This window comes from Ambystoma mexicanum, chromosome 2p (assembly GCF_040938575.1).
Source record: "Ambystoma mexicanum isolate Mex_15411 chromosome 2p, UKY_AmexF1_1, whole genome shotgun sequence".
In the NCBI taxonomy this organism is placed as follows: domain Eukaryota; kingdom Metazoa; phylum Chordata; class Amphibia; order Caudata; family Ambystomatidae; genus Ambystoma; species Ambystoma mexicanum.
This window is the reverse complement of record NC_090923.1, coordinates 1,209,171,235-1,209,243,323: the sequence shown is the minus strand read 5'-3', so window position 1 is coordinate 1,209,243,323 and position 72,089 is coordinate 1,209,171,235. Positions and strand designations below refer to the sequence as shown.

Sequence of the window (72,089 nt, the reverse complement as noted above, 5' to 3'; positions counted from 1 at the left end):
GTAGATGTGTTGCTCAATAGAACTCAAACCCAGCATCTTACAGCAGCTCGTTTGACACAATATGAATTGACATCGTTTGCACCAAATGTAACTATCATGAGATGTAATACTTTAAACCCAGCTTCCCTTTTGCCCTTGCCGAGTGGTGAGGGAGATCAAGACATGCATGATTGCCTTATACGCACTGATGAGCAGACCCGAGGTAGGGTCGATCTGAGTGACCTTCCCCTAGAGGGAGGTGATGGGGTTCTATTTTGTGATGGCTCGTGTTACAAGCTGGAAAGTGGGGAGACAGTGGCTGGGTACACAATTACAACTGAAAGTGAAATTGTCCATATGGAACGCATACCCGAGTTATCAGCGCAAGCTGCAGAATTAAGGGCATTGACAAAGGCTCTAGAATTAAGCAAAGGTTCAGCTATAACCATCTATACGGATTCAGCCTATGCGGATGGTGTGGCCTTTAATTTTGGCCTGCTATGGAAAGAAAGAGGGTTTTCTCACCTCACATGGTACCAAAATAAAACATGGTAATTTGATAAACAAATTGACGGCATTGGCTGAACCCGCTCAGGTGGCTATAGTGAAATGCTCCGCCCATAAAAAGGTGGTAGATTTTGTGGGGCAGGGAAACGATTTTGCAGACCAGGTGGCTAAATATGCCGCAGAACACTGTAAAATGCCCCTTCCAGAGTGTAACATGCTGCAAAGGAATGTGGATGGGAAGAGGGATGAGGGTAAATTGGGAAAGGACCCTGAGGAGATAGTACAGGACATTGAAAGGGAAGCGGCAGATTGCGAAATTAAAGCATGGACTAAGGACAGTAACAATGGACAAGCTTCTAATGGGGTGTGGCTTAGACAAAATCAAAATGAGGTGGTTGCTCCCTGACAGTTATTTACCCATGATAGTTGATATGGCGCACGGGAATGCCCATGTTAATGCAAATGCAATGGAGGATATTCTAAGCAAGGTGTGGAAGAACCGGAAAATTGGATCGTATTGCAGGAGGTGGGCAGCACAGTGTGCCATCTGCCTCCAGCACAATGTGGGCAAATCTGTGAAGGTACCAGCAGGTCATAGCAGACTCCCTACGCAGCCATTTGAAGTAGTATAGATGGACTTTATACAAATGGAACCAGTTGCTAAACTAAAATATTGTCTATGAGGTGTGGGTTCTCTGGTTGGACGGATGCTTACCCCCTAAGAGACAACACTGCTATTTCCACAGCTAAATGTATCCTGAAATACTGGGTGCCCCAGTACACGGTGCCCAGCATTCTGTATTCCGACAACGGAGTACACTTTACTGGTCAAGTTGTGAAGTATGTATGTACTGCCTTAGGCATTGATCAGCAATTCCATTCCATTTATCATCCCAAGAGTGCCAGGATTATTGAACGATCGAATGCCGTAGTTAAAAACAAATTGGCAAAAATCTGTGCCGCCACAAACCTGAAGTGGCCAGATGCCCTTCCTTTGGCATTGTTGAGTATGCGGACCACTCCAAAGGGGACGCACAAATTGTCCCCCTTTGAGATCGTGATGGGCCGCCCCCCAAGTGCCTGGTCTGTCCCTAAACCAAGGGTTATTGGTATCATTGAACAGCCATTGTTGAGGGATTACTGTGCTGACCTCACACAAACTATAACCCATCAACAGGTGAAAGAAGCAGTTCCGCCAGCCCTAGAAGGAGAGGGCCACGCCATCAAACCAGGGGACTATGTCCTGGTAAAGAGCTTTGATCGCACAAATTGCCTGCAAGCCTGCTGGAAGGGGCCATTCTTGGTCCTCTTAGCAACACAAACCGCTGTCAAGGTAGCGGGTTACAAGACGTGGATACACGCCAATCATCTCAAGAAGGCACCACCTCAGATATTCCACCCCCCGACCAAGGACACAGATCATTTTGCCGCTGAACTAACGGAGGACACTCCAAGGTATAACTTGCGCGCCAGGAAGCAACATTGATTGCCTATGTTTGAACTCTGACATCTGGCTAAGAAAGGACTTGTTAAAGGGTCGGAACAAGCAAGGACAATTGAAAATACAGATGAAGTGGCCTCAGCAACCCCTCCTGGGTATGAAGTAGCCCCACCGAGACACAGATGAAATGGCCTCAGCACCCCACAAGGGTAGGAAGTAGCCTCAACGAGACGAGTCAAGGTAGGAGCCAGAAGTGGTGACAGCAGGACGGGTTATACTGTGCAACCCTTGCGATCTAGCGCATAAACGGACAGCACAGTTTGGGGAATTGTTAGGGACTTTTAACCTTTTGTGTAAAATATACTATATATATATATATATATATATATATATATATATATATATATATATAGGTGTGACATTTGGCAGCCAAGTTCCGGAACTTAGCCACCTGGGATCAGCCCTGTGCGAGGGAACAAAGTAGGTTGTTAAAATGGATAATGAGGATGCGGGACAGAGGCGTCCCCGAGTAAATAGATATGCATGCACCCCAAAGGAAAAGCTCATCTTATCCCTTGTCTGTATTTTTATAACAATAGGGTTCGCCATATTCCTCTGGTACCTTGAGCATCATGATATTTATGCTGCCCGTAACCTGCTACCCACCACATCGCAGCCCCCTACACTAGAACCAGTGACTATTCCCCATGTAGATCAGGGGTATCGGAAGAAACATCCCAGGAATAGCATCCTGACATGGATGAATGATACGAATCAGATTCTAAATAAAACCAATTGTTACATCTGCACGTATGTTCCCCATGGCCATGAAAGCGGACCTGAATGGTACGCGACTCCCGCCACCAATGATACTTGCGTGCCCCTGCAGAATTTTCTCTCGAGTGCCTCTAGGAACGATACCTCCACTTATACTATAACAGATGACCAATTCGGTGAAAATACAAAAAGGAAATTAGCAGAAATGGACCGTAAATATGACGCACATAAAGAACTACTGCGCTCGGTAACTGATGAGAATAGAGAACAAATACTCGACATGCTCAACTCGACAATTTACGATAGTGGGAAAAGGGAGCACTGGAGGTCATACACAGTTAAAGTTTCATCGGCCCACATTCCCCTGACGTCAAACGAAACCCATCCGCTCCCTGTCCACCAGATACAAGGTTCTTAGATCCGGTCCTTCTTTATAAAGGAGATGGGAGGGAAGAAAAACTACCCTCCCCGATACCCGTGCAGAATATAATTCGACAAGCACCCTTTTGTTACCAACGAACCCAACCGCCTCATAGGGGTGTCTTTAGGGGCCAACACACCTGCCTGATTACAGTGGATTTAAACAGTTTGTCAGCACCCCTCCTTCCTCCAGAAGGGGCCATGTTTATTTGTGGGGAAAACGCTTACCTCTGGTTGCCTAGCTATTGGAAAGGCAGATACTGTTGGCTATATAATGTTGGGACTACATTACAAACCATTAGAAGCAGCTAACTTAAGGAAAGAAACTAGGAGAACAAGATTCAGGGTGGGGAATTATGGGCGAAGGAAAAGAGGTGTTATCACTAAGGAAGACACTACTTGGGATGAATTCTTTGATTTTCTAAAAGGCATAGTGATGTCAATGGGAATAGCTATGAATTCCAGGAGCATTAGGAACCTGGCTAGGTTAGTGGAGAAGGAATTAAATGTGACCAGCGACATACTGGCTAACCTTACTAAAGTAGTACAGGCAGTCCTGATGGTCGCATTACAAAATCGACTGGTATTAGACACAATGCTGGCAGAGGTAGGAGGGGCTTGTAAAATAATTGGCACTTCCTGCTGCACTTTTATACCTGATTATAGCACCGATATCTTTAAAGGGATCGATGAAATGCATAAAATGGCAGCTCAAATCCATTCTCCTCCGAGAGCCAGGTGAGTGCAGCCACGTACGTTTAATCGCCTATTCCACCCTTCCGGTGGCTTCCGTGGTCCCCCTGCCCCCTCGGTAGCCCATCCGCCTCCCATTCCCTCCCCGCATCCATTTCCTTATTCCCCGGCCCTCCCCGCCTCCCGCCCACCCCCTCCCATTGGTCAATCCATCCCACACAAGTAGCCTAACGACTCGCTTGCCTGCCCCGGCTCCCTTAGCCCCCGAGAGCCAGGTGAGTGCAGCCGCGTACGTTTAATCGCCTATTCCACCCTTCCGGTGGCTTCCGTGGTCCCCCTGCCCCCTCGGTAGCCCATCCGCCTCCCATTCCCTCCCCGCATCCATTTCCTTATTCCCCGGCCCTCCCCGCCTCCCGCTCCCGCCCACCCCCTCCCATTGGTCACATCAAGGGGACTTCCATTCATAGCCAATCTCCCCAGGGCAGCCCCTGCCCGGCAGCCCCATCGGCTAAGGACCCCAAGGCAAAGGACGGCTCCAACTTGACGGCTCCAGATCGTATCTGCAGGTATCCGCAGGAGAAGCAAGAAGCCAACAACAAGTAAGTGTGGCAAGGGCAGGGCCAGAAGCAACTACTTCAAGCCATACTACCCTACCACCCCTCTAACTCAGCATCAATCCCTCTATAGTCAAACTCGGAATCCCAGCATTGCATTGTTCCCAATTGCATTTAGGTGTTGCGCCCAATAGCCTCTCTGAGGAAAGTTACATTTAGAAGTGTCCCCAACTGCATTTAGAAGTGTTCCCAATTGCATTAGTGGTGTTCCCAATCGCATTCTGAAGTTGCGCCCAATAGCCCCCTCTGAGGAAAGTTCCATTTAGAAGTGTTCCCAATTGCATTAGCAGTGTTCCCAATTGGATTTAGGTGTTGCGCTCAATAGCCTCTCTGAGGAAAGTTGCATTCAGAAGTGTCCCCAACTGCATTTAGAAGTGTTCCCAACTGCATTTAGAAGTGTTCCCAATTGCATTTTGAAGTTGCGCCCAATAGCCTCTCTGAGGAAAGTTGCATTTAGAAGTGCTCCCAATTGCATTAGCAGTGTTCCCAATTGGACTTAGGTGTTGCGCCCAATAGCCTCTCTGAGGAAAGTTGCATTTAGAAGTGTCCCCAACTGCATTTAGAAGTGTTCTCAACTGCATTTAGAAGTGTTCCCAATTGCATTTAGGTGTTGCACCAAATAACCTCTCTGAGGAAAGCTGCATTTAGAAGTGTCCCCAACTGCATTTAGAAGTGTTCTCAACTGCATTTAGAAGTGTTCCCAATTGCTTTTAGTAGTGTTCTCAACTGCATTCTGAAGTTGCGCCCAATAGCCTCTCTGAGGAAAGTTGCATTTAGAAGTGTTCCCAATTGCATTAGTGGTGTTCCCAATCGCATTCTGAAGTTGCGCCCAATAGCCCCTCTGAGGAAAGTTCCATTTAGAAGTGTTCCCAATTGCATTAGCAGTGTTCCCAATTGGATTAAGTTGTTGCGCCCAATAGCCTCTCTGAGGAAAGTTACATTTAGAAGTGTCCCCAACTGCATTTAGAAGTGTTCCCAACTGCATTTAGAAGTGTTCCCAATTGCATTTAGAAGTGTTCCCAATTGCATTCTTGAAGTACTCCCAATTGCATTTTGAAGTGTTCCCAATTGCATTTAGTAGTGTTCCCAATTGCATTTAGGTGCTGCGTCCAATAACCTCTCTGAGGAAAGTTGCATTTAGAAGTGTTCCCAATTGCATTTAGAAGTTGCACCCAATAGCCTCTCTGAGGAAAGCTGCATTTAGAAGTATTCTCAACTGCATTTAGAAGTGTTCCCAATTGGATTCTGAAGTTGCGCGAAATCGCCTCTCTGAGGAAAGTTGCATCTAGAAGTATTCCCAATTACATTTAGTAGTGTTCCCAACTGCATTTAGCAGTGATACCAATCGCATTCTGAAGTTGCGCCCAATAGCCCCTCCGAGGAAAGTTGCATTTAGAAGTGTTCCCAATTACACTAGTGGTGTTCCCAATCGCATTCTGAAGTTGCGCCCAATAGCCCCTCTGAGGAAAGTTCCATTCAGAAGTGTTCCCAATTGCATTAGCAGTGTTCCCAATTGATTTAGGTGTTGCGCCCAATAGCCTCTCTGAGGAAAGTCACATTTAGAAGTGTCCCCAACTGCATTTAGAAGTGTCCCCAACTGCATCTAGAAGTGTTCCCAATTGCATTTTGAAGTGTTCCCAATTGCATTTAGTAGTGTTCCCAATTGCGTTTAGGTGCTGCGTCCAATAGCCTCTCTGAGGAAAGTTGCATTTAGAAGTGTTCCCAATTGCATTAGTAGTGTCCCAATCGCTTTCTGAAGTTGCGCCCAATAGCCTCTCTGAAGAAAGTTGCATTTAGAAGTGTTCCCAATTGCATTAGTAGTGTCCCAATCGCTTTCTGAAGTTGCGCCCAATAGCCTCTCTGAGGAAAGCACTTAGAAGTGTGCCCAATAGCCCCTCAGAAAAGTTGAATCCAGAAACGCACTTAGAAGCTGCATCTAGAAGTGTACCCAACAGGCTAAATTGTGAATCTAGAAGTGCGCCCAACAACCTGTCTATGCAACTCTAACTTAGAAATAACAGTATAACTGCGCAATGTAGAATCTAAATGGTGACTACAAAGTTGATTTAGATCCACGCAAAACACCGTCCCTGTATAAAGGCGAATTGGAAAAGTCCACCACTACCGTGCCCTACTCAACCCTATCAGTATAACCAACAGTACCACTGTATATTATAGAATCTAAAACTGTGACTAATAATCTAACACCCCCTCTAAGCAAATAGAATCTAGAGGCTGACCGAATATCCCCCTGGGGACAAACGAACTTAGAAGTGTACCCAATAAACTAAAACAATCTATCTACAACTGTAACTAGAAAAGCACCAATTAAACCTAATACCATCTTTGAGCAGTTGAACCTTGAAGCGTACCTAAAAGCGTGTCATCACCGATCTTTAGAACTACAATCAGAAAGCCCTCCTAAACCATCCTTTAAGCTTACACCAATCATGAGTGCACCCACTCCACCAGAATCAGTCAGAAGCATCTCCCATGGACCACCCCCTTCCTCCGATCAGTCTTCCTTCCCATCCCGCCCCCCCAAACCCCCCCACCCTCTCCCTCTCTCCCTGCCTTTCCCCTCTCCAAACACCAAGCCAGGGGAGCACGATGGCGAACCACCCACCCTAAAACCACTCTTCCCCTGAACCCCACCCCCGACCCACCAGCACTTCCCATACCCGCTCCCCTCACTATAATACCTAGCACACCCCACCCTGCAATCACCCACCTCCCGCCCTCCCCTCATACCCCTGCCGCCCTCCACCCCCGACCACACCGTTTCCCCTCCCTAAAAACTGCACGGCTAGCCCTAGCAAGAACCGAAGCTGCCTCCTGCTCACCCTCCGACCCCCCTACTCTCTCCCACACACCAGTCGCAGCAAAGAAACTAAAGAGGAAACGTTCTTGGTCCCACTCAATCTCCCAGCACTCCTCGCCTCCCCTGTCTCGACCCATCACCTCTATCCCGCAATCCCCTCCTTCCCCCGTCGCTTCTCCCTGCCTGAAACCCCTCTCCCTCGATTTCTCATCAACTCCAACTGAAACTCCTAACCGCCAACATCCCTCTTTCAAACCCCCCAACCAAAACCCGACCATCCTATCACACACAGCCTCCCAACCCCACCCGAACCCAGCCAATCTCACTGCTCGCCCACTATTCCCATCTATCATCACCCACCCTACCCCTTTCCGTCCACACCCCCCACCACCGCCCCGCTCCAACACCGAGACCATCCTTAGCTGCCGACGTGAACTGCATCCTATTTAACGCCCGATCAGTAGCAAAAAACAGACATTCCATCTTTGACCTCCTCTCCTCTGCCACACCAGACCTAGTTTTCATCACTGAAACCTGGTTCTCTGATGACTTCGGCCCAATCGCTAATGAAGCTTTTCCTCCGGACTACTCCCTCATCCCACTAAACCGCACGTCCAGGGGAGGAGGGGTAGCATTCGTCTTCAAATCCCTCTTCCGCGCCACAATCATCGACAACCAACCCTCCATTCCATCCTGCGAATCGCTCCTTGTTAAACTATCCCTCTCCCTTTCACTCTCGTACAGCTTCCTAATAATCTACAGGCCCCCTGGCTATGATAGACACTTCGCAAACAACCTTTGCGACTCCATCTCCACCCTCCAACTAAACCATCCCAACCTCACCCTTCTTGGAGACTTCAACATATGGCTCGACATCCCCTCCAACCCCATGACATACTCCCTGATTGACGGTTTAGATGCAATTAATCTCCAACCCCACATAAACGGCCCGACTCATTATAAAGGACACACTCTTGATGCCATCTTCAGCTCCAACACCCTGATTCATCTAATGCCGCCCACACCTATTCATCTGGTCCGACCACTTCATTCTCTCGCTCGCCATCCACGCACCTGAACCCCTTCCCATACTCGTATCTGAACCTCCGAACATTCGCAAAAGCTGGAAGAAACTAATAATCACCCCGGACCTAGCCGAGGCACTCCTCCAGTCTCCACAACCTACCTGCCATCTCAACAATCAACTAACCCCTGAGGCCTTTGATTCATGGCTCAACTCATCCCTGATGCGCCTGACCCCCTCGTGCAAACCATCAACCCGACTTGGCCTTTTCCCCAGATGGTTCACTCCTGAGTTAAAGAACACTAAACGACATTACAAATACCTAGAACGCAAATGGCATAAAGAGAAAACCCAAGACAGCAGGACCACCTTGGCACGACACCTGTACCAGTACAAAGCCGAAATCCGGAAAGCTAAAAAGGCCCACTACAACTCACGAATCCTAAACTGCAAAAACCCATGCAAAGAACTTCACAAAATTATCTCCGAATTCACCAAACCGGCATGTAACACAACCACCCCGACCGCGTCACAATCACTATGTGACTCACTCTCCCTCCACTTCTACTCCACGGCCATTGAAAGGACAAAAACTCTGACCACCAAACAGGCTCTCTTACAACCACCAGGCAATCCTCAGCCCGTACCGGCCAGCCCACCAACTGCGACCACTACGCAACCAACTTTCGAATCCTTCAGTCCAATATCACCAGAACAATTTCTCAAACTCCTATCCGACCGCAAACCATCTGGATCACCACTGGACCTTTGCCCAGCCATAACCCTTAAAGAAATCTTTGCCTCCACCTGCGCAGGAGAACACGCAAGATCTATCATAAACGCCTCCCTTTCTTCCGGTATCTTTCCAGATGCATTCAAATTAGTGCACGTCAAACCTCTGATTAAAAAACCCACACTCGACCCTCTCGAGCCAAAAAACTACCGCCCGATCTCTAACACCAGGTTCCTTGCCAAACTCATTGACCGAACAGCCTACTCCCAACTAAATGCCTTTGTTGAAGCCAACAATCTCCTAGACCCCGCCCAATCAGGATTCAGATCTTGCCACGGAACTGAAACCACCCTAACCTCGATCTGGGATGACCTAAAAATGACTGCTGACTCTGCAGGATGCGCCGCACTAATCCTTCTCGACCTGTCAGCCGCCTTTGACACAATCAATCACTCAATACTCCTTGACCGCCTCCACTCCCTAGGAATCCGTGGTACCGCCCTTAAATAGATAGCCTCATTCCTCAAAGACAGGCACCAAATAACGACACTCTCCAACTTTACATCACAAGCCCGACCAGTTGACACAGGAGTCCCACAAGGAGCATGTCTATCCGCCCTCCCGTTCAATCCCTACCTGATCACCCTCCCACCAATAATTCGTGCTCACAACATCCTGTGTTACAATTACGCAGATGACACTCAACTAATTCTAAAGTTCCTGAACACGAAACCCAACTCCCAACCTGACCTGACCTCTTGCCTCCTTAACATCGAACGCTGGATGACCCAAAGCCACCTCCTGTTAAACCCCTCCAAAACAGAAATCATGGTCTGCGGCAACTCAGATTTTCTTCCACACCCACTACCCTGGCCACCCGCCATGGGCAACTCACCGACCCCCTCTAACACAGTAAAAAATCTTGGGTGCACCCTGGACTCCGACCTAACACTCTCGCGCCAAGTCAACAATGTCTCAAAGTCCTGCCACTACCAACTCAAAAACCTTAGGCGCATCTTTCCTTATCTCTCATTCCCTAACAGAGTCGCCGCGGTCCAATCAATCGTCATATCCCGACTGGACTATGGTAACCCCCTGTACCTCGGAATTCATGCCTACCAACTGAATAAACTACAAAGAGCACAAAACGCAGCAGCCAAAGTGCTTCTTGCGCTCGGTCCAAGGGACCACGTATCCCCAGCCCTTAAGACACTGCACTGGCTTCCGGTAGCCCGTAGGGTGGCTTTCAAAACCCTATGCCTCACCCATCGAGCTCTACATAAAACTGGACCCCATAATCTTCAAAAAAAGCTAATACCTTATCACCCTACCCGCACCCTTAGATCAAGCTCAGCCGGCCTCCTAGTAATTCCTAAAACAAACTCAGTCAGGTTAGGCGGTGCATCATTCTCAGCCCTGGCCCCAACCCTGTGGAACTCGCTCCCACCCCACATCCGCCTAACTCAGGACTTAACGGCCTTCCGCAAACTACTGAAAACCTGGCTCTTTCCCTAAAACCAACCAGCCCCAAACCAGCATCATCACAATAACACCGACCTAACAAACCACCAAAAAGTAACCGAACCAGATTGTAACCTACATTGACAAACAGAACTAAAACGAATAAAGTAGATCTAAACAGGGAAATGATTAAATAGAAAAAGAATCACTGAATAATGGAAAGAAGAGAGCGTGGAGAGCGGATGAACAAGGAGAGCGGGTGAGCATAGAGGGCACGACCGAATGAGTGGAAAGAACGAATGAGTATGGATGAGTATAGATGAGTATGGATGAATGTGAGGATAAATGCTGTTGGCAAATGAGCCTGGAGAACGTGCAGAGCGCAAGATCGTGCAGAGCGGAAGAGCGCTGAGAACAGAGGCACATATAGAGCGGAGAAATGTGGGGAGCAATCCGAGTGGGGGGAGAGACTGAGTGTGGGGAGCGTATGAGTGTATGGAACATATGAGTATGGGGAGTTATGAGTGTGAGTAGCAGATGAGTCTGGAGAGCCGATGAGTCTGGAGAGCGGATGGGTCTGGAGAGCGGATGGGTCTGGAGAGCGGATGGGTCTGGAGAGCGGATGGGTCTGGAGAGCGGATGGGTCTGGAGAGCGGATGGGTCTGGAGAGCGGATGGGTCTGGAGAGCGGATGGGTCTGGAGAGCGGATGGGTCTGGAGAGCGGATGGGTCTGGAGAGCGGATGAGTCTGGAGAGCGGATGAGTCTGCAAAGCGCATGTGTCTGGAGAGCGGATGAGTCTAGAGAGCAAATGATTGTAGAGCGCATGAGCACGTGGATTCAGATGAGTGTCGAGAGTGGATGAGTGTCGAGAGCTGATGAATGAAGAGGGCGGAAGTATGTGGAGGATGAGAGGGCGGAGGAGAGAATAGCTGAGTGTGGGGAATGGCTGAGTGTGGGGAATGGCTGAGTGTGGGGAATGGCTGAGTGTGGGGAATGGCTGAGTGTGGGGAATGGCTGAGTGTGGGGAATGGCTGAGTGTGGGGAATGGCTGAGTGTGGGGAATGGCTGAGTGTGGGGAATGGCTGAGTGTGGGGAGCAGAGCGTACGAGTACGCAGAGCAGAAAAATATGTGGAACAGACGAACACATAAATCAGAGCCAATGAATAGGTAGAACGGCTGAACTAATGGATCGGACGAGCACGATGAGGAGAGCGGTGTACATAGAGCGGACGAGTATGTAGAGCGGACAAATATGTGGAACTGATGAGTAGGTGGAACAAATGAGTGTATTGAATGGATGAGTCTATGGTGCCGATAAATATCTGGAATGGTGCCGACAAGTGTGTGGAGCGGATCAATACGTAGAACGGATAAATTTGCAGAACAGATGTGTATGTGTCTGTGTGTGGAGCGGACGAATGGGTGAAACGGACAAATGGGTGGAACGGACGAATGGGAAGAACGGACGAGTAAGTGGAGCGGACGAATACATGGAGCGGATCAATACGTTGAGCGGATGAATTCATAGAACGGATGAACGAGTGGAGCGGACGAATGTATGAAACCAACAAATACGTAGAGCGGTCGAGTAATATGAACGCATAGGCAGACTGGAGTGCATGCGCAGGGAGGACAGGAGTGCATGCATATGGAATACATGAGAGCATGCATGAAACACACTGAAAATGAGGGATAGACTAGAGCTCGCAAGACGAACTATGAACGCGCGAGTGTGTTCCTGATCGCATAAATTGCGTGACGTACATAATATGCATTGGTATGCAGGAACATTTGAATGAACATATACCATACCACACCCCACGCCTACTCTCCTCTTTACACCACCACTCAAATAGAACAAAGGGATACTATGACACCATTCGGTATAACTGTTCTCATATCAACATCTCACGCTCACTCCCCATCACTAAGTAACCACCGCTGGTTTAACACCCCCAGCCAGGCGTTTCTCCTCAGGCCTAACGCAGCCACTCTCGAGCTGGATAAATTCCGCCAGAGCGTACACATTCTCCTGACCTCTCAACCACCACACCTACCGCTATGAAGCAGCTACCACATTAACCCCGCACCAGCTGCACACATACTTTGTGCGCACACGCACCTTTTTGACTCTCTTCACCCTCTCTACTGACTCGAACCTCGGTTCCCAAGGGCGTTCAACCTACCAGCGCCTTCAGACCATACCAATGGTATATAAGGCGCTATATAAATGCAAAATAACAATAACAATTCTGAATTTGGGCACAGGGATGGGACATCCTGGTTCTGGGATTTATTACGAAGCTGGGGATGGAAGCTCCTCACCCCTCCTCTTGTCGTGGGAGGATTAATAGCTGCTTGCTGCTGTTGCATCCAGTACTTTCCCTTGTGCATATCCGTCATAGGAGACTGCTGCAGGAAAAGGATGGGAACACTCACACCCAAGCCCACAAATGCCATGGTCACTAATGAGATGATAAAATTGGACAAGGCGATCGAGGGGTTACACAAGATTGACGTATCAGATAATGAAAATGAAAGAATAATTAAATACAAACCAAACCAGGTGTATTATTGATAGTCTTGCTGACGCAAAAGGGTCATTTGTAAATACCAAAATAATGTAATTACCATGTTTTCTTTGCCTCAGCAAGACTTAAAACATTGTCCATGTTATAGTATTATGTCCGTGTTAAACCAACTACTTTTGTGTCCATACACGAGGCCCAGGGTCTTCACCTCGAGTGCATATTACTCATAGACTTAGGAATGTCCCCGGCTCTCCTTTCCCGTGAAACTAAATAAACAGCGTTTGTTAGCACTTTTTACACTTCCCTCCCACAGTGTGCAGCTCTGCAGGTCAGCATGTGTTCGCCGACCCTAGGGTCTCTTTTATAAATAATGATTGGCTGACATCCGCGCTCTTTCCTGGGAACATGAGCACGAATCCATCTGTGCTGACTTTTGTTATTCTCTGGAATGTGTGTGAAAGGGATTGTTCCAAGCGCTCGTGTGTCACTCTTTAAAAAGATATGTCCTGCTTTTGTTGAACAGCCCATAAATGGAAATCATTATCACTACAGCAACAGGATATGTGTAGCTTGCAAAATTCCCCCTGTGTCAAGTGTAACGAATTAGCTCGTTGTACGACCATACATGTCAAAGGTTATATCTGCATCTTGAAGCGTATTATGACTTGCTTAGATTAGTTATATGAGTGATGACCATTTGCGATGCCCGGCCTTTGTAAAATCTCGCCGCAATGTCTGGGAATACAGCCAAAAGTGTTCCGACAGGAATTTGTATGTTTGGAAAATGTCTGGTTCTGAGCCAGGCATAAGACTCAATGTAATCGTTTCCCTATAAAAAGCATGCTCACCGTAACACTGACAGCACACACTAGCAGCATCCCTCTGCTGATGCTACGTGTCGGCCCTTCCGCAGAAGCTTTTGTTTTATTGCAATAAATGATTGTAAAACTCACTTACGAGTGCGTTTATTTTTGACGGAGACCTCCGCCTTGTGAATTTTAGCATTGACTTTTGGCATTGGTGTCTTCCATAAAGGGTTTAAGGCCCTTACCTCAGATAGAACAGTTTGCATGACAGGGTCAGTCGCATCTTCTTTAGGTGTAGGAGATTAACTTTTTTGCCTGTTGAGGCTAGTAGGAGATGACAGGGGAATCTCTTTTGCTTGTACCTTTTTTGAGGCCATAATATAGTCAGCAAGTATGTATGCGTAGTAACTTTTTCCTCTCCTTCATCCTTTCTCTCCTCCTCCTTCCTTTACTTAACCCTCTTCTTTCTCTCTCTCCTCACCTCCCTACTTTCTTCCCTTCTTCCTCTCCCCTCTCCTCACTTTCTCGTCTCACTCCTCTTCCTCTCCTCTCCCCCTTTACTCTCTTTGTCCTTCTCGCCCCCTTTCCACTCCTTTTATTTAGCCCAGACAACCAAAAGGATATAGAGTATTTGCGGGGAGGCCAGAGGAGTGATTTTGGAGGACTGACAAAGAATTGTGCTATTTGAGGGGAAATATGTAGATATATTGTAGAGGAGAGGAAAAACAGCAGTGTTCTTTTAAAGGGTAGTTTATATGCGAGTTGGTTTTCTGTCAAAAGGAGAAAGAAAAAGAAAATCCAAAAAAGATCGACAGGCCAGCCTTGAAGGGTATTTAATATGCCGTAAATATAAGAAAAATCCTGGTTTGGTAAGGCTTATTTATATAAATAAGGAGCCGGTATTGTGAAGGAAAAGTGTTACCAAGCGTACAGTGGCCTGCCCACGTCGCTGCAGCCGCACAGCTGACAAGACTAAGCTGACCGCACTCCAAGAGGGATGACGCGGCTTCAGGCCCAGCCCCCGGATGTTTCCTGCGAAGATACGTGGTCGCAGCACCTTCTCACCAGAGCAGCTCCAGGAATCCCAGCAGAGGACACACTGGTTATAGGGAATGCTAATTGTACGAGGAGGAAGAAATAAAGGTATAAGAGCTCCACCGGAGTGGAGTGCTAAAGCTAGGCAGCCATTCCCTAAAGCACCAAGCCACGCCCCCCCTCTTAGTCTTCTAACATTACCCACTTGGTTATTTTCATTGCAAAGTGAATTATCCTTTCTCTCTTATTCACTGAAGTCTCATCCAACATCCCCAACATGGCTGATACCACCAAAGTTACATCTTTACCCGACAATACTCGAGTCAATGCTTGTATGGAAAATATTCTACAAGAACTTGGTAACATACGTTCATCTATTTCCACATTAGATCTTCGCTCTTCCATTCAGGACGAACACAAAGAATTCAAAAAGGATATCAAATTATTTTCTGGCAGACTTGACAAAGCAGAAGAAAGATTTAGCACTGTGGAAGACTGAGTAGAAGGTCTAGAAAACATGCAAACAAAACTCATGCAATTGGAGGGTGAGGTTGCAGAGTTAGAAGATAGGAATCGCAGAGACAACCTCCGCATCTACAGGATTCCTGAAAAAGCTGAAGGAGAAGACCCTATTAACTTCCCAACTAAGTGGATCCCTTGCACCCTTAGAATCACCTGTTCGCCACTGCTGGAATTGTAACACGCCCACAGGATCAGACTTCGCTTCTCCCGGAACAACTCTTCACCAAGACCCTTTATTGCTTGCTTTCATCGACACCAACAAGCATGTCAAGTTCTTCTAACAGCCAGAAAAAGCTCTCCTATTCTATTCCAAAATAGAATCTTCACCCCTCCAGATTTCTCCAGTGTTACCCAACCTAAAAGGAAAAGATTTCTGGACATGAGACCCCTTCTAAAGTCTCTCAACATTAGATACGGTGTGCTGGATCCCGCAAAAATGATCATTACCATCCCTGATGGTCCCACGAAAGAATACACAGATCCAAACTACTTCAAGCTCTAAAACTCTGATGACACATCCTCTCTCACCCCCATAGCTAACAAGTCCATATCAGATCCTCAATCTTCGCACCAGCATTCAGAATACCTAAAAACCAACACATCAAATATACTCCAAAAAGAAGCAGATCAACTTCCTCAATCCCTTTGGATATTCCATCCACCTCAAATCAGAGATAATCAAGATCTCCAATCAAATCTGTTGATTCTCCATTAACAATCTAACAAACCTGATCAACTCCCGTTACCGGTCCGATAGCACAGCGAGTAGAGTGGTCTCTTTGATATATGTGCAGAGCCTGCTGACAAAAGGTTCGAATCCTGGCAGGGCCAAACTCAGCCTTTCATCCTTCCAAGGTCGATAAATGAGCACCACACACCGTGGGTAATATTGTTGATGTCAAAGGATATTTGTACCGCACACTATCACCACCGGAGTGGTCCCCTGGCGGCTCTGAAAGAGGGAGAGGGGGTGAGTTAGTGAGAATAAACTGGAGAAGTCCAAGAGAGCAGTGATGTGGCAGCCTCAGCCCGGTGGGTCCGTTGGCTGGGCTTGGGGTGTTTTACGGTCGGTAGTTGTCATGTGCTGTTGTGCAAGTCTATGTGCTGTTTGTTTTGGTGTTGCAATGTAGTGAAGTTTGTGCGGATTGCTGCGTTTTAGGCTTGTGGTTGTGTTTGGTTAGAGTTTGAGAGGTGTATGCAGAGGGAGGAAATGGTTAGTGGATTGGTTAGTTGGACTTGCTGTCCTTGCAATTAAGTCTAGGTGTGATGCTTGCTATCACCCATTATTCCATCGGAGTGTGGCGCTTGCTAATTTCAACATTCTGTCTAGAAGTGAGGAAGGCTAGTGATCACGACTCCATCCAGGTGCTGCATCAGTCATCATTTGCACCTTCATCCAAGTGTGGTACACGCTAACATTCATAATCCTGTCTAGATGTAAACTGTGAATTTAAGGATGCAAGTAATGACGAACATTGTTTGAATAACCCCATTTTTACTAGATGACCCAAAATACATGTTTGCAGGATCTCATGTTGTATTGTTTTGAGGAGGAATGTTGCCCAAGTCAACTGTCCCCTACTTTAGGCTGCGCCCTGTATTTTGGCCACACCCGTTTCTTGGATCCCTCACCCTCTTCGACTTTGCATCCCACTTAAAGCACTCGGTGCAATCTAACGACGTTTGAAGTTATTACTGCTCTGTGTGGTTCCCTTGTAAATAAATGCTGCGTGCTTGTATTCTTAGTTACAAACACCCCTTTGCCTTTCCAAGTATTTCCCGATCTTAAATTACTATAAATCTCCAATATGAATTAAATAAGAGCAGTAAAATACAGATGAATGCACTTTAACCCGGAATGTAGCAGTATGGAATAAACGTTATAAAATATATAAGTTGTATACTACAACATCCGGAATGCATTTAGGATGATTCACACAAAAAATGCAGTAAAGTGGGTACTGTACCATGCAGCGATGGCACTCTACCGTTCATAGAATGCACTCCATTTCTGGACTTTATTCTAAAACTGCACGGAGGCATTAAACTACAAGTCCCAATACACAATGGTGGCAGGAATGCAATTCCCAGGGTAGAGTTGCGAGGAGGAGGCTGGACAACAATGCAGAGGAGACTGAAGTGGTGAGGCAATCGTTTCAAGAATATACAGGGCTGTGGTTGTATCTTTCATTCCCACTGTATGTGCCCTCCCTCTCCTTGTCCCGGGGACATCCCTCTGTTAAGTACCCGTTCAACTCCGAAAGAGGAAACTCACCACCTGCACTGTCGCCTGGCTATCAGCCCTCTCTGTTTAATATGGGGGGTCGCCCGGCTCCTACAGATTCAGATAATTACAGATAATAAGCAGCGCTCAGATACCTGAGGGTTCGTAGCGCTATACAAATGCAAAATTATTAGAAGTTAAACTTTATATCACTTCCTTATCTGTTTTTCTCAACTGACAATCTTTGATCAACCAGTTCCATTTATCCATAACGTTACTGCTTCTACAGCATGTTCTAATTTTTGTAATATTGATTCTCTCCTCCTATTTCTCTCTACTGTGCTTATTCCATCTCCACACTTTGGCATCTCCTGATTTTCCAACTTTTAGCTGATCTCATCCGTACCCTTTTGACATTACGTATTCCATTATATCCATCCTTACTCAACGCTTACGTTCTTGTTTGTCTTACCTTCTACTGTGGTCTTCCCTCACTTATGCATCTCCCCTGTTATTCCATGATTACAAGTTTTTAATTGTCACTCCTTTGATATTTTGATGCTTTTTAAAAAGTGCTTATGGCTGATTAATGTTTATTCTTATGCATTACACATTTGTAAAATGTACTTAATCCTGTTCAATTTCTTAAGATAACTACTTGGAATGTTAATGGGTTACGACATCCCATTAAACACAGTAAGATCATCTCCCAATTGGCCAAGCAAAAACCTGATATATATGGCTTCAAGAAACCCACTTAAGCTCGGATAGAGAAAGCTTCAAAATTTGAGAAACCTGGATAAACTACACACTGTTTTCAAATGTTTTAGAGCAGAAAGGTGGAGTATCCATCTTAATCAAACATTTGAACTTTGTTGGTGGAAGAAAAAGATCCAGGTCGATGGATTATTGTGGAAAACATTATTAATACTTTACTGGTTGTCATTGTTAATGTTTATGGTCCTAATGCTCTCAATCCCCATTTTGGGTTCAATTTTCCTACAATACTTTCCCAGAAGAATCCTGACAAGCTTATTTCCTGTGGGGATATGAATCAGATTTTTGACTTTGTCCTTGATCGAAAATCCTCTAATTTTACCAATTCCAAATCTCAAAACAGCTTTTTAAATCTGCTACAAAATCTAAACTGACTCCTGGCGTTTGTCATACAGAAACTAAAGTATTTACTTTTGTTATCCCCACATCAGGCTCTTTCCAGATTAGATTCCATTTTTGTCAATTCCTCATTAGCTCCTTCCATTTTAAATTCTGAAATTGGTCCCATTAGACCATGTCCCAGTTTCCACCTCCCTTGAATGGTCTCCTACCAATACAATTTCTCCCAGATGGCGATTTAATTCCCCTTCTCCTAAAAGACCAATAATTTATAAACAAAACCAATGCCTTCCTTCAAGATTTCTTTTTAACAATCATCCTGAACATACTTCAATGCATAACTGTGATGCTTTTAAAGCCTCCCTCTGGATTTATAATCCAATTTGTTGCCATTAAAAAGCAATAAACCAAACGCACTTACAACCTTTTAACCTCAATAAAACATCTTGAGAAATCATATCATGCACACCCTGATACTATTATGAAAGCCCTTATGGTAAAACGTAAAGTTCAATAAAATCTCCACTGACAAAGCTGCCAATTCCATTCTTCGATCCAAACAAAATTATACAATGGATCCAACAATGCTGGTAGAATGTTAGCCTATCTTTAAGAAAAATCCCAGATAACTCAACCTCTCCTGAAGGTAATAGATTAACCAACCCTAAAGACAATGTTTTTCTTGATTTCTCTTCTAATCTATATACCTCAGACTCCTCCACTAACTGAAAAAATTGAATCCTTCCAAACTATCAAAGAAAATGAATTCCTCCGATCCTATCGATTTCTCCCCTCTTGATGTACCCATTTCTCTATCCGAAATAAAAAAGCCATAACTGATCTTCAACCCAATAAAGCTCCTGGCCCAGATTAATTCACTTCTGATTTTTACAAAGCTTCATTGATTCTATTGTTCCTAAACTCTTAGAACTATATACCTACTTGGTTACTATAGGACAAAACCCTGGTTCTTTGGGCAAGGCCTTCCTAATACTTTTTCCCAACTTGACAAAGATCCATTGATAATTAAAAAACTACCGACCCATCTCTTAGCAATTCGGACTCTAAAATCTATGGCAAAATTCTTGCTAATTGACTAGAAACTTCCCAAACTCATACACCCGGATCAATCTGGCTTTATCAAAGGGGTTCCATGCTTTAATATCCCACAGAAATATCGCCATACAAAAATGTCGCCATATCTGTGCGCCGATATTAAGGCATGGAACCTGCGGGGGACACCCCCAGAGCCCCCACTTCCAAAAAACCCTAAAATATCACCTATGGATGTTCCTGACGACCATATATGGTGATTTTTTGGTGGGATAATATGTAGTGATACCATCAAAGGTTGTCTTGCCTCATCTAATTCTAGACTATTAGTCAATATCCTTGCCCACTCAGAATTCGAATGAACCATCGGCCCCTCCTTGCCCTTGACGCTGAAAAAGCTTTTGATAGTCTATCCTGATCTTTTATGTTCCACTCTAACCTGCCATGGCCTTCCTCCATATTCACCTACTACTCGTACTCTTTCCTCCTCATTCCAAATTGAAAGAGGAACGTGTCCAGGCTGTCCCCTCTCCTCCTTGTTAAATCTTGCTTTAGAACCTCTTCTTTAAAACATCATATTGAATGCCTACATCAAGGGAATTGTAAACGACAGAAGTTAAACTCAGCACCTACGCCAATGATATTCTAATCTACCTCTCTGAACCTGCTGCCTCTATCCAACACTTACATCTCTACTAAAATGACTTTCCGGTTACAAACTGAATCTTGATCAAATCGGAGGTCATGGCCCTCACCCATACTTTTATTAATACCCCCTTTCTTGCTTATCTTGGCAAAGTCCTATATTAAGTACCTAGGGAAACTTCTTGCTAATGACATACACAACTATTAATCTCAATACTAATTGAAAAACGTCACAGAAATGACTGAAAGATGGTCACCTCTTTTTCCATCTTGGTGGGGTCATCGACACTTAAAATGATTAGCCCCATCATCCTCTATTCACTTTCCATAATTCCTACTGTAATTCACTCCTATAAAACACTTCATTCCCTGCTTCTTAAATTTCTATGGAATCGCAAAACTCTGCACATTGCCATGAATAAACAGACTTCCCAAATCCTCAGCAGGAGTAAAATTCCCTAATTTCCAAATGTATCAAACCCTTTATCCTAAAACAATTAGCCATCTTTAAACATGTTATGTTAGGTTATGTTATTTTGCACTTATATAGCGCCTTCTATACCATTGGTATGGTCTGAAGGTGCTGGTAGGTTGAACGCCCTTGGGAACCGAAGTTCAGGTCAGTGGAGAGAGTAGGGAGAGTCAACGGCGCGTGTGCACACCCGGTATGTGTGCAGCTGGTGCGGTATTCGTTAAATAGCTGCTTCTTAGCGGTAGGTGTGGTGGTTGAGGTCAGGGGCATGTGTTTGTTCTGGCAGGATTCATCCAGACAGACTGTGGCTGCGTTAGGCCCAAGGAGAACGCCTGGCTGGGGGGTGTGTAACCAGCAGGGTTTACTTAGAGTGATGGGGAGTGAGCGGGAGGTGTTGGTATGAGAACAGTTATACCGAATGGTGTCATAGTATCTCTGTGGTGGTGTAAAGAGTGTAAGCATGGGGTGTGATATGACGGGTTATATGCTCTCTCATACGTTCTCTGCATTCCAGACCATACTATGTACATCGTGCAGGTCAAGGCACTTCTGTCCCTTCTATGGACTTTTATTCATTCTATGCGTCCCCGTCAGTGCAACACACTCCGATCTGCTCTATGCATTCATGCATTCCATTCCAGTCCGCTCTGCGCGCTCCTGACTGCCCCACGCATGCACTCCTGTCTGCCCCTCGCATGCACCCTGTACTCCGCGTTCACCCACCGTGCGCAGTCACCCGCTCCCCGCATTCTCCTGCTCCCCGCATTCTCCCGCTCCCAGCACTCACCAGCTCCGCACACTCATGCTTTCCCCGCATTCAACATTAGTATGCACTCATCAGCCCCTTAGAGTTATGTTAGTACGCAGTAGTCCAGTTCTATAAATTCATTTGCTCTCTAGCCTCATCCGCTCTAGAACCTCATCCACTCTACACGTCTCCCCCACTCTACACGCTCATACGTTCTGTGCAATCAGTTCAACATTCGCTTTTCTGTATTTATGCCCTTGTCCGCCAAACACGCTAGTCTGATATGCATACCCAACCATTGTACATGCTCATCCGCTTATGTTCATCCATTCTATACCTTCATCCGATCCACATACTCATTCGATTTACACTCGTTCGATCTAAGTGGTCATCTGTTCCTCCACTTATGCATTCTTCCACTTCGTGCATTCAACTGTTTACACAACCACTCTACACTCAGGCGCTTAACATGTTCATCCAATGTACTTACTCATTCGATTTACACATTTATCCAATCTAGTCATCTATTCTTCCACTCATGCATTCTTTCATTCAATGCATTCATCTGTTCACACGCTTCATCCATTATAACTATTTCATCAATGTTATTTACTTCGTTCCCTCCACGTGCATTATGTGCATTTCAGCAGTTTACAACTCCTTACTGTTTCCATATGATTTATTCTTATTATCCACTTCACTGTTTTGATCTACTTTACTTGTTTAATTCTGTTTGTCTAAAATCATGTCATAATGAATCCCACTTTGATAATGCTCATCTATGGATCAATATTGAGGCTAGACATATCTCCATTTTCCCTTTCCCACTTCCTAATGACTTCATGGCCCAATATTACTTTTCCTTCACTACACTTTCAAAATTATCTGGAATAAACTCCATGACAATTTCATTCACCAAGCTGAATCCCAATGATTGGATTTTGTAGGATTAAACCAAAGAAAGCAATTTGTCTACTATATATAGATGGTACACTTCAGATATCAGATACATTAAGCAACTAATCCAAAATTCGGAAGCTAGCCCCTTTCATACGATTTGCATAATCTTCCCACCTCTGTTCTACCCTTTTATACATCCCTAATCAAATAAATCACCAATCCTTTCCTACCTATAACCAAAAATCCCCTTGTCCCTTCCTAAATCAATTGATCATCCAAAATTCACTGCAGGCAGCCGACGCGAGGTGAGAAAGGCCATCCGGGCCCTGCACACCTCTATTGGTGGCAACTAGGCCCCCAGACCCCCGGTGCATCCCTGTCCCACCCCGCACCCTCTTCCTGGGTCCCGCTCCCGCCTCCCATCCCGCCCATCCCCGCTCTGATTGGGCCGTGAGCCCTTCATCACTGGTCCTCCCAAGGCAGCCCTCTGCCCGGCAGCCCCAGCGGCTAAGGGCCCCATGGCCAAGGGCGGCTCCAACAGAGGCGGCTCCAGGAAGTGTCAGCAGGTGTCCGCAGGGGACGCCAAGGAAGCCAACAACCAACAGACACCACCAAAGCCGTGAGTGTGGTATGGGTAGGGGAGTAGAGCAATCACTCCACTCCAGAAAGCCCATGCCACTCTATCTTACTAGACGGAATTGTGAAAGTTAGCATGTCCACTCTAGAACTGTGAAAGTTAGCATGTCCACTCCTAGACGGAATTGTGAAAGTTAGCATGTCCACTCCTAGACGGAATTGTGAAAGTCAGCATGTCCACTCTAGAACTGTGAAAATTAGCATGTCCACTCCTAGACGGAATTTGCGAAAGTTAGCATGTCCACTCTAGAACTGAAAGTTAGCATGTCCACTCCTAGACGGAATTTGTGAAAGTTAGCATGTCCACTCCTAGACGGAATTGTGAAAGTTAGCATGTCCACTCCTAGACGGAACTATGAAAGTTAGCATGTCCACTCTAGAACTGTGAAAGTTAGCATGTCCACTCCTAGACGGAATTGTGAAAGTTAGCATGTCCACTCCTAGACGGAATTGTGAAAGTCAGCATGTCCACTCTAGAACTGTGAAAATTAGCATGTCCACTCCTAGACGGAATTTGCGAAAGTTAGCATGTCCACTCTAGAACTGAAAGTTAGCATGTCCACTCCTAGACGGAATTTGTGAAAGTTAGCATGTCCACTCCTAGACGGAATTGTGAAAGTTAGCATGTCCACTCCTAGACGGAACTATGAAAGTTAGCATGTCCACTCTAGAACTGTGAAAGTTAGCATGCCCACTCCTAGACGGAATTGGGAAAGTTAGCATGCCCACTCCTAGACGGAATTGCGAAAGTTAGCATGTCCACTCTTAGATGGAATTGTGAAAGTTAGCATGTGAAAGTTGCATTTAGAAAGTGTGCCCTACAGCCTCTCCGTCAAGCTCAGAAATGTGCCCAATAGCCTCTCTGGTAAATTGAATTTAGATGTGTGCCCAAGATCCTCTGTGAAAGATGCATTTAGAAGTGAGCCCAATAGCCACTCTGTGAAAATTACATTCAGTAGTGTGCCCAATAGACACTCTGGAAAGCTGCATTTAGAAATGTACCCAATAGACACTCTGGAATGCTCCATTAGAAGTGTGCCCAATAACCTCGCTGTGAATTTAGTAGTGTTCCCAATAACCACTCTGTGAAAGTTGCTTTCAGAAGTGTGCCCAACAACCCCTCTGTGAATTTAGAGGTGTACCCATTAGCCGCAATGAGAGTTACATCTAGAGGTGTGCCCAATAGCGCCTCTGGTAAATTGAATTTAGAAAAGTTCCTAATAGCCTCGCTGGAAAACTGAATTCAGAAGTATCCCCAATAGCCTCGCAGGAAAATGAAGTTAATAGTGCGCCCAGTAGCCTCTCTGTGGAAAATTGAATTTAGATATGGGCCCAATATCCCCTGTGAAAGCGGCATTTAGAAGTGTGCCCATTAGCCACGCTGTGAAAGCTGCATTTAGAAGTGCTACCAATAGCATCTGTGCAAATTGATTATAGAAGTGCATCCAATAAACACCCTGGAAAGTCTCAAGTAGAAGTTTGCCCAATAGCCTCTCTGGAAAATTGAACTTAGAAATGTAGCCCAGTAGATGCTCTGTGAAAATTTGCATTTAGAAGTGTACCCAATAGCCTCCGCGAATGTTACACTTAGAAGTGCGCCTAATAGCCTCGCTGATAAACTGAATTTAGAAATTTTCCCAATAGCCTCTGTATGGAAAATTGTACTTAGAAGTTCGCCCGGTAGCCTCTCTGGGAAAGTGATTTTAGAAGTTTGCACATTGAAAGAGCATATAACCATTCTTACCACACCCCACGCTTACTCTCTCCTTTACATCACCACTCAACTAGAACACAGAGATACTATGACACCATTCGGTATAACTGTTCCCATACGAACATCCACCGCTTACTCCACATCATTCTATGTAAACACTGCTGGTCTCACACCCCCAGCCAGGCGTTTCCCTCAGGCCTAACGCAGCCACATCCCTTCCGGATAAATCCTGCCAGAACGAACACATTCTCCTGATCTCTCAACCACCACACCTACCAATAAGAATCAGCTATTACATGTGTACCGCACGAGCTGCACACATATCCGGTGCACACACGCACCTTTTGACTCTCCCTACTCTCTACTGATCTGAACTTCAGTTCCCAAGGGCGTTCAACCTACCAGCGCCTTCAGACCATACCAATGGTATATAAGGCGCTATATAAGTGCAAAATAACAATAACAAAAAATAAAAGGAGCCACATTATGCTTTTCGTAATGATCCCCCTTTCCTAACTCATTTAATCTCAGCACCATCAGACAATGGGAAAGTGACTGGCATCTTCAACCCTCTTCAGATCATTGGACCAAGATTTGGAAAGCATGTCAATGCACGTCCCCTGCCGCTAATTTTACCCAAACCTACTTTTTCATTTTCCACTGTGCATTTCTTACTCCCTCACATAATGCCAAAAATCTGGTTGCCTTATCTAATAACTGTTGGTCATGTTCTGAACCAAATACAGATTTTGTTAATATATTTTTATGCATTCTGGTCTAAAGTCTGGTCATGCATACAATACATTTTTCTTTTAACAGAACCACTAACACTCGCTAATCTAATGATTGGACCCATAATTAATCCAGTTATAAGTCAAATCAATTCCCCTTGTTTAACTTTATGAACATTGCTTTTCATGATAGTACATGTAATTGGAAGACTACAAATCTTTCAAACAGTACCTGGTGGAATTCTATATGCTCCGTCCATTGTATGGAACAAGGTCATGCTCGGACTTCTTTCCTAATTTCTTATGTCTGGCTATTGTGTCCGTCTCCCCACTTCAGTTTCATTTGTTATTATATCCAAATAAGTTAAGCTAAACTTTTATACTAAACCTTTGCCAATTTATTTAATTCAAATGTTATGTAATAGTTTAAAATGATTTCCTGTTTATATCATTTGCCTTTATTCAATCCTAATAAAAATATTTAAAACCTAAAGAAATGCACCAATATGCTATGGTCTGTCGCAAATTACACCTACGGCAAGATCTTCAAACCATCTATGCCCCAAGCAGCGCCACATAAGGGCCTGCAACTTTTGGACACCCCAGATGTTTTGGATAACTCCTATTAGCCCTAGCAACCTATGTTCTGTGCATAGAGGCATGTGCGAGGAGGGCAGCACTGTGCCTGTGGGGCTAGGATACATGGCTGGGGTATATACATTGGCTGTACCGAGTGTGATGTCCATGAGCGGGTGACTTAATCCATATCCGTATTGCGTGTTATTCTAGAATTTGAGTGATTGTGCCATGAGCAGACGTGGATACCGTGAAGAGTTGGCGAGGGGCACAATCTTGAAGCGACATTGTAAAGCAACCTAGCATGAGAATACTCCCAGCAAATCATAATAAGAAAGTAAAAAAATGCCTCCTTATGTCAAACCTACCAGTCCCTGTGTAGAGCTCGCAGTTCACACTTCCAACAGTCAATCCCCCTTTCAAGATAGATGTATGCCCTGTGCAACAAGGATGATGAAATTTGCTGAAAAAGGTAAAAGCAGTCTGGAAACTAGACCCACTATCAAAAAGGATTTATGTAAGGCACACATCTAATTCAGAGCTGCTGCAGATTAAAATTCAAGCCTAAATGTAATCTTTAGTATATAGGTTGGATGGCGGAAAACTTGGACCCACCTTGCTGTGCTAGTGGGCCTGCTGGGACTTCTGCCCATTAGAGCAACAATCTGTTTGGAAGAGGGCCATGACATGCTACACAGCAAGGCCACGCTCCCAGACATTGCACCTCAATGACCAACATAGTCCTACGGATGTAGCAACATGACTAGGAGCAGGATCCATCATGCCTCACAGACCTACACCAAGGAATATCGAAACTGAGACGCACAGGGTTTACACTCCCTGGCAAGCCTTCATGCATTGGGGCTGCAACAATGGCAGATGCTTTATAAATAAGTTATACCAGGTTGCAGTGTCGATTTCTAAGGAATGCAGAGGACTTCAAACGTGGCAAATTTTAACTTACAGGTTGAATTAAAAGTTGCATAACAAAAATGAAGTGTTACTAGGAACCAAGTACCTGTCTCAAAACCAGCAGGTCATGCCAAAAGGAAAACTAACAGTATAGAAAAGATGTAGCATAATTAAACTTGCCATAGGGCACCAATATTTAAGTGGCTGTGGGTTGGAAAGTGGAGGGGGGAAGCAGCCTAGACTCCCTGTAAACTGGTGCGGGACAGGAAAAGGCTACAGGGTTGGCCTGTTGGCTGTGAGACTGGGGAACCCATCAAGCACCACAGCACAGATAATTTAAGCCCACACGCACTAACCTCCACTGTTCAGAAAGCTCAAGCAGCCCTGAGGCGCTAGGGTGCCCTAGGGATAAAACTACAAAGGACCCAGAGCAGAGTGGCAGGGGATCCAAGCACTCCAGCAATTCCACAGAACTGAGGTGGTGGCAGGGGCAATGAAACTGTTGGATGACAAGTTTGGAAGGACTTTAAGAACAGTGGATGGGCAACTAAAGTGGTTATGTTTAACATCCAACAGGAGAACAGTCCTCTGATATCCAGTCTGCAGTCTGAGATAAGGAAGGCAGCTGTTTGCATACATTGTAGAAATTACATTTGATGTCAGAATACAAGGTCTAGAATTGAGGGAAAATTTGACTGACTGTGGAAGACATTGAAAATAGAGAACCGGGAACAAACCCAAGAATCATGGGGCTGAACGAAAGGTAAAAGCTTTACTGGGGAGCAGGAGGAGACTAGTGAAGGTGCTCAGAGTAGGTGGCTCAGCCCAGGGACCCACAGCAGTGGTGAAATGTCAAAACGTCACTATAAAAAAAATGCTGATATTCTGCTGCAAGTGAGAAAACTGGTGCAGGTGGAAGGCTCCAAAGTAAAGATCTTCAAGATGTCAGATCTCATTTCGTGAGAAGGGAGCCCAGGCAACAGTGTGGCCAACTTCTCAGGGCAGATATCCTTGGAACTTCTGTTCATCCTCACATTTCAATACAAATGGAGACTACTTCAGGGTCACGAATGGCACGTCGACAAACTCATGCACGTCAAAGACATCAGGAAGGAGATGTCATAATAAGTGCAGGAAAGTTAACAGCCCTGTGAATTAAGGAAAGGAGGAACTTGTCTTGAGAAAGTCTGGGGGGACACAGCATTTAGTAAGATAACACTCCTTTGGGAAAAGGCTGAACCCCTCAATTGGAGATATCTGCAGACATCAGGGGTCCCTGTGGGGGATTTTAATTTTAGCCACAAGGAAGAGGGCCAATCGGGGAGAAGTAATGTATGAAAAGTTAGGAGGGTAGAGGAATCTAAATGACAGCCGGGGAGAGAGGACATTGTTCCTGGCAGACCATGGTTATGTGAGCCTCAGCTTATACCAATTGGAAAAAAATACAATCCAGCAGGTGGAGGGAAGAATTGGCCTCGCACACTTAACAAATCCTTAGAAACTGGCATTGAGTCAGGAGGGGAGGTTGGATGGCCGAATAGACGGAGCAAGTAGCTCTGGGTTATTGCAGATTGCCTCTTTGAATGGGACGGGGATCCACACCTAGATTAAGAGGTCATTACTAGAAAGTTAATTCAGCAAGTGCCGTCTGGGCTTTCGCTTCTCAATATGAGAAGGGCAAAGAAGGAATACCGGGCAGGAGCATGGACCAATCATTCTGGATCTAAGGGGTGGTGAACAAGGGCAGTGTTGGAATCTTAGTAAGAAACAGGTGCGAGGAAGTGAGAAGGAAAGCAGCCTGGACAATGCGAGGCTTCAGGGTCGTATATGCAATCTACGATTGACGCTAGTGCAGATTTATAGCCCAACTAGGGTCAGCATACGTGAGAACAATGTTCTGGGACGTTGAGGGCTTGATCCTGGTTGGAGATTTCAACCCTATATGCTGAACAGGGAGGGAGAAGGGGAACAAGGGGTGCAGCTGGACAACAGATTGTTGAAGCAGCCTCTGAATTCCCACTACCTCTGTGATGTGTGGAAGGACAGGAATCCAGGTAAAAAGGAGTAGTTTTACTCTGCACATACACAAACAATGACCACATACTAGTGTCAGGCGGGAGGTGCTACAGATATTGTGAAGCACGAGAAACCGCATGAGCATGGACCGACCACAAGATTCAAACGATTTGATAAGTGCAGACAAGGTGAGGCGGTGTAACAATTTTCTGTTGAAGGATGCACCGTTTATGCACGCACTACGGGCGAGCACAAAAACATTTCAGGAAAAGTGACAGCAGGTTATGGGGGGGTTGCAAAAGTGACAATAAGGAGCCTGCTTATTAAATAGGGTGCCAAAGGATGCACCTCCTTAGTTGAAATGCATTAATAGCAGTGACCCCAAAGAGGATAAAGGTCCCCAAAGGTGAGCCTCTTACCGGACGATATCCTTGATAAATTGACGCAAAGATCTTCCAACTGTGTTGCGCTTGAGGGGTAAAAGGCAGGTGGGTGTATACCCTCTCCCCTCCTTGATTGAGCTGGTAACTGAACCCCTGACTAAAGTATACGACTCAGGATTCAGAGACTGAGGGCAGGTTGACAGGAATTGAAAATGCCCCATTTGCAGGCACCCTTCTTAACTTAAGCAAACCTGACCTGTTCCCTCCATTGGGGGGAGAGTTGAATTAGAGTATGGTGGGGTTCGAAGTGAACACCCAGAAGTCTTAATCCCCATATAGGTCATATCCGGAGGAAAGTGTGGCAGACAGACTATACACATTTTAGAGTACAACAGAAAGGCTTTAGGTACCTGGGGAATTGACCTCACGGGGAGAATTTGGGGCCTTTTGCAGTAAACCATCCTCTCTTCAACAGAATATACAAGGACTTAGTGTCGTCCTTGTAGCTCTCCTGGCTGGGGCGACTCAATTCCATTAAAATTAATATACTGCCAAAGCTTCCATTTCAGATGGTGCCTCTCAAAACAGATGACGGCGACATGGTTTAGGTTTGTGGCAAAGATACCAAACCGTGAAACTCCATATGGGGGGTGCTCCAGATATGGAGACATGATATGGCAGCAGAGCCGAGGGTCTTTGTGCCACACTGAGAAATGGATGTTCCTGGATCAGCTATAAAACTGCTAAATATGACCAAGACTTGCCAGGATATTTCCCGGCATCAGCTGAGGGTATGTGGTGGGCATGTGAAATGATATACGTTATGGCATTTTTAATGTGCCTATACACAAGTGTTTCAAGGCGCGACAAAGTAAGGGAGGGGGGAACAGACTACATCTTACCACGCCAGGTGTCATTCCGATGGCACAAGTGCATGGGAAGGGGAAAAGTGCAGAGGGCAGGGGGGGAGTGCAGTGCATGGGATAATAGAATAAATAAAATACGGCCAGCTGGTGGCAAGTGCAAGGTAAGTGCAGACATAAGTGCTGGTAGGGGACTGTAGGGATACAGAAAAACAGTCCCCCAGGTGCGGGGGTTACCAGGCAGGCAGTGCAGGTGTGCAACTGGTGGGGACTGGGCACGAGATGAGAAGGATGGCCAGGCAACCAGTGCAGTTTCAGCCAGGAATTCAGCAGGGGAGAAAAGCAGAAGCAAAGAGGGAGGTTTTAAGGTGCTTCCGGAGCCGGAGATGGTTCTCAAGTTTCAGGGAGGCTGTTCTAGAGGAATGCCCCAGCCGAGGAAAGGGATCTACCACCAAATCGTTGCTTGGAGAAGCAACTGACCCTGAGGGAGTTGGGGGCAGATGAGCAAGAGCTCGAGAAGGAAGATATTTAGGGAGAGAGTTGAAGGTATTGAGGCCACAGAAGGCCTTGGACAATGCAAAGGGTTTAGAATGCAGCCACTGGGAGCCAGTGCAGAGATTCCAGTTCTGGAGAGATACGCTCCCTGGGCTTGAGGCCAAGGACAAGTCTTGCAGTCCTGTTCTGGATGAGTTGCAGAGGGCAGAGAGTAGAAGCAGGCAGATTTATAGAGGCTGTTGCAATAGTCCAGCCTAGAGAACCAAATCTCTGGAGACGGTGAGATTCTGGGGGAGGAGAAGAATGGGAGAATACCTCTGAGGAGGTGCAGCTGGTAGTTTGACTTCGAGATGTCAGATGTGAGGAGAGAAGGAGTGTGGAGTCGAAGATGACCCCATGGTTTTTAGCCTTGGAAGTAGGAGCAGGAAGAGGGCCAAGAGAGGCCAGCCAGAGAGTGGCAGGAAAGGAGGCAGTGGGTTTGAGACTCATTGATCCACCTCAGCACTGCTTTCCAGTATTGCCAGAGATGGTACCATAACCAAATGTTAGTACTGTTTAGGGTGCAGTGCTGTTTAGGCTGCAGAACACTGAGGAGGAATGGGTCCATGTACCACAGTACACTTTCTACTCTTGGCGGCTTACCCACCCAATATGACGGCTATTGAGCAAGATATTATGGATATGTAGGTACTTGCAGCGAGGTTACAGGATAGGGCTAATGTCATTGAATGGGAATGGCATGCCTTCAGGGAATAATGTGCTACCAGTGGGTTGGGTGATGTGCTCGACTTGGAATGACGGATTTGCTAGGGGTTAGGGGGGCCTAAAGGTGCGAGAGGTTTGTATCTCAATTGTAATGAAAGTGATGTTTTTACAATTTTGAACAAAGGGTCACAAGTCCTTGAAATGGAGGCTTGAAAAAAGTTCAGGAACCTCAGAGCTCCCCTGAGCTAAATGCTTTCCTTGACACTAGACGCATCAAAAGTGGTTCTCTTCAAAAATACTATTACCAACCATCACCCTTGCATGGTAAGACTGGGTCCCAAAAAAAAAAATCTTGACGCATGTATTATGCATGGCCTAGGACCAAGCGCTAAATTCTCCAGGTGTCCCACTAAGGCCCAAACTGGCGCCCTACATCAGTCACTATTTCGGTTCAAGCAGTTTAATGCAAGTGACAGTTGGCTAATAGAGGGCACAGTATCAGTAGATTCAGTGCACTTGCAAAGCAGCATCCCTCTTCGATGCAATGACTGTAGCAAACAAACCGCTCAGCAACATGCTGGGGTCTCTGTATAAATCAACAATGTTCCTACTAGAACGGAGACAAAAGCAGGTGTGTGAAACCAGAGAACATCTTGGCAGCATTGTGCCATGGCCAGCCTTTATTTCTGCTGTTACCAAACCCCAGTGGCATAAAGCCAAAACTAATAATTTGGTCATGAAAACCAGACCAGCGAAACAATCCCTACTTTTTGTTTAACTATCAAATAATCTAACAGAAGGCATACAAATTATCTTCCTTCACAGGAATCTTTATCCATGTGCTTCTTTATGTGCCAGTTTTAAATTAAAGGCAACAGTTTGGGCTTTTCGAAATAATGAATGTGCCATGTATTCTGAAATGCCCAGTTGCTCCCATAATTAACAATCAACTGCAATGATCTGGCATTACTCCCAACAAATGATCGGTATCGCAATCATATGATAAAAGTGCTTACAACCTTGAAGGCGGTGTCCTGTTGTGCTGAGCACTCCCCCGGCAAGAATTTGCACAAGTACACATATGCCAGTCTTCTCCATTGCCATTTTTTTTTTTATTTACTACATATCACGAGGACATGTTCACCACAAGATCATAACCAATACCTGTGAATATTTAAGTCGGAATGCAGACTCTAGAGGCCACCATGACACTTCTACATTTGACCATGGCAGAAAGTTTTGCACAGGGCCTTGGAAGCCGGCCCCACTCCTTGAAAAACATAGCATGTTCACAAGTTGATGAATGCATGGGGAGATGAACTGTTAACGATTACCTAATGGCGGCAGCAGAAGTGGCCCATGTATCAGGCCAATGATGGCCTCACTTTAGCCAAATTAGTTATTAAGAATAGCAAGATTTAGGAACTGCGTTGCGAGGACAGCATTCCAAAGGCATGGGTTGGTCAGACAGAACCTGTGTTGGAAGGTGGAGAAAGCAAACTAGAAACAAGGGGCTGGGCCCGATAGTAAGCTTAAGGCAACCTGTGGTCTGGTACAAAAGGAGTCCCAGAAAATCCCTTTTACCCGCATCTGTCCAGCGGTGGACTGGCCTATAGAACTCTGGAGATTTCCCAGTGGGCCTCTGCACCCTGGGCCTCTTGTATGGTATTTCCAAATGTTCATAGGAAAAGCATTGGGCTTGCTGAAAATGTGTCATATGCGGCCACTTCTTTCCAGGGCCTCTTTTGGTCCCCAGTAATTAGCTCCAGGGCCTCTTAGTTCCCAGTCCACCCCAGCATCTGTCGGCACCAAGACGGTTCGGGCTGAAGGGGACGCTCTGGTTCAGCACAACCCGGAAATCATCAAGCTCCTAGACATTTCAAAGCTGTTTTAACCCTTACTGATCAGACTGCAAGTAAGCTTCTACCTCAAGAAAACGCAAGAGTCCTCCAACATTCATAGTGACTTGCAGGGACAGTCGCCTCTCCTGGCAATGTGCCTGGCAGAAAGTGGGATAAGGACTGTCGCAACGCAGCCAACTTTCCATGATGCAATTGCTGGAGTCAATGCAGGATTCCCAGCACTCCTGCCCTACTTGGACTATTTAGTAGGGTGGGACGTTTCAGCCAAGGGATCAACCTTCCTGCCCCAAGTAATGCCACCATATCGAGATTTGAAATGGTCTGAAACGATTTGGAAAACAACCACGCTGCTCACGGGTAGAGCAGCTTAGGGGGCGAGCAACCCATTCCAAAAGCTTCTGGTCCCATTCGTGCATTAAGCAAGGTTTGCAATAACCCATGTTGGCTCCGCATGGACCTCAAACGTGTGCAAAAAGCAGATCCTTCAGCAGCCTAAGAAAACTAAAGAAGCAGCCAAGGAAACCTCATGAAGCAGACGCTGAGCAAAGGCTGGTTCACAGATTAAAATTGCCTAGACTCTCGTAAGTGAAACGCTGTTCTGTTGGCCACCATGACAATGCCCAAGCCAACATGGCAGGCAATGGCTTCACTATCAAAACAAAGGGCAGCACCAGATAGATGGTTATGTCCCATCAACTGATTGTAAACTCTACAACTAGAGTGCATAGGATAAAGCAATGAAGCAGTACCTGGCCTGAACAAAATTCAGGCAACGCACCATGTGGACATGACATTGCAAATACAACCACTTCAAAAGAACACTGGTCAGGCTTTTGGCGACTTGACGTTTTAGCCAAAATGAGAAATTGACAACGCAGCAGTCACACTGCACAAAGAACACTGGTCAGGCTTCTTGGCGACTTGACGTTTTAGCCAAAATGAGAAATTGACAACGCAGCAGTCACACTGCACAAAGAACACTGGTCAGGCTTCTTGGCGACTTGACGTTTTAGCCAAAATGAGAAATTGACAACGCAGCAGTCACACTGCACAGAGAAGAGACAAAGCCACAAAGCACATAATCCATGGTGTTTATTCTGGTTGTCAAACTACACAAACATGATTGTGTGCACTTGAAGACTTATGCTGCATGAAGGGCACGCCACCTGTTCAAGGGGCCCTTGGTGGGGATGTATTTGACACCACAGCCATCTGGGACAAGGCGTTTTTCTGCACACATACTCTCAAACTCATCTGCGTTGAACTTGGTGAAACCCCATTTCTTGGAGATGTGAATCTAGAAGAAAGCAGAAAAAGGTCCATTAAGTCAAGAAACAACCACGGATAACATGGGTGTTCAGTGAAACCAATTGTCTGGGCTGTAACTATTTAACTAGCTTATTTTAGTATAGTCACTGTAGATAAACCAGAATTTGATGACAAATGTGATAACAAGCCAAGGCTGTCTCAGGGGTCCCTTAAAGCACTCCATATGGAATATGGAGCACATACACAACCCCAGAACGTCACTGTATGCAGACATTGCACACCACCTCCCGATAACAGCAGGAGCTGGTCGGCTTAATTGACTGCAAAACTGAGAAATCTGTTCATGCCAGAAACTTCTGCAAATTAGAATCAAACTTGTGAAAGGCAAGCACTAAATCATGTCCACTAGTTTGTGCAAAGTACGGTCAAACAGCAACCCAGGAAGACTGGGGTGTTGAATGGAGAAGAATGGTAGCAATGAAAGCTAAGAGAAAAATTGCGCAGACCCCAATGTCAATTAATCTCCCACACCATAAAAGGAAAAGCAAGAGATATGGACAGTTCTACAGAGATTTTGGGAGCGGAAGAGCAATACAGCGATGCAAGCACACAGCTTGCAGATTGTGCTGCAGGTAAATGGGGTATTTGAGGTGGACATGTGCACAACCTTAATGGAGATTAAGCAAGCGTGAGAAGACCAGAGTGGACTACCACACAACGGTAGCTTGAAGTGAAATTAATAGTGAGCATGATCAGACCAAAGCAAGAAATACAGTGCCAACTCACCTTCTGACGCCCAGGGAACTTGAACTTGGCTCTGCGTAGAGCTTCTATCACATGTTCCTTGTTTGAAGCCTTGGTGCGGACCGACATGATCACCTGGCCAATGTTCACACGGGCAACAGTGCCTTGTGGTTTACCAAACGCTCCACGCATTCCGGTCTGAAGTCTATAGGGAAGTGAACAGTTAGATTAAATCTAGCCACGGCATCAGAATAAACAGATTAAATAGTATTCCTGAAGACTGCACAGATGCTGCTGCCCTCAAGTCTACAAATGTTTTACAAACACAGCAATGCTGCGTCTAACAACATTGCCAAGAAACAATGAAAATAGTGTGAGATGAAAAGATTCTTTGTATGTATCCAAGGTCCCTTTAAGCTCTCCATACATGAGATGGAGCACATACACACCCAGGAATGTTACTGTGTGCAGCCATTGCACACCACCACCCGATTGCAACAGGAGTTGGTCGGCTTAATTGGCTGCAAAGTATTGCATTACGATTAAATTAAATGGCTTAAATTGGATTTTTACATTAACATACGGATTTCAGTAGACAGTTAGCTGCCATAGCAAGTTTTAGGATTGCATATTAAGTCACACGTGCACAGAGTTCCACAAGCATATCAATAATGAATGCTTCATAACAGCTGTGACCACTTATTCACCCAAGTTCCAAAACTATCAGGAGTCTCCTGTAATATGACGCAGGACGCTTTCATCACCCACACCACCAGATCCATTGAGACATTAACACCATACCTATCAGCACCGGCACAGGACAACATTTTGTTGATGCGGATGACATGGAAGGGGTGTAGGCGCACCCGAATGTGAAAGCCATCTTTCCCGCAGCTCTTCACCATATACTTATTGCAACAGATACGGGCAGCTTCCAGGGCTGGGGGAAAAACGCGACATCGATTCCAGTTTTAGCAATAGCTCAGTAAGGCAGAACCATTAAAAACGTCAAAAGGACAATTCTACATAAGATGCACGACAAACGAGTCAATGCCAAGGCCGCTTTACTTGCTGCAAGAGAACAGCAATTGGCTTGCAGATGTTGCAGCCTGAACTCAAGGTACAGTTAAACTGTAACGGTAATAAATGCTCAAACCAAAGCAGTATAGCGAAGCAGACCCATTTTTTTTTACAACGTCCATAATAAAAAAAAACAATCGACAAAATGCAATGTCTTGAGGGTCCCTTAGAGCACTCATATAATTTATAGAGCACATACACAACCCAGAAAGTTCACTGTTTGCAGCCATTGCACACCACCTCCCGATAGAAGCAAGAGCTGGTCGGCTTAATTGACTGCAATGCATAACAAACTAGGCACTGTCCTTATGACAGCCAACAACTGGCCATGTGAAAAACGTGCACAGATAACCAGCAATAGCATGTACCTCGCCAAGCGTATGGTTAAACAGATTTTTTTTTTTAAAGACCTGGCGCTATGCTGTTACCAGTCACTAAGCATGTGTACTCACCTTCAGAAGACAACTGCTCACATTCATCAGACACCATGTGACCACATAGTGGGAACTCGTCCACCTTTGCCTTCTTTCGGCCCAAATCGAAAATCCTGATCTTGGCATCTGAGAAAGAAAAAAGTATAAGAAAGTGCCTACAAACTGACATTGCTTGACAAATCACATCCCCTGACAAATCACATCCCCAAAATGTCGAAATGGCCGATTAAGCATGTACTGCATCTTACAATTTAGGGCAGCAAACAATGGCATAAAAATGCTCGTTCCTCATTCCTTCAAATAAGAGAAGGTGGGGGATGGTGAAGAGCTCCCAAAGCATGGACAGTATTGCTTTGCATCAAGTTGCTCTTTGTATGTTTCCAAGGTCCCTTTAAGCTCTCCATACATGCGATGGAGCACATACACACCCAGGAATGTTACTGTGTGCAGCCATTGCACACCACCACCTGATAGCAACAGGAGCTAGTCGGCTTAATTGGCTGCAAACGGCAAAGGTTTGTCTTTGCATAGACAGCTGCTGTAGCCGCTCTCGTCTATGCCCTGTCGTAGCCCGAGTTTTTTCTTAGTTTCAATCTGTATGTTTTCTGTATGTTAGTCCGCACCCATCAGCCTATGGTACCAGGTGCGCGTTACAAAAACATGCATAACATGTACAATATACACCACGAACTCTTGTTTAAAATGATCCGACCTAAATGCCTTTCCATTGAGCAGTTGATTACAACTAGAATAAACTCACCATTTCACCCCACTCCATAACCTTAATATTCACAAATACCCCCAATGAAGGTGTAGCGGACAAATCTCCAGCTTCCGCGAGTGCACAATGGTTTACCAAAGCATCTGCCTGCCACAGCGGAACCACCAGACAATGAGGATTTTCGGACGTTACCTTATATTCTCATTTGACCGGCCTCAACCCAAAACAGAAAGCTTATGCAAGTCATGAGCCTACCAAAATCTTGGCTAATCATTAACTCAGTTACTCATTCTTGTCCAAAAAGACTTGGGAGGGCAGGCACCCACTCAAACCAAAGTCAGCTCCCTTAAACTTTCAGGAGCACAACAGCTAGAGACATGGAAATTAACAGTAGTTCAGTATAACGAAGACCAAACCCACCACCTCCCCACCCCAGGATAAGAGGGGGGGTACATGTATACTTTATTGGCATCACAACTTCCTTAAAGGTGAACTCCCCCACATTTCCAATAAGCGCCATTGGCTTTTTTCGTGTACACGCAGGAATGTCTTCGGGAATTCTGCTACAGCTCCGCTCCTGGCACGCCAAATTCAGCATTGGTTCTACACAAATCACTAGCATCCCCCGCACAAGAAACAGCCCTCACATACTGGTGCACTATGTGCAAGCATTCTGAAAAGTTATCCAAAGCTTGAGATTATTTATGTGCACTAAACTGAGATACCGCTAAGCAAATGGCAGCAAAGCAGAGTATAAAACCCAACAGGGTACAAACTTCTCCACTAGCCGTCGACTACCGATAATTGACTCGTGGACTAAGTGATGTGCTACATATAATGGAGGAGACAAGTTAATAGCTTGCAACTTGTACTTTACCTCTGGGGGGCAACAGCAAATATGTAAATCTGTGCTTAACCCAAGTGCGATGGAAAAAAAGTCAAATTACAAGTGCTTATAGCAGTCCATAAAATTTCAACCAAATTGTGAAAAAGAAAACTTACCGGGAACGCCTCTGCAGAAACGGGATTTGGGATAAGGCTTGTTCTTGCAGTATCTATAACTAAAAATAAATTCAGTTAACCGATCTGCAGCACAAAACATGGAATGAAAAGGTAGAAATGCACCACAATGCCCCATTCAAATTTCATGAGCCGCCCAATGTTTTCTACATTAGTCAGAAACCAGCGAAAGAATAGGATTAGTCCACTTGTAAAGCAAGTAACGGAGGTCCTTCAAGTCATCCAACTTACACCCATAAGTGCTGCCATTAGTTTCCTTTCAGAAAATGGACCGCAATTAGAATGTGTCAAGCAATTAGAATGTGTTGATCAAAGTGATAGTCTTGATATGACCAACCCAAATAGAAGCGTATACCAGCCCCCTGCGCCAAAAGAATTCCCAAAGCCTTCAATTGACAGTCGGCATGCATCACTAACATTGGCAAAAAGCTTCCTATTATTGCAGTGTATCGGTGACCCGAGTTTAGGGTAGCTTTCAAAACTAGGGTTGAGGTGAACACCGTATCCATCTAGATGCGAAAATGCTCTGATTACTTAACGGTAATCTTAATTACTCCTAGTCCTAATCTACCTCCTCACAGTATGCACCCATGAAACCCTGCCTACCCCACAATGCAACTGTGCATAGCAAGCCTGTACAGACACTGGGCCCTTCCACACCAGGGGAGGGTGAATTGTACTGGGAAGAGGAGGACGAGTAATGCAGATTACCGGTAAATACGGGCATTACCGCCATGTCCCTCTTCCCAATACTCACCTATGAGGTACACCCAAGCCAAATCAAGTAGTGCCCGAAGGAAAGCAGGAAGCAAGAGGACACCCAAGAATCAATGCAAAAAACCACCAAGTTTGAGCAAACTGATCACAGCTGGGCCACGGACAGCACCCCCACACCAAAGTAACCATCCCTAGAAGTGCCCACGTTAAGCCTGTAATGACTACCCCGAGCATCCGCCCAGGAAGCAGTCATGCCCCTGGTAGAACGACCCTGCACACCCTAAGGGACAAAGATCAGAGGCCAAATAGGCCATATAAATCACCGACTTGACCCAGCAACTAATGGAAACTAAAGCCTCATTCCCGCACCAGCCACAACAAAAGTCACCGGAAGACTGTCAGAACGTTTCCGTCTTGGCCAGGTATTCCAGGACTATACGACGCACATCAAGGGGGTGCCATGACACCTCCTCAAGGAACAGGGTCAGGAAAAAAGGCCGGGGGAGCACTTCGAGTCAGATGAAACTTTGGGCAAGAACTGGGATCACACCTCAACACCAAGCAAGACATGAACAAACGAGCCAGCAAAGGAGAGCCCCTGTCCCCTCCAGACGTCGTGCAGAGGTGATGGCAACTAGAAAACACATCTTCAGCATAAAGGTGTTTAATGTCAACAAGGCAAATTGGTTCAAAGAAAGCCGATTGAAGGGAACGCAACACAATGGGCAGATCCCCAAGAGACCAACCCACAAGACCCAAATCAAACAGAGGAACACTAACCTAACAGCATCTTCAACGCAGCATACCAAGGCCGCGAAGTGGTCACTGCCAACCCCTTATCGAAACCATCCTGCAACACACCTGTGACACCAGCTCCATCACACCAGCTGAGAAAATGGGCAAAATGCCCATCATAGACTCAAGGTACTAGGATGTCTGGAATCGAGAATGGTTTCTGCCACCAGGGGCAAACCACACATTCAACAACCTTGCCCCCAGGAGCCAAGCTGACCAGTGGATCACAGGCAACCCTGCCACTGAAACCCCCTGAAAAGGGCAAGGCCAGCAGGGAATCCTGCCGGTGTCTGGTCAAAGTTTCGACTCAAAGGGTCAAGTCAATTCGAAAACAAAAGGATTGCATTTTTTTTTAAATGTACATTTTTTTTGCTTTAGTATAGGTAAAAGGTTTTTACACCAAAAACAGGAGTTTGTGGGGACCACCCAAATAAATAAACCCTTTTTTTGGTCGAATTGACTCGACCCTTTTGTCAAAAAAACCTTTTGAGTCGAAACTTTGACCTATAACCAATCCTGCTGGCCTCCCGCACCTGGAGATCCACAAGCAACAGTAACTATCCCCTATGAGGCCTGAAGGAAACCACCAAGATCACTAAAACTGTGCGCAGATTTTCTGGGCCACCCAGGAAAAGAGCAAGAGGTGGGGGGGATGCAGGAGACCGAGGCCACTTGATTACCTCCCCTCCCCCTGAATGGACGAACTGTAAGCAAAACCTGGGAACCTTGGCCGAGGAGGGGCAGCAAACGGATCCAACACCAGAGTCCTGAACCAGCGACACCCCGATTAGACAAGATAAACTGAGACGATCTGCAACCATTCTCCACCCCTAAAATGTGTACCGCCTCCAGGGAAAGCAAATGCTGTTCGGTCCAAACCCTGATGCAATCCACAAGATAATTCAGGGCTGGGACCCCGAACATCCTTGATTGCCGACATAGGCCATGGCAGATTCATTGTTGGTTCGAATCAACACAACCCGGTCCTGCAAGAGGGGAAAAAGCTACAGGAGAGCCCAATGAATGGCTACCAACTCTCAATTCGAGGAGTGAAGGAGATCCTCCCCATCCCACTGCTTCGAAGCAGAAATACCAGGGGGGGTTGGGGGGACACCCTAAGCCACTGGCATCGGTGGTCAGTATCACTTGAGGGGGACGATCTAACTTCACCCCCCCTCAACAAGGAGGAATTTCTCAACCACCAACCTACAGAAACTTATAGGACGCTCTAAATCAGGACCCTACATCAAGCGAGACCGAGGGGGACCAGTGAAGCAGAAGATGTACCACCAAGGGACCAAGCTGGAGGTGGGACCAGGAGACCAGAAAAAACAAGCCATATGCCCCTTAACCAGGATCTCCCATGCAGAAGGCCAGGGACATTGAAAGGAGCGACTGGAGATTGAAAGCCCTGGTTTTGGGCAGAACTTTCCAAATCCTGGTGCAGAAGAGCCCCTATGAAACACCAGGTCCTTCGAAGGGGCAAAACAGATTCTCCCACAACACCCCCATTTGAACAGGAATTCCCCACTCCTGGATTGATGGACGAGGAGAATGAGATTGAACAGTGCAGCAGAGATCCGCCTTGATCAGCCCGTCATCCAGGTAAGGGAACAGCTGGACCCCCTTCAGATGCAAATGAGCCACCGCATTCCTAAAGACCCACAGAGAACCTGCAGAACTGTAGATGCGAAGGGTGAAAGGGCGCAATAGGCATCCTGCAGATCAAAGGAAACCATCCAGTCCCCTGCTTGACCAGAAGTATAATCTTTTGCAAAGACCATCTGAAAATGAAAACCCCTGACAAAGAGTTGTTTCAAGTCCAGGATCAGACAAAACTCCCATCCCCCCCTCCCTCAGCCCCCCACCCGAGATTTCGGGGCCAAGAAAATCAAAGTAGAACCCCAGACCTCACTGGAGCTGTGGCACGGTCATCATGGCCCCTTTGGACAGAACCCCAGCAACCACTGAAGAAATGGCCGCTTTGACAGGGCCCCCGGGCAGCGAAGTCATGATCCAGGACTTCAATCAGGTAACCTTCCCAGACAATCAGCAGGACCCAAGCATCGGAAGACCACTGCCCCCACACAGGAAAATGTTGGACAGCCCCCCACACAGTAATTGTCAGACATTCCAGACGGAAGCCCTTGGATCGATGAAATGGGCCAGGCCTGCCCCAAAACTGCAGCGTAGCACCCAAAGCCTGCTGAACCCGAGGAGCAGACTTGCGCCATAACCCCATCAGCGTGATTATCAGCCCAGGACACCTGATGAACCTAGTCTTCTATTGTGACCTCGAAAAAGATTACTGCCCATAAAAAGAAGCCTAAGAGAAGGAGCCTTCTGGGAGTTCGAATTTCCAGTCCATCATATGAAGCGGACAAGCAGATATGCATGCACCCATGGCCACAGTGGTGCCCCCGACGCTATCAAGAAAGAACAAAAAGGAGTCTGCGCTGCATATCACAAGCACAGCCTGATCCATCTTCCATAGCCTTAGAAGCTGAGGCTCCCCAGTAACGTCGGAGCCGTATATGCACCTTAGATATTGGCCCTTGGTGCAAGATGAGAACCCACATGAGCCTTCTTCAGGACGACCTTAGATTTACGGTGCACTGGGTCCCGGATGGCAGCTTCCTCGCAGCCTTGGAGGAACAGCCCACCAAACGGGACAGATTATCATAGACAGCCACTGTGTACGGGATAAACTCAGCACCTTTCAAAGCAGAGACGTGCCATTAAGTGTAGCATGGAGACGTGTTCTGGGTCATTCCATTCACGTAGCACCTTCGTTTTTATATCAGATATCTTGGAAGGCCCAGTTTTGAAGCATGTTTTATTGCCTTATTTTAGGGTGAGGCGACCACTCCACCTCCAGCAGGACAGAAAACCCCAGAGTCCAAAATCTGAGAAATCAGTCTACTTCATCCTGGTAGATTTTCCTTTGGCCTCATTAGAATCAGAACCCACTGAAGACTGGATAGAGGCAGGAGGAGGAAGATTAAGCCGAAGCAGGGGGTGGCCCTATGCCTGCCCCAGAACACCATGCACTGCAATGGCCTGATTCATAAGGACTTTGATCTCCTTCTGGGACCAGGGCCATGGGCTTCTTGCGTTTCTTTGTTATGTCGACGTTCATGTCTCCTAGAATTAAGAGTCCACATGCCAACACAGAATGCAGTCCCACGCTGCAGAAGCTGTCACTAACAGGCAAGTAACGAGACGGGGCAATCTGCTAAGCAGAGCATCCCCACCCCGAATCAGGCCAACAGGGCGCCTCTCCTTAGCAGAAACATGGAGACAAACCATGCCTGCAAACATGCACCTGCAGGAAGAGGGGGCTGGGGAACAATGCACAGCGAACGGTATAGCCGTCGAAAAGCAACCAAAGTCGGCATGCTTTTAAATGCAATATAAAACTGCAAAAGGATCCCCAGGCCCCCGGAGGGGTCCCAGCCAGCCCTTCGCTCATCCGGGCCCCAATCCGCACAGGGAGCCCACAACCTACCATGAGAACGCTGCCGCCCAGCAGATGTCAACACGGAGGAAACCGCAACGATGCAACCAGAGCCCTGCACCAAGAAAATCCAGTTCCTGTCAGACAGGATAAAACGAATTGTGTATGGTGGGTAAGTGGGAGGTTTATGCCCAAGAAAAAAAAAAAAAGGTTCCTGCGGGAGAAGCTGGGCCTCATAGGTGAGCACTGGGACGAGGAAGAGGGACATGGAGGCAAGGGACAGCTACTGCCATGGTGGGGTCTGTTTGTGAGAAGGCAGTTCCAAAGAACCAATAAACTGGAAGATTGCCCCACATAATGAGCCGTTTCTCTATATTCTGGCAGGAATCAGCTCGCGATAGCATGGCTCCTGGCAATTGAAGTAAAAAAGTGCTTCCTCCTAAAACAGTCAGATATGGACAAATGATCCACTCAACCCATCCGGAGTTCATACTTAACAGCTACCCAGCTACCCTTTGTTTCCTACCTCTAACTCTCCAGGGGCCATATGTACTGCGCTCCAGTGCTTGCCAGCCAAGTTTTATTTTATTGTATATAATAGATGCACAATGTGCTTCATAAGCAATTCTTGTCTTGCTTAAACGCATTCCAAGCTACTGCTCAATCATTCTTGGTGTACACTTTTTGTATGCACCTGGCACCCTGTAACTTCTCAATGTAGAGCTGCTACAGTCAACTTTACTAATGGTGCATGCCAATACCATTTTTTGTTTTAATTGATAGTTGTGACCAGGATAGCAACACGTCAGTACATTTCTCCATGCAAGAAAACGTACTGTGTCGATATAGGATTGGAACCACCACATTTCCTAAAATCAGCAAGCTTCAGTGCTTAAGGAGGGTAGGGCGATACCATGCGGGCTAGCAGCCCACCTGAGATGCTTGATTGCACCAGCGGCATCGCAGTGTGGCATCCAAATTCGAATTATGAGTAAGTCAAGCTCTTAAAATCTGCTTTACAAGCCTATTGAAGGTTGTTGGTGAGTGGTGTGTTTGCGCAGCCACGTGCAAATCTCCATTAGGAGCCCCCCCTGAAGTCTTTCAGCAACGACCAACAACAAATGAGCACTTACTGAAACTCAGTGGGCAAAAAGTAGTATCCATGTGGTCTAGAACCAGTATGGTACAATCAAGATCGGGTTACACCATATAGGGGCTCTAAAGGGACGATTTAACATACTATGTCCAAACGGCAACATGTTCAAGTTCTTGGCTAGGTGATCATTGAATTGTTTGAAAAGTTGTTTACAGCATGTTTATTTAGTTGAATAATGATTAATTCAAGGTTCTAAATTCCAAATAATCACAAAAGTGGCAGGGCGCCACTAGTTGGGGCAGTGCTCCAGAAAGGAGAGTTTCTTTTGGATAAAGTGGCCGTCGCAACGGGGTATTTAATAAGCAAGTAAAACGACAAGTTTTAAGCGCAAAGCAGAATGTTGTGTAATAAATATTTGCACTTCTGTTATTCTTGCACATTAAAGTTATATTTTTACCTGTTCATATCAGGCAGTAATTAAAGTCCCCTCAGTGGCACTACGTATACCATTGGTCCGAACAAACCCATGGAGCTGCGGTTTGGATGAAAGCAGGGGACAGGCACCCATGTGCCAGATTCCTATTTTTTTGTTGAGTTTTTGCCCATTTTAGTCAGTACAAGTGGCTGATACGCCATCTGTAGGGCTGGCTAACTAAAAATAAACATGGCATAGAAAAGTCACTGATACTGGGCAAAGCTGAAGCAGCCGAAGCTCAGGCTAGGTCCTGGATGGGGAAGCAACCATCAGAGCCATCTGCTATGTGTATCTCTGGACGAAAGAACCCAAATGTTTGGCTTGCCAAGCCTTCCTTTAGTACTGCACCACAGAGAATGTGGTAAGGACAACGAAACGCTAGCCCTCAGACATCAGGGCTGTTTAGGGAGGAGACAGGGAGCGCAGTGCTTGTTGCAGCTAGAACAAACCCAGTCCTCCACTGTGGTAGGAGAGGGCCAATATGCTCTGCCTTGAAACATCCAGATTTTGTATAGCGATCTGGAGACAACCGTCTCCCTGCATATTTTTATTCAAGAACGGCCCTGCCCAACAGTTCTCAATTCATATAGAACTGCGAGTAAGCTGCTGCAACTTGTCAGCATGTGAGGAATCCAAGAATCCCCAAGGTGGGTATGCGCTCGCCTGTTTTTTTAATGAAATTGAACCTGGAAAACTTGCGGGGCTAATCCATTTTCCTATGCTCACCGCACAACATACACAGACCTGTGGAAGACACACAGCCCTCCCCCCCGCCCGATCATATTTAGTTGGAATATGAAAGCCAGGTAAATCAAGGAATCTCAGGAGGAAAGGTAAAACTATCCTCCTGCCATGGCCAGCCTAATTAACAAGGCTCCATGGATCCGCTGTGCCCTTTGTTACCTGCTGGTGGCAGCTTCACATACTAATCAGAGTTAATTTAAAAAGGCACACAGGTGGCCTGGTTGCAGGACTAAGAAAGAACAGGAAAACCGCTGATCTGCACTGTCAACCTGAAGGCAGGTCCCGTCTCGGTATCAAGGGCAGTGACCTGCCATGCCTGGGACTGTTTACAGAAGGCAACCCCCGCAGGGAGAACTCGTTAAGAAGGTAAGTCTGGTCTCCCCACAGCTTCAAGGGAGACCTGTCGCTTCAATCAGGGACCACAGAGCTCCATTAACCATTTGATCCACAACAGACAGGAAGATGGTTAGGACTTAGTACGTGTTTGTTGCTTCTAGCTCATCTTCTGATTAAATGTCCTGCCACCTACCCCACCAACCCCAAAGGCCTAGCACCTTTCCATCTGCTCCAAGAAGAGGGCTCATTTCCAAGCATGCCTCTACAGCCAACAACAAGCCTGAACTCGCCAACCCTGCCGCAGCCTCCTCCCAGGCCCTCTGCTCTGGCCACCCATATTCTCTAAAACTCGGGCATCCTGACCTGCCCATCATCTGGTCTCCACGCACCCTTCTCCTGCCCCGCTCGCCCACCCCCGAACTCTCCTCTCCCATAGCACCAGATGAGGATTTGTCAGCTCTACGAAAGTCTCCTATAAACAGGTGTCGTCCCCTGCTCCTCCGGAACCATCAAAGACAACATGGTCTCTCACGCCCCATCCTTGGCTGACCTTTGCAATAACTAATTTGCCACAGACTCCTTCCCACAAGTCCCTTCTCCTAAAAAAGCAGCCCGTTGACCCTTCGTCTTACCCAGCTATCACCCTACCACCCCCTTTCTGGGCAAACTCGTTGAGAAGCTTGTCATCCCCAACTGACCGTGGTTGGCTGCCTCCATGACCAATCCGGTTACAGGTCACCCAGAGGCATGGAAACTACGCACTTTCCAATTTGGATTCTAACACTCCCTCTGTTCTGATCCTCGAGCAGCCAACCACTCCATCCTCAAACCATCTCCACGACACCCTAGACATCAACAGGGATAAGGCATGGCTTACCTCCTTCATAACCGAAAATCCCAAGTGCAGATGGGTCCCTTTCTCATCCACCTCTCTGCATGTGGCGTCCCTCAGGGCTCTTCCCCATCACCATGGCTCTTCAATATCTACACCTGGCCCCTCATCTCCACTTTCTTCCCTCATTTCCAGTGCACATAGACACCACAGCTCTTTCAAGCTGCCACCCCTCTTCCCTCATACCAGACTGCTATGCAGGCATGGTCCTCTGCCAATGATCTCGGACTTGTGGCAGTAAGACAGGTAGGTCTCATGTGGACGCCTGCCCCTTGTTTCCTACACTCTCGGGCCTGACTCCTTTGGCTCCCACCCCGCATGCACCAGTGAAGCAAAAAAAAAAAAAACGTGGGATCATCTTTGACTCCTCCCTCTCCCCCCACACATCAGGAACCTTGACAAGAAGTCCAACTTTCAGCTGCACCTCTGGGGCATTCTACCTTCCCTCAGAAGCACCGTCTCCAGATCCCTGATTCTCTCAAGGCTAGACTACTGCAACAGCCTCTTCTGAAATCTGCCTCTTTCCTCCATTCAACTAATCCATAATAGGACTACAAGACTTACCCTTTGCCTTAAGCCCAAGGACTGCATGTCTCCAGCCCTAAAATCTCCCCACTGGCTCCCAGTAACCACAAGGATCAAATTCAAGAGCCTCTGCATCATCCACAAGGCTTTCTGGGGCCTGCGACATCTACATCCAGCTTTCCCTCCCTAAATACCTCCCAGAATCCTTCGTTCCTCTGACTCCAACTCTCTGCAGGTCAAAAGCCTCTCGAAGAAGAGTGGGAGGTAGATCCCTTTCATCTGCTGGTGCCCCCTGGTTGAACAGCCTCCCTTCACCCCTCAGACAATCTTAAAATCTGGAAACATCAAGGCCCTTTTCTCCTCTTCCTCCATGCACCTTCCTCCCCTCGCTAACTCTTCTGCAACAGCCGTCTGGCCCCTTCAGATTCTTACAAGTGCCAGACCACCCCCTACCAGTCCCCCCGGCACTTGCCTTTAGTTCCCTTACCCAGTCCATCCTGGTGCTCCCTGCCCACTACCCCCTTTTTCCCACACCCCCTCTGCACTTGCCACCTAGGCATGCCAGGTACTTACTCACCCCTACCCTTGGGACACTCCCCTCATCCCCCTTGCACTAACCAACTTGTACAGGCATAGTAGTATTGTCACAGGGCCAATATAACCGTGTTTTACTTCTGCGCCATACACATGAATAAAAATGCATGTGCATACAGGAGGTTGTTGCTGGGGACCTAGGATTGAAGGAAGACAGCCTACACCAATCAATGTGGCTTGTTTGGCTTTAAAAAGTGTGTCGAGACACTTGGCAGATCTAGTCTTTGCAAGGAGTAACTCACTCATCAGGACCCTGCTGAATGGACAGTCCACCTCTCGCCAGTGCAAGGGCAGGATTTCCAAATAGGGAAGCGAGATCCCTCCCCTAAACATCTCCCAGGGAACAGAGGGAATTACTAAATCCAGGACACCCTTCAGCTGTTCCAGAACCGGTACCCAGCCAGCACACAGCATGCCCCTGCCAGGCTCTGCAAGCAAGCTTCCTAGGTGGGAAGGGCCGGAGAGTTTCTGAACCAAACCCAGGACAAGGCCAGTGCCTGCAACACTCAGGTTTGGGCCGTCTGCCTTAAAGGGCACAAGGCCAGTGAAGAAGCTAGGAGTGCATCAACAAACGTTCGCCTTAAAGGACATTTGAGCCACTCGAGCCGACACTGACTGCAAGGCCGACGCAGTCGTTAACGCCGTCTGAGGAGACCAGTGCTTCAGCACCGCCAACCAGCACTGAATCGATTCCTGACCCAAAGCCGATGTGTAGGCCAGCATGCAGCTGCCTGTGCAGCCTCGCTCGCCAACTGATGACCACAGCTGTCTCCAGTCTAGAACTCAGGATGTGCAGTGATCTGAAATAGAATCGACCCTGCCGAGCACCAAGAACTTCTACAAGCACAGGGTACATTGTGGTTATGTGCCCCTTGTCCTGCTCCCCACAACCCATTGCTCCCTTTGTGTTGAAACCAAGTACCCTTGAACTATTGAGATTTACTTTACCAACTACCCTCCTATCAGTATCCATAGGAATCAATTTCCCTTCTTGAAACCGCCCTCTGCATTCCTTTACAGGGTAGGTATTTTGTAGTGTTCTAGTACTGTGTTGAATAATGTAGATATTTGTATACAACCTTGACTGAACATTCCCTTTTATCTTTGGGTAATTGTCCAACCCAAGATACACGACCTTGCAGAGCTAGGCCTGCCGTTCTGTCGAAATTACCAAAAATTTCGAAAGGAGGATTAAATTTGATTGCATTTCCAATTTGTTCAGATCCCTTCTGGTGTACTAGAGGTATGGGGCCGATTGATGGTTCAGAAACAGAAGTGCATCCCTAGACCACTGGCGCCCCGGAAGTTGATTAGTCACACAGCAGCTGTTTAATATTTGAAAGGCCATTGTTGAGGAGTGGCACATGACTGCACAAAGGATGTACTTTAAAAAAATCATTCAAGTTACCCATTCCTATATTTCAACATCAGTTTGAAGCAAAGTATATTTATCAGGTAACCCTACACAATTTAGAGCTCCAAATCCAAACACTAACGTACTATAATCCTTTCCTGGGCAGTGACAGACCTAACCAGAGGTCCAATCATAACCAGACATCAGTCCAACCCCAAACCAAACCTACAAGCTATTGCAAACAGACTTACAGTAGCAATACCTAGGCTTTTTGGAGTTCAGTAAAAATAGATCTAATCTGATTCTGCCCCCTTGAAATATGACCATCCGTGGGGGAATCCGAAAGTGCCCAAAATATCCATTAGATGGCAGCGCCTGCTACACATGCGGCTTGGTCATCTTGTAGACATTTTCGTCCCTACATAAACTGAAATGGGCCATAATTACTTCTTGTATGGTGCAAAATATTTCAAAAAGTAGCAGCCGAGTTAATTTCTGGACTATTTGATCAAAGGGCACCTTTTATTCCAGTCTATTCACATAAGGTTTTCAGCAAAATGATCTGGATTCCCCAATCCCCCATCAAATTAACCTTCCAGAATCTATTTGACCATCCACTAAGTAAAAATACGTAAACTTTATAGTTTGCAAGGGGTTTATTGCAGTCTGCCTGGAGACCCTAGATCCTAACTAGTAGTTTGGTACACGCGTGCCTTCTTACTAGTTTACAACATTGAAGCTGAAACCCCTTTAATTCAACAATAACAAGTTTGAGATAACCACCAGGTTGCAGGGCTGAAAACTGCCTATTACATGCCCACAAATGGACCAACCAGGCTGAAACGTGTACGGGTTTGCGGGGCTGCACTGCCCTTGTGCAGGACAAAGACTAATATGTAGTGGACATTTCTCTTCTGTGAAAGGATGGTGAGCTACAGAATCTAGATGAGACTAACCCGGGATGTAGGCCGGTTGATACTCCCAGAACCCCCCTTACATGTGCACAAATTGACTGGCGCTATGGCCGAGCCGCATGGCTGGTGGTAGCCAAAAATATCCTTTTCATAGACTTTTTACATAGCAGTCATACTAGTGTTGCCCAATTCAACAAGGAATCCATTTATTTTTTTAGGTATGGCAAATGACCCAAACTTGCATGTTGCAGATTTAAAGGGAGATCACCCGGGTCTGCAAAGCTCTTAAGCCAACTTAAACACTTTGCTGACATGCAAATTCTCATGCCACACAGGATTTGTCACCAGCAATAAGACATACGACATTACCAAAAACTGAATGGCAAATCACTGTTTGTACAATGCAGAGCTCTTACTAGTTTGATTCCCTCCACCCCCCCCCAATCGCCTGAAACTTGATGCTGTCTACTACTCCTTTACCATGGACGGCTCCATCACCCCTGTGCTCAAACAAGTTAAAACCATGGGGGGCAGGAGTGGTCTATCCGGATGCTGATCTGACCAAGCATATCAGGGGGGAAGCCGAAGGCCAAGACGTTGGTCTTGGAAGCAAGACAGCACAGGTTCAAAGCCGATCCCGCACTCAGAAACCAATATGGTATTAAGCACGATAAAACATAATCAATGCCCTCATGTCTTCTATAGCCTACACAGCGAAACATCGCATTGAGCAGACAATTTTTAACTCCTGCAAACTGCCGCAAGCTCGCTACAGCCATCGGCAAATTTATTGTAATGTGCTCCTTATGGGTACCTCAGATAGCAACTTTGTTAAGCTTCAACTATTCCAAAATAAGGCCCTCCGTGGGGCACTGGGCATGTGCCGCTCTAAGCATATTTCCACAGCCAAGACATGCAGTCCATTGGTTACCCATTAAACCTTGTATTGGCTTTAATACGTTGACACTGCATCACTCACCTACAATAATTTGCCCCTCTACCGTAACAAATGTATTTCCCAGAAACACTATGCACATTCACTCCGCACTGCCAGCAGTATTTCACTGAACACACTGCACAGATCTGGTTTTTCCCTACACTCTGGAACACTACCCCCCACTCAGACTAGCGCTCTTACGTTACCTTCAAGAAGCTGGTCAAAATTTGAATCAATTCGAATAATTACTGTTTTACTTCGGAACCACCACTACTAAGTTTGCCGTTTTAAGTGCCTCTTAAAACGGCATATATAGTCGGTAGTACCTGTCGCTCCTCCCGACTATATATGCATCGTGTGTACAAACGCAGCGAGAACCACGGGTTTGAAGCTGCCCACTGCCACTTGAAAACTACCTTAATTTTAAAATACAGCGTGGGGGATAAAACCTGGCTGGAGGATGTTGCTGCAAATCTTGACATGCTTCACCTCAAATGGTTTAAGGTCCCACCCATGAAGTTGGGACACGTTAGATTGAGTTTTCTGCAATGAGATCACTACTCTGTTTGCTCCCCAATGTGATTACCCGAGGCAGCTCTCTAATTAGTCATAGTCACTGAAGTGTCAGCACGCACAAAAACCTGCAACGGTCCAAAAGGTAACGGACTTCGGGAAACACAAATGAAATACCCTGCGAGAAAAACGATGCTTAGCAAACGCCACTAAACGTGCCACAACAGTTTCCAAATGTGTCTCTCCTAAACTGAAATTCGTCAAAGAAAACCAGGCACTCAAAAAGAAAATCTGAAGCAACCTCAACGAAAAACGGTCAATTGTTTACAACAAAGCAGAAACTAAAAATAACCCATTACTCGCATTGCATGGAATGGGCCCAAGATTCAGAAAGGGGCCTTAAAAACAGCCGGTAACACGACACACAAAAGCCGACTAAATCGCAACAAAACATCTCACTCACCATTGACCAATGAAAATTGTGCAGGTTTCGAATTGGTGACGAGCAATTATGGCTCGCTGATTTAGGTCTACAACTGCATTTGCCCTTTTACATCCGAGGAGTTGAACTCCAGCAAACTAGAACACCGTAATATCACACCAGCGCGCCTCCTAGGGGCAACCAAACATTGCCTTCCTCGTTACTTATACAAATGTCAAATAGTGTGACGGCATCGATCTTTTAACGTATTAAAGTTACCCACATTAAATGTAGAAATTTAGTGGCTGGACCTTGGGGACTCCCTCTGGAGCAGCATGCACACACAGTGGTTCTCCACCAAAGAGGAGCCGGTACTTCCAACCAACACCAATCGACTTAAGCTTCTTATGGGTCACTCCCGCTAGCCAACCTCTTCTTTACCTCAAGTGTTATGCACAGCAAAAACAGTACTAGACCACTTAAGCCAGTACGTTCAGAGCATCACGATGCTGCCGCAAGGCACACGTCACCATGCAAGAGACTGCTTGATCTACTATACCATGACAACCATAGATTTGAGATTAAAGGCAAATTACGGACAATTCATGAGTGAATTATGGCAACCAACTAGCTATTTAGAGTTGTGCAAGCACACCTGGCCTTTACATTCACCACGCCTTAGTCAGGGAGGGGTGGAGCAGAGATTGGCGAGAACTACCTACCTTTACCACAGAGAATCCGAGGTATGCTGAAATTTGATAGGCACGGATCAAAAGAGTAAGACTGTCGGGCTAAAGGAATGTAGTGACACCCCAGCCTCAAATTAACTCACATGGAGCCCATGTTACTTGAGAAGGCCCTTTGAAGGGACGTTCAACAGCACTCCCGTCATCTTATGTCCAGTGCAGAGACTGGGTCACCCCAATAACAGTTGTATGTAGTTCTGCATTTTAACGCCCCCCCCCGCTCAGACAAAAGCAGAGCAAACAACCCATTGTACAAGGGGAATAGCTTTAGTCTGTTTACTGACCACTATGGGGTTAAACATTTTACCTAGGAAGTGAAATGTTGAGCAAGTAGGGTACTACAATCCATAGACAGCTAAGGGGCTAGACCACAGATCCACCAAACCTTTGGGGATAACGTTACAAGGACCATATGATATAAACCGTGAGCTGCATTCTCGTTGAAAACGGACGCAGCAGCTATCCTTACACCAGATTGTACTTGCTTGTAACATTGATTTCCATAATTAGTTTATGGTCCAGGTGCCATGTAGCTTAACATACATCTACACTAGGTCACCTTTAATATGCCGGGTATAACTACTAGAATAGTATTCTGGTAATGAGTGTCTACTATAGCTGACAGCAGAAACCAGCCAATCAATTGCTCGTTTTATTTAATAACCAACTGTACAGGCCCAGTGTGTGACAGCCTACAAATGACAGCCAGACTCTACACTTCGCGCAAAACCACACATCCCTTCTGCTGCACAAGCAGACTTGAGAAGGGTTTGTCAACTGGTTATCACAAGCCCTGCCCAATTTCTACAACAAGGCAACACCATGCATACGACAATAACTTCATTCTACAGCAATAACCTTTGCAGAGATATTACCATGGGCACCAACCGAAGCCGAGGTTTTAACCACCGCCGTTTTTTTTAAGTGAGTTAACTATAATGCAACCTTATTAAAATGAGTTGGTGCGGTCGCTACATTCACTGAATTAGTGCCCAAGAACACTAGGCCACAATTCTACTTAAATTTACAGACTTTGAGAAACAAGTCATGAGGAGATACGAAAAGTATACCGTTGGGGCAAGAACGATTTCCAAATAAGATTAAACAGCCACATAGCTAAAGGTGAAGACACTACAACGTTGCGAAGTACCTGCCAAATGCGCCAGTGAGTTGGGCGTTATGTTCGGTCCAGCAGAGTCTGCTTTAGAACGGAGGAAAAGGCTTACGGGCTTGATTAAGGATACAACACTTCAAAAGAGTGCACACAATATACAGGGAAACCAGGGTGAAAAGGGAGCGGCGGGATAAAACCTGTACATCAGCTGGCACCTTAAAATCCAATTAAGGGTTCACGTTCATCACTGGTTGCTTGACAGAGCACCGAGACGGGACAGCCCAACCCAGATTTTCTCGGACTAAGCAGTCGACCATAGCGCCAGATGACCAGCAGGATAAAAAAGCCAATGCAATTTAACTGAAACGTTTACCAATACCTTCCACACACGGAGGGATACCCTACTCGGACATCTGAACCCTACTGCCGACCATTTCACTTATTACTTCATCTTTGCTACTCAAGACTACGCCGCTCAACTTTAGAAATTCTGTTTAATAAGCGGCCACTTCCGTGGGAATACAACACCCCTCCCCCCGCCAGCCACATGGTACAGATGAGACAGGCCACTCACCATCGCGCAGGGCGGCGACCCATGGCTGCAGTTGGTCACCTGTACAGAAAGAAAGGAAGCGATGTTACTAAAGGTTGTGCGGTCTGGTGTGAATTGGCGAACTTAAAGAGGCCACGGCAGCTTAGAGAAGTCACCGCCATCTCACTCACCTCGCCGAGCGGAAAGAGAGAGGGGCGGCGCTTGCGCAGTACATATGAGCCTGACTTGGCCTTTCCCTTTAGCCAAACACTTCCGGCAGCCATGTTGAAACGGGGACATTTCACCAAGAGATGACCAGTTTTGCCCAGCGACCCCTAAACGGGTAGGACTAGGTAATCAGCCATCTTCGCACGGGATGTCTAGCTTAAAAAAAAAAAATATCTGCGGAAACGTTCTGCTTGCCTTGAGTACACGACACTAAAATCTGCAACGAATTATCTTTCTTAGTTTTGAAAACATATACAATTTTGGTTCGTACTAGCATTTCGACCATCCCCGTACTTGGCCATTGCGCTTACAAAAATGATAATATTGTTTTGAACTGCCAGATTAGATTTTGAGCTAGAGATGTTATTCATAGTAAAGTCGGAAATGCACGGTTCTATCAACGACAAAAATGCAAAGTAATATGCTTTACAAACTTTAATCCTGTGATAAGAGCATCGAAAAAAACAAGAAACTACCCTACCCATGAACCCGAGTGAGGAGTAGTCTTGGGAGAAAACAATTGGCCGAGTTTTGGGAGAAATCAATCATGTGATTTTGCCAACCAATCACTGTCCCACTATACACATAATGATTCGGTTACTTGCAGGTACTCTTCATTACTCATACTCTTCCTCGTCACAGTACTTGTGAGGCCCCGACCGCCATATCACTCAGGACAGGAATCCATTCCATCTTTTTTTACCAACATCATACATGCCAACATCCTGAGGCACCTCGGAGGGTGTAGTATTGTACCTATCTATTTGCACTGGGTGCACACAGTGCTGCTAGTAGAATACAGCTATGTCATATGGAATGTGATGGGACCTGAGGGTTCCAAGAACTACAGTTGGTAACACAGGATGGGAGAACCTTACTGAAAGGATGTCATCTGTTTAGCTCCTTGCCCCTTTCTATATAACTAGCCCTGTAACTCTGTAACTTATAAATAAACTTACTCCTTTTATATATACTGGTCTCCTGTGCCTTACCTGAATCCAGATGTCTTTCTTACCATCCCCGATACCACAAATGGCAACGAGGATGGGATTAACAGGCGGTTGCTGGTTCCAGTTGGATTGATATATGTTTGCCTGTTGATCCCAAGATAAAAGGACCCACTGATGAAATTTCTGCTGACTCCTGGCATCATAAAAATGCTATTGGCAGAGTTCCATGATGCGCCCAGCTGTGATGATGCCCAGCGCCGGTTTCCTATGAGAGGATTTCATTGTATCCTGCGCAAGGAATAAGTCCTGCTATTTTATATTTATATGGCAGGCAGCCTCCTGAGGAGTATCCTGATTTATCTACAAACTGAGGTACTGTGCAGCATGTGATGGGGCGTTGCGGCAGAGTTTAAATTAAGAGCCAGACTGCTTTTACAAGCTGCCGAGTTACAGGGCTAAGGAGATTCTGATGCAATGAGCCGTTCATTATTTAAGGACAGGCAGCCTGAACATGGCGTGTGGTTTTGCACATATATAGCAGCTGCGAGGTATGCTGGTTGCTCTCCATTTAAGTAATTTACAATGAATGCAGCGCTGCAGCGTGTGGTGAAACTGCATGCTAGTGCAGTATGTTGGGTTTAGCTTCGGGCCAGACTGTAGTTGTTGCGGTCATCACGATAGCTATTGGGGCATTTGAATGTCTATTTATGCTGCGTGGCATGCGCTTTGACCGTTGACACTTTTACCGTGTTGGAGCTCTGTACGGCATGAAACTTTTTATTGAAGTGATGACGCAATGGAACGCCCGGAGCATATTAGTAGAGCTGCAAATCCTGGACTTATGAGTGTTCCGGTCAGCTGATTCGATCACACGTTTGTTTTTGCTTCTGTGACCGCACATGAAGTGATTTAAGGAAAGGCCGTACATACGTGAAATTACACGATGACGAATGCGGAAGGGATGGATGCTTTTAGTATCGAGGAGTCCTCGTGTCATCAGATGGAAGTTCCCTACTGGCAGCAATTAGTTACATACGGCAATATTCAGCATTGGATTTTTCCTTTGCATTCAGTACAGCTGGACAAATGTTCGAATTCAATTGTTTAACTGTTTGAGGAACTGTCTTTGATCTAAGTAGTGTTTTCGCTCTGGTGCTACCTCTGCAGACATTTCCAATTCATGAAGGTTGATGTTAATATGCTGCCAGGTGCACACAACTTCTTTATATTATTATTTTCGCTCCAGTGCTGTCAATGGAAATGCCTGTGCTTTTCAATAACGAAGCACGGGTGCACCAGAAAGACTTTCCATTCCGTTCTGAGGTGGACAATGAAGGTACTGTTTTTGTTTTCTTCCTTTAACGGAACTTATTCTACGTGCAATTCATGGACTGTGCAACAGTTGTTTCATTGTACTTAGTAGTTCGGTCATGTTTTGTTTGCTGCAATCATATTTCTTCGTGCATTTCATGGACAATCTGCAGTTTTAATGTGTTATGTTTTTCAATGTTTAAAGGAATTTAAATGCACGTTATTTCTGGAGCAATGTATTATTATTATTTATGGTTTAAGCTGATGTACTTTATGAAGTGGATTGTGCCATGATTGTATGGAATGGTAAGTCCTAATATTTAAAAGGGTGACAGAGTGCAATAGGTGATTGCATTTACTATATGAAGATGAGTGGGTGTATTTATGCATAACACTATATCACACCAACAACCTAACCAACAAACAACACAAAGAAAAAAAATGTTTTTTTTCCTGCGTGTAGTGTTTAACAATATTATAGGATTTTCAGGTTTTCAAATGCTGTATTTCATATATGTTTGCAATGCATATTGATATTTTAAATGTGTTATTTCCAAGGGGAAATATGTTCATTAATAATATATTATCCAAGATGTGGATTGGAATAAGTATAATTTAAGTGGCACAGCATCGTTCTGTTGTCATGTTAGAGTATAATATTTTTTTTTCTTGGCACAGCATCGTTCTGATGTCATGAAATATATAAGTGAAATTGCTGAGTGATCTCCATGTTAAAGGAGATAGCCCTATGGTTAAATGTGACATGAATGCTGCATGGTATGTATACCATTTTTTTGGGCATATTACGTATGGCATGCATGTGAAGATATTACCGGTTTATTTTCCTTGGCCTAACATGTTTTTTTTAAACGTTGGATGCTTTCATTTTTTTGGCTGCATTCAAAACAATTTTGTTTTCAAAGATCTTTTGCACTTGGACTCAGATCTGATCAGTCTCTGTCGTGGTGTATTCTCTTCTCGCGCTGTTCTTTTCCAGCTGCGTTGTATTAATGTGATCTTTGTTTTGTGAGTTTCTTTTCTGCATTTTCCCACTTTTCATTGTTTCTTATGGCAGGGTGTGTATGTGAATATGTGATGGCGCAAACCACAGGTGTTTCGGAGAGGAATGGTGGTGTAGGTAGTTATGCAGTTATGGTTGTGAGGTATATGGTCCATATAATGTTAGATAGTTTCTGATGGTTGCGTGAGTACGCGTTTGTGCTGGGTGTGGCAGACCCTTGTCTCCATGTGGCAGGTGGAGTGGGAGGAGATACGCTTTCATGGTTGAGAGTGTGGCAAGGAACGTATGTGCTTGCAGGTGGCAGCTGTGAGGCCAGGGAGTGGCAGTTCCGGGCAGGTGGTGAATTGTGTACTTGATTGTTTTGAAATGTTAGTTACGTGAATGTGGATACGCTTTCTTGGTTGTGAATGTTGTATAGGTTTTACGGATTTGCAGGAGTGTGTAATTTTGAGAGCCTCTTTTAATGCTTGGTTTGTGATACTTTGTTTGGTGTTCAATTGAAGAGAGGGAGATGTGTAGTATTGTACCTATCTATTTGCACTGGGTGCACACAGTGCTGCTAGTAGAATACAGCTATGTCATATGGAATGTGATGGGACCTGAGGGTTCCAAGAACTACAGTTGGTAACACAGGATGGGAGAACCTTACTGAAAGGATGTCATCTGTTTAGCTCCCTGCCCCTTTCTATATAACTAGCCCTGTAACTCTGTAACTTATAAATAAACTTACTCCTTTTATATATACTGGTCTCCTGTGCCTTACCTGAATCCAGATGTCTTTCTTACCATCCCCGATACCACAAATGGCGACGAGGATGGGATTAACAGGCGGTTGCTGGTTCCAGTTGGATTGATATATGTTTGCCTCTTGATCCCAAGATAAAAGGACCCACTGATGAAATTTCTGCTGACTCCTGGCATCATAAAAATGCTATTGGCAGAGTTCCATGATGCGCCCAGCTGTGATGATGCCCAGCGCCGGTTTCCTATGAGAGGATTTCATTGTATCCTGCGCAAGGAATAAGTCCTGCTATTTTATATTTATATGGCAGGCAGCCTCCTGAGGAGTATCCTGATTTATCTACAAACTGAGGTACTGTGCAGCATGTGATGGGGCGTTGCGGCAGAGTTTAAATTAAGAGCCAGACTGCTTTTACAAGCTGCCGAGTTACAGGGCTAAGGAGATTCTGATGCAATGAGCCGTTCATTATTTAAGGACAGGCAGCCTGAACATGGCGTGTGGTTTTGCACATATATAGCAGCTGCGAGGTATGCTGGTTGCTCTCCATTTAAGTAATTTACAATGAATGCAGCGCTGCAGCGTGTGGTGAAACTGCATGCTAGTGCAGTATGTTGGGTTTAGCTTCGGGCCAGACTGTAGTTGCTGCGGTCATCACGATAGCTATTGGGGCATTTGAATGTCTATTTATGCTGCGTGGCATGCGCTTTGACCGTTGACACTTTTACCGTGTTGGAGCTCTGTACGGCATGAAACTTTTTATTGAAGTGATGACGCAATGGAACGCCCGGAGCATATTAGTAGAGCTGCAAATCCTGGACTTATGAGTGTTCCGGTCAGCTGATTCGATCACACGTTTGTTTTTGCTTCTGTGACCGCACATGAAGTGATTTAAGGAAAGGCCGTACATACGTGAAATTACACGATGACGAATGCGGAAGGGATGGATGCTTTTAGTATCGAGGAGTCCTCGTGTCATCAGATGGAAGTTCCCTACTGGCAGCAATTAGTTACATACGGCAATATTCAGCATTGGATTTTTCCTTTGCATTCAGTACAGCTGGACAAATGTTCGAATTCAATTGTTTAACTGTTTGAGGAACTGTCTTTGATCTAAGTAGTGTTTTCGCTCTGGTGCTACCTCTGCAGACATTTCCAATTCATGAAGGTTGATGTTAATATGCTGCCAGGTGCACACAACTTCTTTATATTATTATTTTCGCTCCAGTGCTGTCAATGGAAATGCCTGTGCTTTTCAATAACGAAGCACGGGTGCACCAGAAAGACTTTCCATTCCGTTCTGAGGTGGACAATGAAGGTACTGTTTTTGTTTTCTTCCTTTAACGGAACTTATTCTACGTGCAATTCATGGACTGTGCAACAGTTGTTTCATTGTACTTAGTAGTTCGGTCATGTTTTGTTTGCTGCAATCATATTTCTTCGTGCATTTCATGGACAATCTGCAGTTTTAATGTGTTATGTTTTTCAATGTTTAAAGGAATTTAAATGCACGTTATTTCTGGAGCAATGTATTATTATTATTTATGGTTTAAGCTGATGTACTTTATGAAGTGGATTGTGCCATGATTGTATGGAATGGTAAGTCCTAATATTTAAAAGGGTGACAGAGTGCAATAGGTGATTGCATTTACTATATGAAGATGAGTGGGTGTATTTATGCATAACACTATATCACACCAACAACCTAACCAACAAACAACACAAAGAAAAAAAATGTTTTTTTTCCTGCGTGTAGTGTTTAACAATATTATAGGATTTTCAGGTTTTCAAATGCTGTATTTCATATATGTTTGCAATGCATATTGATATTTTAAATGTGTTATTTCCAAGGGGAAATATGTTCATTAATAATATATTATCCAAGATGTGGATTGGAATAAGTATAATTTAAGTGGCACAGCATCGTTCTGTTGTCATGTTAGAGTATAATATTTTTTTTTCTTGGCACAGCATCGTTCTGATGTCATGAAATATATAAGTGAAATTGCTGAGTGATCTCCATGTTAAAGGAGATAGCCCTATGGTTAAATGTGACATGAATGCTGCATGGTATGTATACCATTTTTTTGGGCATATTACGTATGGCATGCATGTGAAGATATTACCGGTTTATTTTCCTTGGCCTAACATGTTTTTTTTAAACGTTGGATGCTTTCATTTTTTTGGCTGCATTCAAAACAATTTTGTTTTCAAAGATCTTTTGCACTTGGACTCAGATCTGATCAGTCTCTGTCGTGGTGTATTCTCTTCTCGCGCTGTTCTTTTCCAGCTGCGTTGTATTAATGTGATCTTTGTTTTGTGAGTTTCTTTTCTGCATTTTCCCACTTTTCATTGTTTCTTATGGCAGGGTGTGTATGTGAATATGTGATGGCGCAAACCACAGGTGTTTCGGAGAGGAATGGTGGTGTAGGTAGTTATGCAGTTATGGTTGTGAGGTATATGGTCCATATAATGTTAGATAGTTTCTGATGGTTGCGTGAGTACGCGTTTGTGCTGGGTGTGGCAGACCCTTGTCTCCATGTGGCAGGTGGAGTGGGAGGAGATACGCTTTCATGGTTGAGAGTGTGGCAAGGAACGTATGTGCTTGCAGGTGGCAGCTGTGAGGCCAGGGAGTGGCAGTTCCGGGCAGGTGGTGAATTGTGTACTTGATTGTTTTGAATGTTAGTTACGTGAATGTGGATACGCTTTCTTGGTTGTGAATGTTGTATAGGTTTTACGGATTTGCAGGAGTGTGTAATTTTGAGAGCCTCTTTTAATGCTTGGTTTGTGATACTTTGTTTGGTGTTCAATTGAAGAGAGGGAGATGTGTAGTATTGTACCTATCTATTTGCACTGGGTGCACACAGTGCTGCTAGTAGAATACAGCTATGTCATATGGAATGTGATGGGACCTGAGGGTTCCAAGAACTACAGTTGGTAACACAGGATGGGAGAACCTTACTGAAAGGATGTCATCTGTTTAGCTCCCTGCCCCTTTCTATATAACTAGCCCTGTAACTCTGTAACTTATAAATAAACTTACTCCTTTTATATATACTGGTCTCCTGTGCCTTACCTGAATCCAGATGTCTTTCTTACCATCCCCGATACCACAGAGGGAGATTTCGTCCGAGAAATCAGGAGACATAAAGTTTGCCATTGGAATGAATTGGGGCTGGGATTATTTTAGGACGTGAAAAATGCAACATCCATACCTGCCCCACCCCTACCAAGAGGGTACAACATCCCCACAATATGTTAGTTTCATTACCTCTTCGTCCCTCTTCCTCGTCCCAGTACTTACTTGTGTGGTCCCCGACTGGGCCTTGGGTTGTCCTCTTTATAGCAGAGGGATCACAGAGGACTGTGGTGGCATTGACACCATGCCGTTTGGTCTGCTTTCGGTGGGTACCTGAGGCCGCAGGAGGTGATTGGCTGCTGTGGCTCCCTCCTCTGGGAAACTCCAACCGGTTCTTCCATAGGGCCCCAACCCCGTCTCCAACGCTGGTTTAATTCCCGGAGACGGGAAGGGGGCTTCAGTGCGACAGCTGGTATTCGGCAAGGGGGATGTTGGAGCCGTGAGACAACAGAGGCTTCTTTTGACATCGCAAGGGTGCAGCCGGTGCCTCCGCGACGTTGCTCAGCATGTTTTTTTACATTCTGGATGAACTATTAAACATATCAGAATGCTACACATACCTCTCAACTCACACCCTTTTGGCGGGTGTCCCCTGCCACTTAGGCAGCTCTCTCCCCCGCCAAGCTACCTACACGCCCCTAGGAATCAATGGGCTTTCACCCACCAAATACAAAATCGTGTGTTTTTACCCACTCAAGGGCCATGAAAGGTTGAGAGTTATGGCTTACCATTGAAGCTGCTATTTTCCCTTCCCGGGTCAAAGGGCTGTGGCTACATGACTAGGTAGGGTAGGCGGGGCGCTTGCCCAGGTGCAGAAAGGTGAGGCCAGCACGAGTGGCTTAATTGGGGAATTTGTATAGTGATGTGCATTTTATCTGTATGTGTGCAATACCTTGTGGAATGGTGTGTGATTGAATGGAATATGGAGCTGGCAGGGACCTTGGGGTTCCAGCAGTGGCAGTTAGTGTCAGCAGTATTGGAGCCCAACCTGAGAGGATATGCCTGCCTATCTCTCCTGCTTCTACCTTCTTACCTTGGTCTGCGACTAATACATTTTTTTTCCTTTTATACCTGTTGGTGTGCTGAGCTTTACTTGTGTCCTGCCTGCATTTTTACCGGCTCCCAACATACCTCATATGACCACGAAGAATTAAGAATCCACTTGAAAACGGAGAGATTTTGCAGGTAGAAATCTGAAATACTGAAGACCCACTGAATGAGAGTCCTATGAGTGAAGCTAAGTCCTGTGAAGTGTGAGAACCGGTATCATGGAAGTCTACACATACTGCTGCATGGAGAAGAGGCTGCAGTCCAGTGGAGAGAGTTTGGGTTTGATGCAGGCAGTTTCTAAGCATTTTTACAGCAGTGGCCAGGATGCAGAGCTCAGGGCCTTGAACGTGGGCTGAGCTGGAGTAGGAGGTCCTGAAGGGCCATAGTTCCCCACTTCAGCGGGAAGAAGCATTTCAAGAGCGATGTTTTCGCTCATGATGCAGCCCCTCGGACATGCATTCCCCCAATGAGCCTTTAGAGTGGCAGCTGGAGGAAACAGCATCCTTCGTAATTATGGAGGCTTCCGGGGGCCTGTGGAGGAGTTTGAGCTGCCGGCAACCGTTGGTGCATTTTACCTAGGAGGGCTCCGTCGAGCATGGCAGCAGAGCAGCGTGTGATGGATTGTTTATTGTTAGTGGATTGTTCGATTCAAGGTATCTGACTTACTATGCCCACCCATGTAGCTTCTTTTTGTGTGTATTGTCTTAAGTGCCCTGATGCCCTCGGGCTATCGGCGCTATATAAAAATAAATACATACATACATACATACATGACATCATCCCCTTTGTCAGCGGGGATGGCGAAGGTGAGAATGCCTATTGAACACGTTCCATAGCTTTACACAGGGTGTATTGAAAAAAGCACCCGGCTGCGTTGGACTGTGTGGTGACGATTGCCTGATGTCCGAGATGAAAACTGTTGAGCCCGGAAGGAAGACGTCAGCCCTAAAGCATCACAGACAATTGGCTTTGAGTTGGCCTTAACCTTAAGTACTAATAATGACAGCGTGTGCTGCAGAACTCGCGGTTTCTTTATGGATAAAAGTCAGACAAGAAAAAGGATCTTTGCGCAAAAGGTTTATTTGATGTGACAAAGTTGGGACATAGATTATAGGTACTGTTTTCTTATTCAGCGGAGTCGGAGAACTCAGGTACTGTGCATTTCACATTTAATGAGCAGAGCTCAAAACAGACTTTTTTTTTTTTGGGTCGTGTCGATGAGAAGATCCTAATGCCCAAATTACATCCTTTTGAAGTACACCAGAGGAATTGGGGATTTGCAATAACAATGTCGTGAATTAGCAGAATATCTTAGGCCCATCAAAACTCCCGAATGCAAAAACGGATGACTCGGCCATGGGGCAAAGTTTACTGTCTGTATTTTTCCATAAGACAGGGATCATACAGGAAAAGACAATTCTCCAGCAATCTCAGCTCCCGAACCTGTGTCACATCGTGTTATGCGCTAGTGACGTCACAAAACTCAGGTCCACCCCAAACACTTACGCGGCCTCCTGTTGGTTAATTCAGGTTTATCACCTATAGAATCCCCTATATTAGTTATCCCATTGGTTCTCAATGTCAGGTGGCTCCGCCTAAGACTAGCCTCAAAAGTTGCCCACTACATTGTTGCAGGGTCGCAGGAAGACCATTGGCATGTGCAACATTTTATACCACCTCACAAATGGAGCTTCTGTATTGGCTAGAGCAGGTCCTCCCAGGCCTGAGACCCTTTCTGGTCACAGAGCTCTGTGTACCTTTTCAATGTAATGGGAATGGCTATGGAGTGCTGTGTATTCCATATTGTTGCTACCGGTCTGATCACCTAGCCTGAGAGAGTGCCTGCAGGTCGCAGTTTTGGTGGGCAACACTTGTATCATTTCACTCTGCCTCGCTGGGAACAGCTTCTCTTCCAACCACAAGTAAATGGGCATTGTCTTGCTCTGCTGGGTCACATGTGGAGGGAGCGCAAAACGAAGCCCTTCTGTCTGCAATCATGAGGATTTTATTCTGAAGTCTTGCAGGCGGCTTGCTGCCTCGGGAACCAGGAATTTTCCACCCACCCTTGTATTTGGCTGTGAACACCATCTCTGCACCTCGTGCTGAAGGGATCATCTCTCCCCTTCCATGTACTTGAGGCCTGGCTTTTCCTACCTGATTCACTCTATAGAATCCCAATGTGTTTTCATGGCTTCTTATGGTAAATTGCAATAAAGCATATGCAAGCTTGGTCCACATATGTTCACAGCTTCTTGCGGTTCCGTTTTGGCAAAAGAAGAGAAAGGTTCATAGCATTATGTGAATGTATCCGTCCTCTGCCTACAGGAGTTATAAGCATGTGCTTCATGTCTACAAGTAAAAAACGAAAACTAGTCTGTGTCTGTGTAACTTCATGCATGAGTGCAGATTTGCTTCATGGCTAACGCAGCTATGTCGTGGTGTCTCTAATGACGTCATCAATGCTTGGCTTTTCTGTCAGTCGACCTGGTCCATTGATGAGGCCTCTGCCCCCTCGAAACCATCCACTGGATACAGTATAAATGGCTGTCTGAGAGAATATCTCCTGTAATATCTGTGATACATTGGTGCATTAGGTAACTGGCCAAACAACGAGTTACAACTTTCATTCTTCATTCTGCGGGTTGACAGTCGCATAGGGGACATGAGGGCCATTCCCAGGACCCGCTCTTCACTTTTGTGAATTCCCTCTCGGCGCACACCACCATTAGAAGGTGCTGGTTTTGTTTGAACTCCTTTTGTTTATAATGAATGGCAGGCTGGGCTGTTATGTCAGCATGCACTTACAATTTACAGGTTATGGTTCGATTTGTTTAACAGTGCTTATGCCATACTTAAGTTCTTGTCCACTTGGCAGTGACTGATCACCACTTTTAGTGCATTTTAGGTGGTTATCTTTCAACATAGGCATAAGATATGTTGAATGAACCTATGGATGTCTCTGTGATAATACATATTTGTGATGTTGTGTGAATGTTTACCAGATTTTATGGTAGTGATCAGTGTGAGTGAGCACTATGCAGGACACTGACTAGTGTGAGTGAGCACTGTGTCGGTCTAGAAAAATGGACACCTCTCACGATTGACGGCAAACGTATTTTGGTTGCCAAAGGCCAACCTTCTCATGTACATAACGATAGAAATACAGGTTTCCGAGTTTGACCAATGAGCGGCCATTTTAATGGTACAAGGATCGCCATTTTGTTTTCTAACGATTGCTAATTGCTTTCTGTTCAAACTTCTTTGCAGCACATTTCTGCTTACTCTGCTCAACTGTTAACATTGTTGTCTGAACGTGAAAGGACAAGGCCGCAAGACCGCAAGGCTAATAAGAGTTTGTTGAAACACAACGAAAGCAGCTCCGGAGATGAATGGAATGCCCGGCTCCCTCCCAAATGTAGCCTTGAAGCAGAGCCGCAGGGCATTTAATCATTTCACAGCTGCCAGCCAGTCTCGTTGTATGGTAGAATATGCTATAATAAAGCAGCTAAAGGCTTGAATTATGCTCTTCTTACTGCCCCCCTTCTCCGAGCCCTGTAGAGCGTGTCGGCTCCCAAGACACGAATAGCACCTCATAGATAGCAAGGTCTGGAATGTGACTCTTCCCCCGTATGTAGCTAGGTTAGAAGAACAGAAGCACTGTGTTCTGTTCAACAAAGAAAAGATGTCTCCACACTTGCAAGGTTGCATACTGTTGCTAGAATAGATATTTGAAGGTGTCATGTTCGTCGAAATTGTCCATCATCAAACCGAGTTCAAAGAAACCCAATAAAGGGGGGTGTTAAACGGGTCACAGCTGAGTGTATGATATGCATTTTGTATATATGTAACTGATGTACGTAATTCGCTCTCTTGCATACCTCGAGGTCTAGAGATACACGTCGCGGGGCGTGAGATCGAGTTGGCCAACTGAGACTATTTGCTTTGCAAGAAACCCTAGCTTTGGGAATACAACCTTGTGTCTGGCGTATCTACTGTGTGTAGCGACTTGCCTTGTTTCCACAACTCAAGGGACCCCTAGGGGCCCCTTTCAAGATGGCGCCCGAATAGGGACCCTCCCCCACTTGTTCCATCGTGTACGTTGTAATTGAGTAAAGGCAGAGAACGACGAGGACGGGACGATCGAGCCGGGATCAAGAGGTGTTCGGGGCGCCCTGTAGAAGTGATGAGAGATTCCTTTGCAGATCTGCACACATCTGATCCCTGATCGACGTATCTGGCCAGAGAACAAGGAGGCGAGGGTCACGAAATGAGGCAGAAGCCAAGAAACGCAGACACGACATCATTGGTTGCGTCAGTATACATACGAATTGTGTCCTGGAGGACAAATTGATTTATCAGGTGAGTCATACCCCGATTCAAAATAACCCTGATATTGGTTGAGAGTTGACTTTGCAAAATCAAACGCCCTAGGTAAGGTTGATTAACCAAGGGGAGGTTGAAACATGCCTGGGGTATTGTCCACACTAGCAGGGTTTTTCCACTGCGGTAGAAAATCTTTGGAAGATGGCCAAATTACACCACCTGGTGGAATGCCAGCGTATGAGATGTATGTGAAGTATGGTGTGGGAGCGATAATGTTCTGTGAGACTTGGCATAGGCAAACCAGAAAGCAACAAGACCATCAGTGGCCGATAAATGGTAGTTTTGAAATAGCGAGAATAGATAACCTGGAAAGGGTGTTGATGAGAAAGAAAGCGCGTCCCGCAGCATTTGATATCGTTAAGGACTGGAGAAGGGAAGCAATGCTCCGATTTAGAAGTAGAGCAAAGCATGCGCGCAGGCGTAAATCGAAAGGTGAAGTAGCGGAAGAAAAGGAGGAGGAGTGGACTGAGAGTCTAAGGAGGTCAGGTAGACGTGACCAGTTGAATATAGAAAAAATATACCCACAACGGGAATTGCACATAGCAGATGAAGTGATGGAAAACATATTGATCCATTCAAAACAAGGCCCGAGATCAGAAGCGAGGCCAAACACGTCAGTAACTATTGCTCAAGCCCCTCCCGTAGCTCAAACTCTCCCTCCCGTAGCTCAAGCCCTTCCACAGCCACAGACTGCGCACGTAACACTTCTTATTAACCAACCAGGCCCACAGCAGACACTCCCCATTCCTATTGTCCCATCCGCACCTCCCGCCTTAGATACAGACTTGGTACCGTCCGTACCTCCAGGGGTTGAAGTTGAAACCACGAGGGCAAGAGGCGGGACTGAACAAAGTAGATGCACAAGGGTAACTCGTAGTGCGATCAGCAAAGAAAGGAAGGTGGAATTGCAGCAACAGGCAGAAATGTATATTGACGGGAATGATGGGACGGCAGCATTGGCTTCGATGTATGACTTCCGAAGATGCAACGAAAGACAGGTAGTGTTGGAATGCATGAGTGAATATTTGGTGGAGAGATGGAAACAGTTAATTGGGAAATTAACACTGCAGCGATTGTTAGATTTGAATGTATTAGCACGCTGTAGAGAAAGAGATAAAGAAGTAAGGGAACATGCATATGGACTTTTTGAGTTTAAAAATGAATTGGATAATGATTATGCTCGAATGTGTACTGCACTTGGGTACAGGGGGAAGGATATCGGGAGAGATAGGAAGGAAATGCTAGGGCCACATAATCAACGGCAACAGTTACCATCACCGGGGCGAAAGGCGATGGTGGACGAATTATTGTTGTTAAAACAGGTGGGGGAAGACTTGAAAGCATGCATACTGAAAACAAGGGTGTTACTGCAGCAAGTAGCAGGACATAATAGAGGAAGAGGGAACGAACAAGGGAGGAGTAATTTGAATATGCATGGGAGACCATTGGGACCAAATCAGTGTGCATACTGTAAGGAGGAAGGACACTGGCAAGCGCAATGTCCACATTTACAGAATAGAAATGGATCTGGTCAGAGAAGACAGCACAGAGGGCACCAAGGAGCGAATGGCCCAAATAGGAATAGTATGCATCAGTACCACATTAGTGAAGGTAATCAAAACCAAGCCCAAAACCAAAGTGCTCCTAACCAGAGTCAGGGCCAGAAAAACCAACAGTATTGGAATCAGAGTGGGGGAAATAGAGGAAAGAATGAGAACATTTTTAAAACGCAGCCAAATACGTATTACAGTAATAGTAGTGACTACACATCGGATGATGTGTTATTTCCCCAATAGGACAGCCCAGGGCAGAGGTCGAAGCCAGTGTCTATTCCCGTGAATCAGAGAGGACCCTACGTAGAAATGAGAGTCGGGAATGAGGAGCACCGCTTCCTTGTAGATACAGGAGCGCAAAAGTGTTCAATAGACCATCACTTGGTTCCGGATATACCACTGCCAGGGCAAAAGAATGTTTCCGTAGGGTTCGCAGGTACACCAGTCATAAACCCAGTGTCCCAACCAGTCCCAGTTACTATAGGACCATTCACTGAACATTGTCCCTTTCTCCTAACAGAAAATTGTGGGGAGAACCTGTTGGGACTGAGCTTGTTGAAAAAGCTAGGTGCGATTATACATTGCACGTCAGATAGGGTGTTTCTGACGATTTGGCCACAAGATGCCCCTGTGTCCGAATTCATGTCTGAAACCTTGCCAGGAGAGTTAAGAAAAGTGCCAACCTGTAAATGGACGGTGCATGATAACGATGTAGGATGCTTGAAGATAGAGCCAGTGAGGATCATTTTGAAAGAAGGAGTTACACTGCCGCGAATTCCCCAGTATAAAATTTCGGCTAACGGAGAGAGAGGATTGAAAAGTATTGGTTCAGATTTGGTGAAATTAGGGGTAATTGAAGAAATTACAGGCAGTACATGTAACAGCCCGATTCTTCCAGTGTATAAGAAAGGAGGCAATGAAGTACCATATTGTTTCATAATTGATTTGCGCGCGGTAAACAAAGTAGTAGATCCACAATTTCCTTTGGTCCCAGACGTCACTACAATATTGACAATGATACCTGCCTCAGCAGAATACTTTAGTGTAATTGATCTAAAAAATGCTTTCTTTAGCATTCCGGTGGACAAGGACAGTAGATATTTGTTCGCGTTCACATTAGGGGGATGATCATTTACATTTACGCGCATTCCACAAGGATATACTGTCCTGTTTGGCCGATTCCGCTAACTCCCGTTCCTCCCCACTCTCCTCACCTGATTCAAAGTCCTCCGGTTGCAGTTGCCTGTGAGAGAGGTAGTCCTTCTCCTTTTTGTGTTGAAAGTATCTGTCTCGAGAGGAAGCCACAGTGAGTGCTAAAGTATAGCAAACCTGGGGCCCCCTTCCCGAGGCCAGACAGTACGAAGGGAAAAAGCCTGTTCAGGCAGAAAAAACCCTCCGAGGAGTGCAGCGGTTTGAGAGGATCTGGAGCAAGCAGTTGTAGTGGAGTTCTTGAGGCAGTTAGCTGATGGGAGCAGGCGAAGCCGGACATCCAAAGCAAAGAAGGATCCAGAGAGAAAGAGAGCCACCGGAAAGGGTACCAGCAGAGAAAAATCACTCCGGAGCAACAGGAACCAGGGCGGCTGAAATGACAGCGCAGCCGAAAGGTAAGGCAGAGAAGGCGGGCGTGGAGAACAGCGCACTGTAGAGCTGAGGGAAGGAAGAGAGAGAGAGAGATAGTCCGGAGAAGGCGGACCGAAAGTACAGATAGTGACCGAGGAGGTCAAGGCTGGAAAACTAGCGTGTAAACCCAAAGGAGCGAGCTAGCGCAGTGAAGGGGGTTGCAACGCCGCGATCGCTGGGAGAGGAGGAAAGAAATACTACCAGCGACGCCATGTTGGAAAACCACTAGACCGTAGGGCGAGTAACAGAGAAATCACGTAGCGGAACCTCCGCACGCCCTTCCAGCGCGTAACCGCCAACGCGGATACAAACGCCAAACAGGACGGCGAATGACATATACGGAAAGTCAGAGTATTTACAGTAGAGCGTTAAAAGAGCAGCTAGACATGCTAGAATTACCAGTGGGGTGTGTACTATTGCAATACAAAGATGATCTGTTGATCGCTGCTGATACAGAAGAGATTTGTAAAAAGAGCACCGTATTACTACTGTCACACCTAGCGGCACATGGCCATAAAGCTAGTTTGAAGAAGTTTCAATATAATCGAAAGGAGGTAGCTTATTTGGACTACTTACTTTCGAAAAGAAGGGAGAAGGCTAACGCCAGAAAGCATAGAAAGTATTTCTTGTATGCCTATTCCAAAGACACAGAAAGGAGTCAGAGCCATAATAGGCATGGCTTCTTATTGCCGGCAGTGGATCAGTAACTTTGCGTTGATTGTGAAGCCAATGGTGCTATTAACTAAGAAGGATGCAGTGATACCTTTGCAGTGGAATGAAGAATGTCAGAGAGCGTTTGATCAATTGAAAACTGCATTATGTTCTGCTCCAGTTTTGGGCACACCAAATTATGAAAAAGTTTTTAGAGTGTTTGTATGCGAGAATGAAGGATGTGCATTGGCTGTTTTGACACAGGAACAAGGTGGAAGAAATAGGCCGTGCAGCTATTTTTCTTCTGCGCTGGACCCTGTAGCGCACGCACTACCACGATGTTTGTGATCTATCGTGGCGGCTGCCGCATCGGTGAACCAAACTGAAGGGATGGTATTGGGGCATACTTTAATTCTGATGGTGCCACATACCATAGATGTCCTATTAAATAGGACACAGACGCAACACCTCACCTCTGCTAGACTGACAAGATATGAAATTATCTTATTTGCGGCCCAAATCCAAATTATGAGGTGTAGCGCTTTGAATCCTGCAGAATTAATGCCACTGCCCACAGAAGAAATTGGTGACAACGAA

General features: G+C 45.8%; 1 protein-coding gene and 4 non-coding genes across 5 annotated transcripts; all 5 read right to left on the bottom strand.

The window, feature by feature from the left end:
- Positions 1-34,492: 34,492 nt before the first annotated feature.
- RPL10 (ribosomal protein L10) lies at positions 34,493-55,040 on the bottom strand. Its single transcript, XM_069645458.1, has 6 exons — positions 54,890-55,040; positions 38,668-38,726; positions 36,963-37,070; positions 36,232-36,370; positions 35,473-35,635; positions 34,493-34,714 (listed from the first exon to the last, which is right to left on the bottom strand). Exons 1-6 carry the CDS (start codon positions 54,910-54,912, stop codon positions 34,559-34,561), a joined length of 648 nt encoding a protein of 215 aa, XP_069501559.1. The 5' UTR covers positions 54,913-55,040; the 3' UTR covers positions 34,493-34,558.
- Positions 34,878-35,012, bottom strand: LOC138568123 (small nucleolar RNA SNORA70). The gene has a single exon (XR_011302495.1). It is a non-coding gene; the product is annotated as a small nucleolar RNA SNORA70 (small nucleolar RNA).
- Positions 35,824-35,957, bottom strand: LOC138568122 (small nucleolar RNA SNORA70). Its single transcript, XR_011302494.1, has one exon. It is a non-coding gene; the product is annotated as a small nucleolar RNA SNORA70 (small nucleolar RNA).
- Positions 36,659-36,792, bottom strand: LOC138568124 (small nucleolar RNA SNORA70). The gene has a single exon (XR_011302496.1). It is a non-coding gene; the product is annotated as a small nucleolar RNA SNORA70 (small nucleolar RNA).
- On the bottom strand, positions 37,317-37,450 carry LOC138568121 (small nucleolar RNA SNORA70). The gene has a single exon (XR_011302493.1). It is a non-coding gene; the product is annotated as a small nucleolar RNA SNORA70 (small nucleolar RNA).
- Positions 55,041-72,089: the final 17,049 nt, after the last annotated feature.

What these genes read in the sequence shown, in the direction of transcription:
- RPL10 (XM_069645458.1), bottom strand. Translation starts at nt 54,912, where the DNA reads ATGGGTCGCCGCCCTGCGCGATG. An exon ending in TTTCTGCAGAGGCGTTCCCG is followed by an intron (nt 37,071 to 38,667) that starts GTAAGTTTTCTT and finishes TTTCTTTCTCAG; the next exon opens with ATGCCAAGATCAGGATTTTC. An exon ending in TGAGCAGTTGTCTTCTGAAG is followed by an intron (nt 36,371 to 36,962) that starts GTGAGTACACAT and finishes TTTTTCCCCCAG; the next exon opens with CCCTGGAAGCTGCCCGTATC.